The 55231-nt window shown below is 42.2% G+C and overlaps 1 protein-coding gene across 2 annotated transcripts; it reads left to right on the forward strand.

The window, feature by feature from the left end:
- Window positions 1-25547: 25547 nt before the first annotated feature.
- Window positions 25548-48367, forward strand: SPTY2D1 (SPT2 chromatin protein domain containing 1). 2 transcript variants are annotated; one of them, XM_030039206.2, is made up of 7 exons: window positions 25548-25717; window positions 36825-36939; window positions 39056-40438; window positions 40505-40783; window positions 41630-41789; window positions 42457-42534; window positions 44706-48367. In XM_030039206.2, exons 1-7 carry the CDS (start codon window positions 25658-25660, stop codon window positions 44800-44802), a joined length of 2172 nt encoding a protein of 723 aa, XP_029895066.1. In that variant the 5' UTR covers window positions 25548-25657; the 3' UTR covers window positions 44803-48367. The 2 variants fall into 2 exon arrangements, with proteins under 2 accessions (XP_029895066.1, XP_029895065.1); XM_030039205.2 differs by having other exon boundaries at window positions 25549-25717; window positions 39056-40783.
- Window positions 48368-55231: the final 6864 nt, after the last annotated feature.

Raw genomic sequence — 55231 nt, forward strand, 5'->3', positions numbered from 1 at the left:
CTTCACTCAGGTGCCCCATTTCCCAGGTTAGAAACCCACCAAAAAGAGCTCTGATTTATCTAGTGATCAATTCACTAATGATTTAGTGATATACTTCTCTACAAGCAGGAGGTGGTAATAGCTGGAATGTTACAATATGCATGAAAAGAGATGAAGGCTTGCCCCGGGAAACATCATCAGTTGATTTGTAGGAAAAGAACATGACCCAATTAAATAGTTAGATTACAAAACAGAATATAGGTAGGACAAATGCTTTAATGTCTATTTTCATTAAAGCAATCTAGCTGAGCATCTGGCAGAGAAATTGTTCTCCTGATGAGGGAGAAGCTTTAAGGAAGAAGAGGGAGAGGATCCCAGCCCAACCCAAAGCTAAATGCTGGTGGCTGGTGGATGAGACCAACTTTTGGTAGCATTTTAGGTTTTGGTGGGCTTATACGCATCATGAATGCATGGTCTCACACGGGATGAGGGCCAGCCAGAAGCTGAGAGGGGAGCAAGGAATTGGCCTGGAAAAGGTGCATGGTGGTCATTAGAGCTGTAGTAACCTGACATTGCTCATGTCAGGTTTTCAAAAGTGACCAGTGGCTTTTCATGGATGGTCTAGGTACCTTAAGTACCTATTTTTCAGAGAGCATTTTCAGAAGTTCTGCTCTGTTCTATGATATTTTCCAGTGGCCCACCATAAATTGCAGTACCCAAAGTCACTGATCACCTCAAAGTCTTGTCTGTGGGCAACAGGCATTTTCTGAATTACTCTAAAATCAGTCTGAGTCACTAATGAGTTCAGATAAAGTTTTTTACCACTATGTTTATTTGAAGCCAATCACTGCTACATTTCCCGGAGGAAAACACTGCCAGCACCATCAGCAAGCAATACATTGATTTTAAATCAGCAAGACTGCCATTGATCTTAGCAGCTATTTATTGCACATGTTCCCAGCAGCCACTTTCTAATGGAATTTTAACAATTCAGTAGGGTCGCTTGAAGGTCTCGAGGAAGCAAGGGAAAATTTCATCTCTTGCAGGAAATACCTTCCTAAGACAGTGCCTTCACTCTCAATCGTAAGACAGTCAGAGTGGTGCACTTCTTGAGTTTTGGTGAATCCTAATGATTAATTTTCAAGACATACATAGTTCTTTCTTTATTCAGCTTGTCCTGGCAATATATACACAGTTTCATCTCTGTCTTATTATATCCTTGTGCTGCTGGTTGCTGGAGGCTGGGAGTATACAAAGCAAATATGTTTAGCCTCCTGGCCTCTTCTGGGGCTCTGCAGCAGTTAGCTGCTGTCAGCCTTAGGACAGATGAACCCTTAGTCTGGTGTAGTACATCTACACTTACATTAGAGATACTGTTATAAGAACTGGTCTAACTATGCCTCTCTTTCTGCTTTATTTCCTATAGAACATAGCCTTTTTCTTTTGAGTTAAAATCTTGCACCAGAAGGACAATTTTTTGTTTGGGTATACTATTTCTAACAGGCAAGCATTCTTCTCTGACAAGAACTACGTTTGTTACCAATCTCACTCTATTTTCTTACGTGTGATCCCAGCTCTGAAAGTGTCACATGGATATGCAGGTAAAAATAGGAGGAGTAGGAAGGGAATAATGATTGTAAAATATTTAAGAAAAATGAAGATTTATCATAAAACTGAAAGGGATAGTGCTTGGTTTGGGACTAGAGGAGGTGGCTGGTGTACGCTTTGAGTCTGGCTGGTGCCCTGCCTTCGGTGCCAGAAGAGCCTTGGCCAGCTCCGTGCCGTGGCTCCTTTCTGTTTTGAAATAGCTGCATGCACAGTGGTACCTACATTACATCCCTCTGCCCCTTGGGCAGGTGTCCTTGTCCCCATCTGGTTGGCCAGGTCTGCTGAAAAGCAGTACACACACTGAATAGCACCACAGGCCACAGAGACCCTCACTGATATTGGTGGCCTCGGGTATTCCTGAGGAAAGACCTAAGTGCCAGACCTACTGAAAGGGTTCCTGAGATTTGTACAAATAGTACAACTGCACTTTTCTCACCTCTGACGTGTAATGTACGTTACCTAAAAGCTACAAGTAACATAAGCACTTGACAGGTACCTGTAATTTAAGCCAAGGCTTGACTTGTAAGTGTGCTGTGGTTGTATTTCTTTGCATACTACAGACTGCAATATAATCCAGCAGATAACAAAGGATGAGGGCAAATGAGCACTTTGAATAAGTGGTGGCATCTGTCACTTGCAAACCTCCACTGCCTGGCAGTGAGCCAAACCTGGTGGATGTTCTGAGCCATTCTGGCACGCTTCTTATGTGTTACGGCAAGGACCAGAAGAATAATATGGTTGTGTGAGATTTCCTAGGTCCTTTTGGGAGGTCTGGATTATACACCTGGGTGGAAGTACCCCATATGACAGATAGCGAGAGGGAAGGTGGGAGGCAGCGTGTTCTAGTCAATAAGAATTAAATGGGACCTGGGCTTTCAGCCGGGCTCCTCTGCTGACTCGCCGGATGATTGTGAGTACATTTCATATTTTTCACACCAGTCTGCATCAGGAAACAATGGTTGAAAGCTGTCTTCAAATCTGGCTTTTCCCTTTATAGCAAAGTAAGCTTGAATACAGCTAAACCCAACCAAAGCATGTTCCTTTTTTGGAAATACATCATTTTACCTGCGATTAAGCGAAGCTGTAGTGCTCAGGGGTAGTACAGCCCACAGGCAGCTAAAAGTGTGGCTGGTGGGCAGGGAAGGCGTTTGAAGCAGAGCCCCGCTGCGAACGCAGCAGGGGCTGGGGCCAGGCTGCTCTGGAGCTGGCTGCACTGCTGAATTTCTGGCTAATACCCGGGCCGGGGCTTTTTGGACCTTCACAATGGTGCCACAGTTCCCTGTCACTATGGAAACTGGTTTTTGAAAAGGCACTAGTTTAAAAAAGTGAATTGAAACCGAAACTTGTGCTTTGTCTTTGTCCCTGGCTCTGGGGTTCCCCTGGGAACAGGGGAAGGCTTCTGGAGGCTGGCCTGCCTCCTCAAAACCCAAACTCAGGTTCCCCTTCGTGAGAGAGCCACAGCTGAATCAGCAACCGATTTTTCCACAGATACGGGCAGAAACCATGAGAGCTGTTAAGTCAGCAGGAAAGACCCCCAAAACAGCTTGAGAGGAACCAAAACCAGTGTCAAAGTAACACAGTGTGGTCTGTCCCTCCTGCCGTTACGTGGCCCACCGGGGACAGCCACAGGATATGCAATAAAATTGTGTACAGCTCAGACAGGTTCATCTAAGAGTGTTAAACAACTTCAGGAGACCTTTCTTTAAATTGCTTTGTTCACTACAGTCTTGCCAAAGCTTAGATATGGGAGCAAACACTACTGTGTGGTTGTTGAAGGAACAGGATAACAGCAGAGGGGGACTTTCACCTCTGTATGTGCTTGGCATACCTGACTGCCGGGCCTTTCACATCAGCAGAGATGAGGGTAACCAAAAGGGGTTTTCTTTCCATGTGTGGGCTATAGAAAGGTCCTTATTGAAAATGGCTTTGTCTTGAAGCCTACAGTTCAGACTTAACTGTGTTCGTAACGCTCTGGATAGGTCATGCTTGGCTCCAGTGAGTCAGCTGTGAGAAAAAAACCCGGCATTTTAGGCCTTTCCCTGCAAAAATCACACAAGAGACCTGCATGTGGGCGCTGGTCCCAGACTAGACCTGATGGCACAGCCCTCATTTTAATCGTCAGTATTTATGCATCACTGCTCAGCATTAGAGAATCACACCTGGATCTTGACACTAACACTGTCACCTGGGAATCGCAAAGCACTTGCAACCTGTATTTTCAGCCCTGGAGGCATCACTGGAACCTAAAAGCCCTTTGAAGAGGCTCAGTGAGGACAGCCACTTCTCTCCCTGCCATTCCTGCTCCTTTCCTTGATTTCATCATTGTGCCCATGTAACTCTCTGTGGGGCTGCGCTGAATTAAAAAGAAAAAACTGAGGGCTGGAGAAGTCCTGGAGGGGGGCAATGAGAAGCCTGAGGTGGAGAAAGGAGGGAAGGAGGTTTTTGAGCGAACTTTGGCACTAGAGGAAATTCTTACTTAACTACCTTTCTGGGACGAGTTCAGGAAGGCCTACATAGGGCATACCCCACTTGCAGCCCTTACAGACACCTAACTAGTAGGTGCCAGGATCCAGGATGTGATTCAAAGTAATTAATTTCCACATACAATTGGCAGAAGGAAGTGAAGACTCCCCCAGGGAAAAGCCAGAAAGCCAAGTAATTATAAAGACCTGAAAAGACAAGGTACAGTGTTTCCTTCTCTCTGAAATTTCAGCACCCAAACCCCACTCCCTCATCACATCCTGAAACAATATATTCATGTTTAGGAGGCAGAAATGGAGGAACAGAAACCTTACATCTCCATACAGTACTGACCCAGTAAAAGCAGTAGAAGTAAGCAGCTGGGCTTGCTTTTTCCAACCAACTTAATGCTGCTCCGTCATCATGTGGCCATGCTGGATTGCTTGGACCTCTCAAGCCTTGTCACCATCCCTTCCCGCTTGCTGTGTCAGCATCTTGCCATGGAGCCCGTAGCTCTGCAAAGAACCTGCAAGAAGCCTGGGGAGAACTGTGAGCGAGTCCACCTGGGAAGGTGCCGCTGCAACAAGGCACCTGCTCATGTGCAGAATTATGGTGCAGACCCTTCTCTGGAGTGCACGGGTGATTCCCAGTCCAAATATCAGAGGCTGCCACTTGTCCAAGGCCAACGCACCATCTCCAGGGGCAAGCAGGAACCTGTATGACATGGTTGGGGACTGCTGGGGAGGACGAAGCCAGTGGTGGGGAGGACTTTCGCAGCCCCAGGTGCCCCCAGGAACCCTTAGACCAAAGGCACAAGCCAACAGATACCAGCCCACGTAAGGGCGCCTTTGCAGGCCCCTTCTGCTCGCATTTATTTCTGGTGTGTTTTGCTTTCTCTCCCTTAGGGTTTTCTCTTTTCCTGGGCATGCTGTCAGGCCCTGGGCACTTTGCCAGCAGTGCAGTTCAGCATTGCTGGTCATGCCGTGCCCCAGCCTGGGAACTTCTGCTCCCAGCATCGTTGCTCCAGTCTCCTCCAGCCAGAACTGCATGGTGGCAGTTTTCAACAAGCAAATGCACCCATGCAGCCATCCGCAGCGATGTTTATTGCTCATTCTCATCAGAAGCATGTTCGGAAAAGAGAAGTGAGGCAGGATCCACAACCAGCTCCTCTTAGAAACTACCAGCGTGCCAGCATATCAGGAAAGGAGAGACCGGAGAGTAGCTTAGGATCCCCACTAGCATTGCCCTCTTACCTGGAATAGCGCTTTTTTGTCTATGAATGTCTTAGATGCTGCAATACGCAAACTCAGGAGGAGCTCCTTTTTCAGCTACACTGCCCCTGTGCTTCACCTGTTTTAAGTTGCTGAGCTGGAAGGCATAGCCTTGAATTTGGGCCAGCATTTCTTTACCATAAATATCTGTGCTAGCAGCCTCAAAGACAATGATTTTCCCCTGCCACCCTTAGTGGGTTTTTTTAACATCTCAGTGTGCTACCAAGCCATTAGACTTCAGAGTACTTTAGTGTTTGTGGTTCCCACATCTGCACAGGGAGGACAAATGCTGCAAATGGAGGGCATGAGTCTCCTGATGGGAAGAGGAGATGCTGGTGCTGGTGCAGTGCCAATCCTTTCCACCTGGTGCACCGAGGCTTTACCACAGCTGCCAAGAGCAGAGAGTGAAGGCAAGAGGAGATTTTAGGCTAAGCAGCAGTGCGGTAGCACCAGGCCGGCACAACGAGGCTACTAGGCAGCTTCCTGACCCACCTTATGCTTCCAGGGCATCAGGTAGAGGAAGGACAGCAAGCTCATGTTTGCCCCCGTCAAGGCTCTGTCCCAGCAACATGGGGATGTGAGGTAATTAAATCATTATTTTTTGTTCTTGCAAGTATGGAAATATTCTAAGCTCATGTGGGACGTTTTTCAACTCCTCCACAGGTATACCTTAAAAACATCCAAGCTTCAGACATTTGCCTGTGGGCAAAATACAGAGGAACTTTAGAAGTAAGATCAGAAGTAGGCAAAGCTGACATTAACTGATGTCTTTGGAAAACAATTTCAGGCCCTGAGAAACATAAAAATCTGGTTACCAGTGGTTCCCTTCTTGGGGTGGCTGTCTCTGATTGCCTTACCAGAAGATTGCTTTTTAACAAGCACTTTTCATTTCAGGAAAGAATACAACAGTTGTACCTTGCTCACTGGACCATAGCCAATCTGTTGCCCTTTCACTTGTCCTGTGCCTCACCTTATGCAAGATTGAGATGGTTAAACTAGAATTTTTATTTAGACTATTGAAGATTTTTAGCTAAAGAAGAAAAATTATTTTACAGAGGAAGATCTACATGGTACCTGCAAATTCCTGTCCCTATTACTAACCAGCTGTAGGAGACAAGTCATTTAAAAATCCATATTTTGGCAGTTGAGAGTTAGGCAGCATTTAGGAACTGAAGTCTAAGACAGTTATCCAGAAAGCGTGTTAAACTGCACTCCAAAGTCACTCTTATTGATCAAGTAAACAATGTGTCCTTGCAGTTATCATCTTTGGTATTTCTGCTAAGCACAGGGCTAAGATGGCTTTCTCCTAATCTTTCTTCCATAGGGCAAAAAGAAATGCAAATAGAAGATAATGAAGATCAGCGTACCCTTTAGGAGAAGTCCAAAGTGCTTCTCTGCACTATTATCAGTATTGTTGTATCAGATAAATAGTTTTAAATTTTTCCTGTTTGGCACAAAGGAAGCTCTGTTTGTCACCAGAGTTCATGTAGACTCTGAGACAGGGTCAGCAAGTGGCCAAAGCATAATGGACAATAAATCCAGCATAAATAACTGAATCTGGATTTAGATCAAGAGGAAAATTACAAATGTTTGAGAAGCTTAAAGAAGAGATTTGAAACTTATCTTCATTGCTAAAAATAGGCTTTAAATTTTTTTTAAGCTTTTTTTGGTTTTAAAACTTCTGGACAGTTAACATTCATTTGTTTTCCTGAGGTGGAAACAGTCAGAAGACAACAATGTGGTTTTGCTGTGAAGTAAACGTGCTGAGATCAGCCCATACGTCTGTCCAGAACTGCTGACTTCGGGGTACACTGCTAAGTGCCTGCTTTCCATCTCATGGTATCTCATATGTGTTCATGCTGCTGCTGTGAAAAAATACAGCTCTTTTAGCAGTTAAGGCTAACTTTGTAGTCACATGAGAGCATGGTATACTTTCCAGCAGGGACAGTGCACTAACACTAATGTTTTGTTTTGAGTAATTAATGGGAGCGAGAATTTGCTTCAACTTGAGCTGGAATTTTTATGTTTTTACTACACTCAGTTATGGATGGCTGCTTTCTATCAGGACCACATTAACTGGGCAGCAAAAGTCCCTCCAGCTGAAGCCTGTCCACCAAGGCTGGATATTGCAGTGCATCTGATAATGCTGAAAAGTGGAATGGCAAAAGGATTAGGAAACTTTGAGCCCTGTGAGACTTGTAGGCACGATCTCTTGCAAAGAGTCTTCTTATCAGGGAAACACTGGAAAGACTTATTCATAGCTGTCAGTGGCGGGGTCCGTAATTGCTGCTGTGCAAGCAAACAGCACTGAGGTTGATAGAAACGCCCAAGGGTCAGCCCTTCCTTTTGTGTTTGTGTTCTGCCTCCTGTAACATTATCAGACAAGGCAATGATTAGAGAGTATTGCACTTATACAGGTACATGTGCTGTTGCACTTCAGCAGAACGAGAGGCATAGCTGGGAGCGGGGAGCGGGAGAGACACTAAATTTGCACTTATGTTATCTGGATTTAGGTCTCAGTTCTGCCACAAATGGCCTGTTTGTCTCTCACTGTCCGTCTCTTGCTGGATGCATGAGTGAGGCACAGTGCAACCTGCGCTGTGGTTGGCATTTCTAAGTACTGTTGTAATAACTGTAGTATAGACTTTAACTTTCCAGTGTTGTGCCTACAAGAGCTTGCATTTCTGCATCAATATCATTAGTTTGATGAAGCTAGCTGAAATAACAATAGAAACACACAGTAAAACAGGTGTTTTTCTTTCAATTCCTTGACCTGTGCCTGTTAAAGCATTTACAGGAGGTGTGATCTGCAGCCTATTCAAGTTAATGAAAGCCTGTGCTTTCACCTCCATGGGCTTCAGATCAAGCCCAGTGAAATTAATTCTAGAAACAATTTGCAGGAAAGAAACAATAAAAAGAAAAGCAAGGACTGGAGGATGCAAAAGAGAATAGTGGCAACAAAGCTTAATCACTCAGAACTGCTTAAAGCTTTTTTTAGTTAAATAATCAAAAGTGTTGATGTAATTACTGTGAATATGACTACAGGAAAATGAGATTTTGTATATAAAAATGATTAGATTAGGTTAGATTAGACCACTACACACTCATTTTTGAATAACTACATATAATTGACTTTATAGCAATAAACTGACCAAAAGAATGACCAACCTGTCAATAAGAATAAGGCTGTAAGCAAAGATGTAAAGATGGGACAAACTTGCTAAGGGTCAAGCTTCTACTGCTCTGGTCTAAGGCAGTGGCTTCAGAAGATACAATATTTGACAGCAATATCAGTTAGTGATATTTTCCTTCCCAGCTCCTGTGGTTGCTCCATTTCCCCCCTTGCTCCTGCCTGCCCTCGTGCCAGCACAGAGCTTGGTACAGCCTTTCCATGAATCACACAGGGAAACCGAGCCCGCTTTCAAACATGCACGCACAGAGACAAGCAAACATATTTTGCCAGGTTATTTTTTAACCCAGATAGCCCCCCCAGTCTGGCTCAGAGCACGTGCTTTCGAGCGCTGGTGTTGACGCCAGGGCCAGGATAGCACAAGGTAAGGAGAAACAGGATGGCTGGGACAGGCATGGGGCAGGGGCTGGTGGCACAGTCCTGAGGTGCCAGCCAGCCGTCAGCGTTTCAAGTCAGCTTCTCCTTTGCCAAGGGGTCCACAAAGCTTTCAGGTGATCTAAAGATCACCAGAAATACCCATTCCTGGGTTTCCGATTGTTTGTTTGTTTGTTTTAATGCAGTCAAATGGTGTTTTTACTGTAACCGTTTGCTTAAAAAAATTGTTTAACCTTCTAGGAAGTGGTGGAGTGTTGATTACTCATTCACTGAAATTCAGGAGTCTGAATATAAATTCTCCTCACACTCCCATTCCTAGCATGTCATTATTCCAATTAGGAGAGTGTTTAAGATATTTAAATAATCTCCCATTCAGCTACATGTATGAGAAAATGCATTCACTCAGTACAATAATGCAATTGTGCCTTTCATCTGAGATGGCAAAAGAGGGTTGTTGGAGCCATTTTGAGAAACAGCAACTGAAAAGCAAAGCCAGTCAGACAGATTGGGCATGAAAAAACATAAAATCAAATAGCAAACGTGTGGAAAAGCCCCTCTGCATTCACAGACAGCAGAGAACAAAGCTAACAAAGCGACCTGCATGAGATGAGAAACGACATCACTCCACCAATAGGTCGATTTGGGTTGACTCCCTGAATTTCAAAGTGGCCAAGAAAACAGAGCATGAGTGGGCTGATGCTCTTCTGGCTTCCACTGATGCAAATCAGGAGCGACTATGCTCAAGGAACTCATTTCAGCACAGGTACACTAAAGTAAAAAAGATTTAAGTGAAAAAAGGTTCAGGCCCAAAACAATAGGTGCAAAACCTGGCAGTCAGCCCTTGCACTTCGGAATAGCCATAACATTTTTGTGGCACTGACCTAAAAACCCACAAAGTCCCAGTGACAACTATTCACAGCACAGATGCTAGGACATTTACTATACAGCCGAAAGATCAGCCACAGAGGAGGTTTGTGTTTAACCAAAGAGAACAAAAAGACATTTTTACAGTTGTTTATGTTTGTTTTTTCTATAAGTATTGAGACAGGATTCCTTTTTGGCCAGTCTGCAGATCCAATTAATTTGTTTTTCAGTTTCATTTTTGCGACTCTAAGTTCAGAGGTGACTTGGGGTTCCAATACACAACAACCACAGCAGCTAAAAATAGACTGCAATAACGTTAATACATACGACAGTGTTTAACCACCACATTCCCCTATACCTCAGCTCTTTGAAGTCCCTATACTTAGGCAGATTCATGTATTTGGAGGCATGTAAACCTGCTGTGGTTGTGAGTTACCATGTCCAGAGTAACATGGGGAAGGAGACAAGATGAAAACAGGACGTCCGAGAGGCATCCTGAGCTGCTGAACAGACACATGGCTGAACACTGCCCTGTCCCATAGGGATGGGTGGGGAAGTGTTTTCTCTCGGGAAAGCTAGGATTTCAGCCTTTTCAGTGTTGCATGGCATTGATTTCAACTGCAAACAGTTATGAAAATTGACAGCCTCTAAAATCAAGACAGAAAATAACGAAAAGGGTGTGACGGGAATCAGAACGATGCCATTTTGATTGATTTTTTTTCTTGTGAAGTCGCAAGCCTAGAAATAAATCTTACAAAGCAAAGTAAAAGTTCTCCCCTTTCCAATAGTGGGCAGTGGCCATTTTTATCCTTAAAATCTTCAGACTGTCAGGTATGAAACAGCTCTGAAGAAGAGCTATTAATGATGGTGGAAGTAACCTCACCTAAGCTCTTGAACCTGGGGCTCTCTCATACAGGGTTTGGCCCACCTTGCTGGGCCAGGGGAGCTCCAAGTGAGGTCAGGGAAGTCAGGGAAGGGCTAAAATAGTGGGGGTGGAGCTGTTTAATCTTGCACATGTGTCAAAGTAGGCACGGAAGAGGCCAAAGTGGGGCCAATTGATGGGATCTGCTGCCTCAGAAGCTACTTTCTGGTATTGTAACTAGGAGCAGTTTTGTGACTGGCAAGCGAAGGTCTGGGTGACATTATCCCACCTAATGATGTAATTTATACTGTTCTGCTTGGCATGTTCTCTTTCTCAGACCAGGAAAAGAAGAGGCATAAAGGGTTTGGGTTTGTGCAAGCTGGAAGGATGCCAGCCAGTAGGGTGGGGATGCAGCAGAGGTCTCTGCCATTAATGGTCTTCTCTCGGTTTTTTTCAAGAGGTGCCTACCTAAAGTTACTTGTCCAAGTAACTTAATTGGTAAAATCAACAGCAGTGCAGAAGGTAGCCTGTGTTTCCTTACTCTCTGACGGTCCCCATCTTCCTCATCACTGGAGGAGAGGCAGAAATTTCTTGGCTGATGGAGAGGAGGCCAACGGAGTGACGCTGTCTGACAGCCCGACAGTATGGCAGGATGAATATTATGAGCAGGGCCAGGGTCCGCAACTCAAGAAGTAAGCAATGCAGTATCTGTCATAATCTACCACAGCAGCATTTTAGTTTTTTAGCTGCCTGTATTTAAGGTCTTAATTTTGTATTCAGGGCCTTTAATTTTGTGCTTATGGCACAAATTTGGCATTCATGCAATACTCCAGGTGACTGGCTGAAGTCCTCTCTTCAGCCCCTCTTTCCTGGCACTTTTCTCATCTCTCTCTTCATCCTGGCTCTGCAAGCGCTCCAGTGATCCCACAGGATTTCAGAGCAGCTGCTGACAGGTGGATGGAGATCCCTGACACATAGAGAAAATGTAGCCTTACCTAGATGTGACACATCTGACCTAATATCCCATTCCTCCTAGACAGCCCTTTGTTCCTGTCTGTGTCTCCAGCGACTGCCACCTAAGCCATTCCTGCCATATCGCTTCCTGCATGCAGGGGTATTTGCGTGAGGCGTGTTTGTAAGACCACATTGTGTGATGTGTTTGTGCTCTGGATTAGTTTAATGGAACTGTAGTATAACCTGCAAGACAGTTTCCCAGCTGGTGAATCGTGTTTAAACAGCAAAAAACAAATACACTTTCTTATTGCTCCAGTCTTTTTACATCTGGTTGCTTAGCGTTGTTCCTATCTCATGTCCACGTTGCAGTGCTTCAGCAAGATTGCCAAACAAACTGGCCAAAAATCAATTTAATAGAGATCAGGAAAAAAAAAAAACCAAAACAAATGAGATGTAACAGTCACTGATGGGATACACAGACATATCAATTTGGCAGCTAGTCAAACTCCTCAGAGCCATCAGTTGTGCTCATTAAATATTAGAGTTGTGAATTTGCCCTGGGCATTATCAGCAAAGACTTGAACATGGCCCAGCTTGGTTGAGAGAGATCTTCTCCCCCAAATTTCATGTAAATATATGAATGAGAAGACATGTCAATAGCAATTCCATACCCCAGTTTTAGCTCTAGAACCAGATTTCTGTGCCACAAAGCCAGGTTGTAAACTTTTCCTTTTATTCCTGTGATGGGTTGACCCTGGCTGGAGGCCAGGTGCCCACCAAAGCCGCTCTATCACTCCCCTCCTCAGCTGGACAAGGGAGAGAAAATATAACGAAGGGCTCATGGGTCGAGACAAGGACAGTGTAGTAAAGCAAAGGCAAAGGTCACGCGTGAAAGCAGAGGAAAACAAAAGATTTTATTCTCTACTTCCCATCAGCAGGCAATGTCTGGCCACTTTCAGGGAAGAAGGGCTTCAGTACGTGTAGTGGTTGTTCCAGAAGACAAACGTAGATAACGAATGCTCCCACTTCCTCCTCCTTTCTCTTTGCTTTTATTGCTGAGCAGAAGTCATATGGTATGGAATATCCCTTTGGTGAGTTCGGGTGAGTTCAGCTGTCCTGGCTATGTCCCCTCCCAAGATCTTGCCCACCCCCCAGTCTACCGGTGAGGAGAGGGGAATGTTGGAGAGACAGCCTTGATGCTGTGCGGGCACTGCTCAGCAGTGGCCAAAACACCGGTGTGTTATCAACACCTTTCTAGCTACCAATACACAGCACAGCACTATGAGGGCTGCTATGGGGAAAACTAACTCCATCTAAGCCAGACCCAAAACAATTCCAAATGAAGTTAAATCTTTTCTCTAAGTATTTACAGGTACTTCTGAAGCAGAGGCTCGCAAACCATACAGATTTGAATTTAAATGCCAGTAAAACTGGTACCAAGTTTTTATTTGATAATGTTCATTTATCCAGCAATGTAAGCATTTACATAGACACATTTGCCTCAAATCTTTCCCCCTACACTGCAAAAGTGATAGGGCTTCTAAGTGGGTTTTGGTGGGGTTTTTTGACATGGAAGATTCAAGAAGCAGCAAACTTTCTGTAAACACTCAAACTTGGAAAGAAAGATGCTGCTGTTACTGGGTTTTGTTTTCTTTAATATCACAGCAGCTCATGTATTATATGACAGCTGCCAGGAGGTGACATAAAGCAAGACAACTAGAGTGAGGTAGAGAAAACCAAATTCTTCTAGAGGTCAGCAAAGAAAGAGCAACAGCTCCCTTCCCTGCTAGCGCTGCTGAGCAGTGCTGGAGAGGGCATGACCAGCACCAGAAAGCTCCCCAGCCCTCTTCAGTTCCTCTGCTCTGCACATCAGGAGGTTCTCACTGCTTTAGGTTCAAAAAGCATAAATTAGAAGACCCAGTGTCTTGCTTTTTTGTGTAGGCTTTGGGAAAATTTTGGGACAAGAATTTATACTGAGTGGACATCAGGAAAGTCATCTTTTTTGCATGTGACAGGGGCCTCAACAATGATAGGATTTAAGCCAGGTGTTATTCAGATAACTCTGCAGAAATCAATGAGGTCTCCCACTGTCAAACTGGTTACGCAGTGTGGCCTAGGTTGTGAAACACACGCTTGGCTAAGAGCTTTGCCTCACTAAGGACCTTGGGATTTGACCTTTCATTTTGAATGTGTGACTGTATAAACAAGCCATCACAATTTGTCTGCCCCGCACTCATCACAAAAGCCATTCACACAGAAAGGACCTGGAGGTAAGCAGCAGGCAGAGGCCAGTCTTGTAACACCCAAGCCTGGTGATTTCTCTGAGGGCAAGAGACCTCCTTACCTTACCACACAGGTGGAGAGCTGCCCAGCTTTACAGCCAGGGCCCTAAGCACTCTGCAGGTCCCTCCGTAGGACAGCCTTTGCCTGGGATCTTCACATATTTGGGGCATTTGGAAAAATGTGCAAGAGTCAAGCTTTCCCCTGTTTTAAGAAAGAGATACTATTGCCTATGGAGTGCGATATTATTGTTGTATTAGGTAAGAGTCACTCATCATCAGTGTTCTGACTAATGCTGCCTGCTTATATCATATTTCAAAACATGCAAACAAATCCGTGGCCTTAGCTCCCAGCAGAAGTGGTGTGGATTTGAATGGAGATGGGGAGACTGGCTGGCAGGAGGGGACCTGCAGACCAGCTCAACCATGCACTACTGAACAAGCACATCAGGAAGCTTCTTAAGAGTGAAAAGTCTATGTCAGACCCTGCAATTTTCTAGCACTGGACCCAACGGGGATCAGTATCCTTCGTTCCACTGCTCAAACACGGCAGCACCTTCAGGAGGAAGTGGCATTTATTAAGCGAATGGTGAGTAGCATTTGCAATGTATACAAGACACTTATCTTGGATAACATTTACCAGAAAGGAGGGTATCGATTCTCCACCTCTAGCATGCTAATTGTCAGGAAAGAGTTAAAATTGTAACTGCAACCTCAAAATCTGCAGCTATTTGCACTTTGTTGTTGGGTCAGCAGTTTGCCTGATAAAGGATCCCTGACATCCTCACCTGTAGAGGAAAGTCCAAAGATATCTTCAGAAGGTTTCAGGGTTGTTTACCAAAAAGCAGAAGTGCAGAATCCCATATAGGGAGGCAGCCTGGGAATACAGGCCAAAAAGGATGTTGTAACATGGTGGAGGCCTCTGACTCCCAAGAAGAGAGTCCAAGTCTTGACTCATAACTTTGCAATGCCCCTCAACCATTTGAAACCCCAACTGAAGGATGTCTCCTTTGAGTGACATGAACTGAATCTTGCTGAATCTACAATTCAGTGCCATAGCTGCACTGCTTCCTGCAATCCCTCTGATGCTGAAGAAAATGACTTGCCTATTATCTTTACTGTTGAAGCCTGGATTTTCTGTGCAGGGGAAGTCCTCATGTTAAAAAAGCAGAGAAAATGCCTTAAAGAAGGAGGAGAATGTGCTCAGATTGTGAAGCAGAGGCAGCGAGACCCTTAGGGAACCCTGGGCCACAATAGTTGACATTTGAGGCAGGAAATGATGGTTTATTTAACTAACTGAACTGAAAACTGCCAGGGAATTTATACAAGGGAAACAGAATTACTAAGGGCAGCATTTAGCCAAGACAGTCATGAAGGCTAAAACTCCTATGATCGTGGGAAATACTAAGAGGTATTTGACATCTGTAAGTGGAAGTGGCCTCTGCTTTGTGATTCATCTAAAAGATCAGGTGGGCAAGGGATCCCCCAGAGGGTGTTCCTGCTTGCTCAAACACGGCTTCTTGCAGTGCCTGCTGCTTCTCCGCACAGTCTCCCTTCCAGCCACAGACCTGCCTTGAAGTTTCTGAGATATAATAGCACAATTCTGCAACTAGGCTATTCTGCTCCTAAATATGCATGTTTTTTCAAATGCTTCAGTAAAAATACTTTTGAACACATTTCCTAGTTAAAAAGGACCTTTCTGTTCAAATAATGGTGTTTTTTCAGAGGTTTTCTTCACACTTCTTAGCAATATGCAGTAAAAACTGGGATTTTTCACTTTCTGTGATAGTGAGTGACACCTAGGAGTTTGACTTTGCTAGAGGATCTGGCGACAGACACCGAGGTGGGAGGAGAAAACCTCTCTAAGTCAAACAACTTTAGCAACAGCAAAGGAAGCGGAGAGAATGGCACAGCATAAAAGCATTCATTATTTGTCAGCTGATACCCAGGGGAAAAAAATCTGTAAGCAGTTTTTGGGTTTCACAAACCAAATCTGACTTTGCCAGAGCCTGGCTGGTCTCAAGGCAGAGATCCTGTAGGTGAAGTGCTTGGTCTATGATCTCCACCATCTTTGCCCAACAGGGACGTTGTCCATGGCCCCGGTTTCTCTCCTGCATGTCTCTCCCCCTCGTCCCTCCAGCCCTGCTGAGGGCCAAGGAGTCAGTGGTTTGGGACTGGAATCCATTGTCCCAACTGCACTTGAGCCCATCTAACAGGGAAAATGGCAGGTAGCCATCCTTCTGCAGAGCAGTGACCTTCACCTCCTTCTCCAGCCCACTGGGAGAGCAGAGTTCAGTGAACAACAGGCTGGCTGCACTGCTGAAAGCTGTGGCCTTAGGGGAACTAACTTGTTGTTGTTGTTAGGTTTGCTTCCAGCCAGATGGTTCCCGGTCAGCTTCATTGTGCAATTGTACAAATCCTGATGCCAGCACAAATAAGGGGCGATGGAAAAGCCAGCAATGCAGGCAGGGCAGAGGTTTCTCCTCTCAGCAGCTGTGCTGGCTTAGGCCATCCACAAATGCTTGTAGGATGCCTGCTCCAAGAAAAGCTTGATGTGACCCTGTCGAATGTAAAACCCTGTGAGATGATTATTCAGACTCTCCTGCAATTCTGCACAGATCCTAGCATGGGCTTGCTCCTCCCTGTACTGCATTCTGCTCAATTTCTGTGTGCTGCATGCTTTTAAATCATTCACACGGCGCTATCTGGAGGACAGTGCTTCAAAGGGGAATGAGTTTATAACACCAAATCATCTCCTGCTGAGCACCACCAAATTATCACAACCTTGGACAATCGATCAACTGATTTTGTGTTATTTATGTTGCCCGAAAGGCTACATTTCAAAACCTGAAATGTATGCATTGGAAAAGCTGACAACAATTCATTCCGCTCAAGATGTTTAATAATGCTGCACAGACCTTGTTTGAAAAGCTTACTTTCAAGGGAGGGAATTTAAGCAACTTCCAGACTAACTTCCTCCTCAGTTACGGTGAACAAAAAGTCTTCAAAATATTTAGAATCTGATTTAAGCTAACAAGTCAAGGAAATAAGTGTTAAAACTCAAACTCCTGCTTGTCGCTGTATTTGTAGTTCATCCAGTGGTAATGAGCCAGATTCTTGCCTAGTGTAAATGGGCATAAATCCACTTAAGCCATGCAAGAATGTTGATTTATGCTTACTACAAATCTGACCTTTATTTTGGTATTTCATGGTAAGCTCCAATCGTCTTTGCACTGCTCATTTATTGGAATGGAATTAGATTTACCAAGGTATGCTCTGACAAAATGGATTGCTTTTCCCTTAAATTTTTGTGCCAGGAATAAAATGGTGATCTATTTCAATGTAGAATTGTTAATAAGATAGTTTTGTTGAAGGAAAGTCAGAAATGATCATATCATTCATTACAATGCCACACATTTTTTATTTCTCACAATTACACCAAATGAGTACAATATGCTCCAAAATTACAACCTCCTTCTAGGAAATCTGTGATAAATCTGCAGAATGGAGGCTGAAATAAGTTTAGCTAACAAGCAATTACATAAAAGCTTAAATATATGAAGCCAAATTATTTGCTGAGCATGTATTGGAATGAGTATACCCTTATGTTTGTTTAGCTGAGACTACATTGCTCCAAATGACTTTATGTTCCTTATTTCCAAGTCCACAATCCCTGCACTGAGGCTCAGCCCACTGCACAAAGCCAGACTTATCAGAAGATGATAATCGAGAATTTATTTTATTAGTTTTAAATATAACATTCTCAATTTTTGACTATGCTAACTGCATGGTAAATACAGCTTATTACTGCAGAGAACCATGCTGAGAAAATTGCGTGTGAGATTACACTACTGTGAAGTGCTCAATATGGGGGCTACACTCAAAAGACAGAGTTCATGTAGGAGGCAGCAGCCTGTTTGCTAAATTCTGTTTCACATAAGTAACATCTTATGCTGCTGTTTTCAGTCTGCACTAGCTTTTGATTAGCTTCCTGATGATGACTGAAGTGTGAGTTTGCATTGAATTGTTTACAACCTGGCCACCAGTCAAAGACTTCTCTAATGTGACTGTACACCCATAGGGATTTGACATAGAAGCATTAAGCTTGGTATGAATGAAGTATGAATAGCAATGCATGAGTGTGAAATCGTCAAGGAACAACAAGAAGGGGCCAAAGGAATAGCACGTGCAGTGTCTGAAGGCACCAGGGTCTGGAAAGCCAAGGGCTGCCTCCTGGGTGGATCTCAGACCTACGGTGGAGGCAGTTTTTCTCCAGCTCTGACTCCTAGATCTATGCTGGAGCTAGCGTGTCTCCACACATGAAAGGAGGAGTGAGAACAGTCTGTGAGAGAAAGTATGCAGTTTAAAATAAAATAAACTTCCCCTTCTATGTGGTTTTGCATTGAACTTTGCTACATTAGTGGAACGTAAGTGAAGGAAACACTCAGGATAGCACTGATCTGATAGAGAGGTGCAGGTTCTTTTGTGCCCTTGATTCTGCAGCTTGTTCCCTGATAATATGCAAAAGAGATTGGATTTGTTAATCTTGGAGGGTGGGGGTACTTGATAATCTGGGCATAGTTTCTTCAAGGGAGGGAGAGGATGAGATAAAGAGGTGCAGTAGGTAGAGGAGCAGAGTTTCAAAAAACCGTTCATTTTTGGTTGCTTTCATTTGGCAGCTTATTATATTCTTTTTATTTTCATGTGTGATATAGTAGAGATCTGTAAAAACAGCTAGGAGCCTAACTTTCAGGAATGCCATAGCCCCCCAAAACGAAGTAGATCTTTGTATCAGGGTCTCAGCACTGTTTGGGAAATAAATCCAAATATGTCTCTAAGTCTTTGAAAAGAAGATGCTTCGGCTCCAGAGCAATATGAGAAAAAGTACAATCCATTTGATCTGCTTCAGATGCCACAACCATCTGCAACTGCATGTGGCAAACACACATTTCTCGGCTTCGCAGGCACATATGATTATTAAGAGCTTCGAATACTTTCAGTAAAATAGCTAAACCTTTGGTATGCTCTTTTTGTTGTTTACTTAGCTCTCAGCAGCGTTTTGTGGCAAGATCTCCTCCTGGAAGGCTCGGGCGGGGGGCTCTGCGGAGCCCGTCAGCGCAGAAGACATCGCGTACCGGAGTGCCTGCGAAGCAGCCAGCATGAACAACAGCGGCTGGCACCAGGCGAGGGTCACAGATGCTCGCCCGAACGCGCGATTGTGCAACACCTCCACCCAGCGCAGGCTTCGGCTGCCGCTCCGCTCGAGCCACGACCGCCATCTGCCGCCATCGACCCAGCCCGGAGCGGGACCCGGGACCCGGGACCCGGGGTGGCCAGCAAGGACTCCAAGGCCCCATCTCCCGCTGCCCACCAGGCACTGCTCAACGCCGTCATTTCTAGCGTTGCTCGCAGTTCCCATCTCTTAGGTATGGCTTTGCTCCCAGGTAGAAGGAACGAACTCCTGTTACCAGCCATATGAGCTGGCGTGCGGATGAGCAGGCGGCAGTGACACCGCACTGCATCCTTCTGGGGATGCCACCGGCCGCGTGAGATGGGGACGGAGAGGGACGCCTAGCCAAAGTAACTATATAGCCGGCACGTACGCGTGTATCTCTGTACGTGCATGTGCGCTCACAGCTGCACAATGGTGCTAACTGTTGCTTTCTATGCAGCTGACATTTTCTTGGAGTTTGTATTCCGTGCAAATTCTTGGCCTCTTAGTTGGGAGCTTGGATAAAATGCAGACGGGGGTTTTGGTTCGGGGTGGTTTCTGGGGCAGAGAGCTTGCCAGCACTGAATGATGGATCTACTGGAAACGGCTCGCTGAACTGGGGCAGTTGTCTCTCAGTCCAAGTTTTCTTATCTGGGATGCTCTTCCCAGAGGCTCGTGTTTCTCCAGTGATCTAAATCAGCCTAATCCCATCATGCAGGAAAGCCCTTACTGCTTTGCAGTCTGTGTTACATGTGTTGTTTGCTTTCCTATTAACTCTATACTATCTGGGCACTATGGCTGCCACTCGATGTTTAAATACTGTTTTTTCCACATTTACTGTAATGGTGATTTTTTTCATTGCCTTCTTTTTAGCAACTTTGGAAAGGAGGTTATTCTTGTAAAACAATCCTTTCCTTGCAGCTTATTTTCATAATTCTTATGAATATATTGGTTGCTTAAATAGTTTATCCTACTATCTATATATCCTTATGCAACAAGATATAGAGAAGTTTTTTGTCTATTTCCCATACACTTATCTTTTTTGATTTTTGACATGTTTAAGCAACAGGCACTTTCAAGATGCTTTAGCTAGCTAAACTATTGAATAATCTAAACAGCTAAATTAAATATAAGTATTTTCTTTTTTTCCATTCTTAATCTTTATTCTCTGGTTAAGAGAACCCTTTGCAAATACAGCTACTCCACCAGCTGGTGTTATTCAGTATCATTATCCTCACTTTCTGGCAGACCTACTTTTTGTTCATGAGGGTTTTTTTCATGAAGATGTTAGTATTTTTGTAGGTGTCCTGATTTGATAGGTGGTCCACAGGGCCCAGTTCTTCACCCTTGTAATACAGTTCACCCATTGACTTCAGGGTACACTGAAAGCTCACAGGCAGTCACAGAGTGCTACACAGCTAACTGCTTGGTAGGGCACAACTGTATTTGTTTGCACTTATCTCTGGACCATAAAAGTTCATAGCCTTTGTTTAAAGCATGAAGCTGAAAAGTGTCCTAAAAAATCCAACAGTTACTTGAAATCACTTTTAAAGACAAGGGAAGTTTGTTTCTTGGCATCTTAATTTGTTTCTGTCCCCACTGTACAGCAATGTAAAAGTGATATTTTGTGATTGCTCTGCATTTGAAATATATGCATTTTAGATGACTGATAATTTTAGATCACGTACAGAGGAATTCACATTCCCTGAGTTTAGTTTGTCTCATCTGCATTACTGTGTTAGGAAGCTGTACCCCTTCCATGACCAGCTGAGCCATTAAACAATGAGCTGCTCAAGTTAAACCTCTCCCTCCATTAAGTACCTAGAAAAGAAATTAGTATCAGTGAGATTACTTTGCCCAGAATAAATCGTGTCAAACAAGCTCACTTCCAGCTCTTATTAGGTAACTGCTCCTGTGTGTAGCAGAAAAGCTACAGATGCCAGATATCTTGGTTTTAGAAAGACTTCTAACACTGTCTCACAGGACCATCCATCTCACAAGCAAGTCCAGAAAAACACGAATGGATGAATAAACAGCTGGGTGTAAATTGGACCCACAGAATATTTAGCAAGAGTATGTTGTTAACTTGGCTCGACGCATTAAGCAGAACACTGCAGGAGTATCTCCATAACACGAATTTGATATTTTCATTAAATAATTTGGATGGCAGAACAGACAACTTGCTTACCAAACACACTGGCTGGGAGGGGCAGGAATTGTTGGAGGATAGGGCTAGGATCTCAATGAACTTGGCAAATTACAGCTGGGGGAAAGAAAGTGATTCAAAGGACATGCTTTCACTCTCTGCAGAATTATCAACATCACAAATGCAGCTTGCGGAATTACTGATCTGACAGCATCACTGTATAAACAGACTTGGTGGTTAGCAGGGATCACAAACCAAAGGGGAGTCAGCCACACCACTACAAAAAAGGCAAGTATCACTGGGGGCTATAGAAAAAGGAATATCGTTTGCCAGGCAAATGAAGCTATTCTTCTATTATGCTTGGGGCTAGCAAACCTTCAGTTGGAGTATTGTATTCTGCTTTGGCTGGAATAGAGAATTAGAGGTTTTATGAGGAAACATTGGAGGAATTGGATTGGTTTGTTCTAGAGAAAGGGGACACCCAGTAGGGGGGCCTTAAATATGTGCACTGTATTTCTAAGGGAGAGGGCAATAAACTCATCTCATCTGCTGGAAAGTCTCGGTGGGCAACAGAGATCTGGGTTAGATGTTACAAACAGCTTTCTCATGGTGCAGATAAAAAAGAGCAAGAGAGATTACTATGGGGTACGACAGCCTTGGGTTTTGAGTTTTCAGGTGCAGAGCGGACAACTATCTGTCAGAAATCACCTAAATATAATTGATCCTGCTTTTTGGGTGGGAGGAAGGAGACAATTCCCATCCCTGTTTTTCTGATATTCCAGTTTGGAGCCAAAGGTCATAATTTAGACATCCAAGTTAGATGTCTAAATTATACATTGTCAATACCAGCTAATTATCATCCTGAGACTCTTGCTTTCCATTTCAATTTAATATATCATTAGGAAAAAAATCCTAATGGTTAATAATTCAAATCAGAAGCAGTTATAAAGTAGGCTGGCACCACACTATGCAAACTTGATTTGTTCAAACCTGTGTTTTCCAAGTCCTAGGCTTCTTTTGAGCACATACTGCCAGCTCTGCTAATGTCTAAATGGCTGATGATCTCGAGACCCATCTGTTGGACATTAGGATGATTCAGTTCATTTAGTAAAGGCCATATTGGAACATCCATTTAATTTACTGCAGAAAGGATGCTGGATGAAAAGGGGAAAGGAAAACTCACAAAAATATTACTCATTCAGAAAATGCTAAAACTCAGGCTCTGAACAGCCTTTGATATTTGACCTCTGCAGATGGCCTGTAATTAAGACTCTAATCCTTTAAACACTTAAACACACTTCACTTAAAGTTAATAGGATTAGTCACATGCTCGAAGTGTGCGTGGCTGGGGCGAGAAACTGTTCTTGAGTACAGCTGATTAAAAACTTGCAACGAAGACACTTTGTGGTGGAATACTGTGTTATGTTTTCTAAGTCTTCTAAACAGTTCTAGTCCAAAGTAATTTCCTAATATGAAGATATTTAATAAAAATAAAACTTAACCAAGTTCTTGCTTAAAAAGGTATACACAAAAAGAATACATCTATCTGAGCTTTTTCAGAGGCAGAAATTACAGGTTCTTGGGAGATCTGAGAGGAGTTATTCTGGTTTTCTGGAAGATGTAGGTTTAAATTCACTGACTTTACAATTCTTTCAAAGCAAGTTTGAGATTCAACATGCACAGAATCAGACAGATCAAAGGGTTTCAAAATGAGGAGGAAACATTTTCTATCTTGGTTTTTATTTAACAGAAATACCAATTTGGCTTAAAAGCACAAAAGTTGTTTCTCCTTTTGTTGCTGACAGACTAACTGTACTTGGGAATCCTGGCAGGCCTAGTCTGGATCAATTTGTCACATTGTAAATGTATGCAAAGATTATAAAGATTGAACACGAAGTGATTTAAGATACAGGGAGGACAGAGCTGTAGGCATACATGGCACGGAGGCTCCCATTTGTTGTTGCACATCTGCCAGAAAAACAGACTGCACCACATCAAGGCATTGCACTGACGTGTAACATATGCTAGATCTGGGTTTAAGTGCCACGGGTGCAATCTGGGAATCCTGACACAGCTCAGCGTCGCTTGCTACTGCCCTATAAAATGCCTGCAGCATACACTTACACAGTGCTACTATTTCTCCCATTGGCCCTGACACAGCTGTAAATCCCCTGTGCTGGAGGACATGTGATATCACAGTATTGTCATATACAGGAAAAGGTAACGACTGTGGTTAAAGGTTTCCAAAAAGTGGCATGCAACAAACAACTGCAATGCCATCCCCTGGCCTGGTCGTAACTCCTCTTTTAGATGCAGGGAGAGATTTTCTCCACTCATCTTCAGGATTGCAGTCAGCAGAATGAAGACTGCATTTAGCCAAGTATTCCTGCCAACTCTTAACACGGACCAAAGTAAGCAAACATAAAAGCCAAAGAGCAACAATCATCGCTCTGTCAATACTGTTTTGTTATACAGGAATCTGAGTCATACTAAAAGGCCTCTCAAGGAAGGGTGCAGTGGAGATAGATACAAGAAATTCAAGATGGAGCAGGGAAATTCTGATTAAAGAAGCACCACAGCAGCGATGGGGTGGCAGATAAGACTACCAGAAAATGGCATCATATCCTTCTTGGCAGTACCACAGCGGATAAGAGAATGCCAAAAATGAGAGAAAAATCAGCGAACCACTCACTGCCTGTGAAGAGAGACTGACTAAAAGATCTTAAAATTAAAAAATACTTAAAAATTTAAAGAAAGTAATAATATAAAGAGGGCAGAAACCAGAAGAGGTGATCTAGGTCTGAATCAGAAGTAAAAAGTCAGTGCAGTGCCTTATGGAGATGAGAATTAAAAGGGGAAGAGAGAAAGATTAAGTTCTTACAGGACAAGGGGTTAAATCAGGACTGTGGCCCAAGAGAAAGCAGTGGGAGATCAGAAGGAGTGTCTACCCTGCACAGAGAGATGCCACGCAGAGATACCAGAGCAAGCATTACAGAAACAACTGCAGATCTCCTGTAGTTCAAGAACTACAAAAGCCATGCCAGTTAACTGATGCAGCGCCTCACTCCAATAAATTGTCCTGTCCCTCCCCTCAGTTAGGGCCACGCTGGGTGTCTTTACACCAGGCTGCAACATGGCTTATAGCTACACTCAGAAAGGAACTTCAGATATGGAAAAAATAAAGTGAGGGCAGCAAAGGGGCAAAGGGAGACTGGAAAAGGCAGGAACCTGGAGGAACTGAAAGTGAAGAGTGGTCAAGTAATAGCAATGTCAAAGAAGAATTTATGTTAAATAAGGATAACATAAAGAGAAAAAAAGCTTCCTTTCAGTGCCCGGGTTTCTATGAGAAGCAGTGGGGAATAGAGGAATTTTTGGCAGATGGATCTCAGATAACAGCAAAAGAGCCGACAACCGATGCAAGGGAAACGTCTTGAGTCAGCTGGTTCCTTGCACAATTTTCTGGGTTGTCAGAGGCTTGGAAATATATCTGAACACACACAAACAGCATTTTGTTCGGCCACTCCGAAGGTCGGCGTTGCTCCTGGGAGCCCTGTTTACCAGGTGGTGGTCACGCTGCCAGGAGCGTACTGCTGCTGTAACTGTGACCTCCCTAGAAGCCAAGCACCGTTTTCCAAGCCTCGATACGCCAAGAAAGATGGCTGGGGAAACTTTAACACGTATTCCTCCTTTGTTACAGGATTTCTGCGCGGCCGCCCGTCGCCTCAGCGGCCGAGCCGGCAGCTGGCGCTGACCTCGCAGGGCTGGCCGGCAAGGCGAGAGGGACGGGGGCGGGTGTCAGGGAGCGCCCCGGAGCGACTGCCTCTTCCCCTTCGAAACCCCACAAACCCCACCGCCACCCAAACACCGAGGGCTGCCCTTTAAAAACAAATAAAGCAGATAAATAAAGTTAAGCAGCGGCAGCGCGCGCTGATGCGCCTCAGCGCCAAGGCCGCGGGGCTGACCGGGCGTTCCTCCGGGCGAAACCCAGGCGCGCGAGGGCCCGAGGGGACAAAACGAGGCATCAGCGGCGCCAGCTGCTCGCGGAGGGCCGCGGGCAGGGCGGGGGCGGTCCCGCCGGCCCTTATTAGGCCGCCCCGGCCGCAGCCCCGCGCCCCGCCATTCCCCCGGGGCTCCCGCCGAGGCGCCGGCGCCAGGGGCTGCCCCCGCCGCCCCTCCCCCCGCCCTCCCCAACGGACGCGTTTCCTGAGGCGAGGGGGCTCGTCACAAGGGAAGTGACGCGCGGCGGTGTGACGCCGGCGCGAGGCGAGGTGATATAAAGGGTACGCGGCGGCGGCCGGAAGCGAGCGGGGCCGAGCGGCGGGGCTCGGCTCGGCTGGGCTCGGCGGGCGGGCGGGGGCAGGCGGCCGGCCGGCGGCGCCTACTGCCGGGCGCGGAGGGGAGCGGGGAGGAGCAGGGCGGCCGCCTCGCCGCCCCCCCACCCCGTCCCCGAGACGGCCATGGATTTCCGCAATATTCTCGTGATGGCCTCGGAGCAGCAGGGGCTGAACTCGGTGCCGGTGAGCTCGGGGGCGGCTGGGGCTGTCGGCGAGGGGGGAAGAAGCGTGAGGCCGAGGCGTGGCGACCGTTACAGCCCGGCTGCCCGCACTCCCGTGTCCCCCCCCCCCCCGCCGCGCCCGGGGCGGGGGGGGGGGGGGGCGGTTCCCCGGGCCGTACGGGGGCTGGCGGGCCCGGCCGCCCCGCGCTCCCCTCACGGGGCCGGCGTCGAGGGTCCTGCTTGGGCCTTTGCCCCGGGCCTCGGCCCCCGCCTGGGAACCCGCCCAAGGAAGCCGGTTTAAGGGCCTGGCTGGCACTCGCAGAGCCTGCCCGGCCGGCCCGAGACCGGGGCCGGGCCTTTCGGCTCGCCGTCGGGAGGTACTCGCTTTTGGTTGGGGGCTGGAGAAGCGTCTGCGTGCCGGGGGGGGGGGGGGGTGCGAAGCGGGGCTCCTGTCAACAGGTCGCGGCAGGCTTGGAGCTGGGAAGGGGCAGCCGGGGTTTGCGCCTTCTGGTCGCTGAAAGTACCGAGATCCTGAGAGCAAAGGCGGTGGTGCGGGGGAAGGCAGTGGTTGTGGAGGTTAAAAGTCGGATAAGTCCTTTTGTTTGCTCTGAAAACAGAAGTCTGCCACGTCGGAGACCAAGAATGACAAGTTTTGGATTAATGTGCTGCGTTGTCCAGTACCTTTGTATCCATTGCTAAGGAATACACTGCAACGACTATGTGGGGATGATTGGTGAAAGGCCTTTGGTTTATTCTGAAGATTACTCTAAAGTCTGTATTTCAGCAGTTTGTATTTTAACTCAGGCTATCAGTGTTATGTTGATTCAGTATGAAATAACCCACTTACTTAGCTGAATGAAGCCTGGCAGTAGGAAGGGCCTGTGGCTTTTTGGTACATCAGTGTGCTGGTTTCCATTCCTTTGGCAGGACCCAAATTCTAAGTCATGTGTGTGCTTATTTGGATAAAAAAATATTTTCTCTTCGGCAGCCACCAGCTAGGGAAACGCTTTTCCTGTCCTTTAACTGAGTGCCAGAGTTCTGTGTTTCAATGATTAGCTCACTTAAACCAGTATAAAAGAGAGGGGTAGTTGTTTTTAGCATAAACTACAGGAAAACCAGAAAAAGCGTACTCTTTAGTTCTGACACTGCTGAAATGGAGATGATGTAGAATTGAGAATATCTCAGTTTCTCTATATCACTAGCAAAACTTTGGAAATGTTCGCCAATATTGTGACCAGTTGATAATATGGACCAACCATATGGCAGATAATGTGTAATTCATCAGATTCCATCGTAGTTTAAAAATCTTTTAAAGTGTGCTCTTTAATATTTAGCCTGATGTAATTTATCTCTGACTCCACATAGAAATCTGGTTTGTAACATAAATATGAAAATATCAAATACATAAATACTTCAAGATATTTAAATGCCTGTTTTGTGGCTCTTAAAACAAGCTGTTCTACTAAATAGTCATTGGGTTATTGTAGTTCTTACTTTAGATGTTTAAAACTTTTTTACTTTCTTAGTTTTCTCATGCAGCTTTAATGTATGGTACCACTATTTTTTGTCACAAATAGTTATAAACCGTGATGATGAGTTGATGAAATATCTGCCATGTTCTTTATTGCAGATGTGGTGGTGGAGGGAGGCAATCCTACTCATGCAATGGATGAGGGTTTTGTTACTCTTTTTAGAAAAGGCGGGATTAGGATTTGCTTACCTGATTAACTCCTGGAGCGAGAGTGCAATTCAATCCATAGCTGAAGCAGGTTGGTTTCCTGCCATTCTAGCACGTTAGTGGTGCAGCTTTTAACTGTAAAGTTGGCCTTGGTCTCTGAGCAAAAGTAGAGCTGCACTTGGCACTGCTTGAGGTTATCTGCAGCTGTTAGGCTTCAGAAGGCAGCCTATGAAGGTTTTCTGATCAATGGACATCAAAGTAACTCAACTAGATCAAAGCTAGTACATAAAATATGTTCATGTAAGAAGAATATAATTAATCTTAAATACTTTTATTAAAAATACCATACAGACAAATTACAAAATTTACTGGTATGTAAAGTTTTAACAGGTTTCCAGAAATGTTAGTGCCTGCATTAATCAGCATATATCCTGAATTTCCCTTTGAGAAGTTTAAAATAAACTTTGCAGTGCACTAAACTAAATATTCCATGTCTATTGTAATGAAAAAGAGTAACATGCACAAGTAGTGTATATATATATATATGTATCAAAAGTAGAAACTATAGAAAAACTCTATTTAAGAAATAATGTGGTCTTGTATCATAAAAGAGGGACCTGCACAAAAAAGGTATTGCATCATGTCCCTGTAAAAACTGATCTGCTTGTTCATCTCCCTATGGAAATCCAGATTCAAAAGGAACGTTGCTGAGATCAGCCTTTCAATGCCCTATTAGTTGCATCAGGGTTTGTTTCTAAAAAACCCAGTACATATATGAACTAGTGTATAAACTATTAATGATGTGCTGCTAATAATCTTCATAGCAGTTGCTGAAAAGAGCCCTGTTTTTTCTCACATAATGTTCCATAGGGGCTTCAGTATTGTGTGTATGTATCATGTTACATGTGTTCATATTAGCAGTTTATTAGATTTCCAATGTGATCTTGCTTTGATTAGACTTGATACCAGTTATGAGCTTTAATGTTGATTTCAGTCAGATTTAAATACTTTCTATGTTGCTCTTCTCTTTCTGGTGAAATTGGTATACTCTGTTACGCTGCAAGTTTTACATGACATAATGGATGTGGTGAAGCACTTAGAGATGTTTGTAGGGAAGATATTCTTAAAAGTATGAAGTTGTATTGCAGGTTTTTTTTTAAAAAAACACTGAGCATAGTTGGAACCAAGTCATTCTTTTATTTCACCTTGTTTCTGTTGTCATTAATAATTTATTAGAAATAAGCTCATATAGCTCCCTACTCCTTTTAACTGAGGATAAGTCTTTGGTGTACAGAACTTACAAAAAATCTGATACAGAATAGCATTTAACCACAAAGAGGTGACCCAAAACTGAAACAGCTTGTCGTCCACGTCAGCACTTGCTGAAGCCTCATTTTAAGTCAGGCTGATACATAGTGCATATGAATTGTTCCAAAATAGCCTCCAGTAAGGTTGACAGATACAGGTAGCTACCAGAAATGAAGTATTTGCAAAGTAAACCAGTAGCAAAACCCCAGAGTTTGTTCAGAGGACCCTGTGTGTTACAGAGCCTGCCCATGAAATTGTAATCTACAAACTATTAAACGTTTGTCCCATCTGCAAGAGAAGCCCTGCAAGAGAAACATGCAGAATGGCTGTGAAGTACAGATTGCTGCTGCAGAATCAGACTCCTATTCAATTGGTGTACACGCATTTATTACATGGTTAAAACTTGTCTCAAAGCAGGGCGTAGAAATGCTTTGTTTTATCTCAGCATCCACACGAGGAGAACGGCAAGATATGCAATGTAAAAAGTTGGCAAGGGGCAAGGAGGGCTTTTACTCTCAACTTGACTGAACTTGATAGTTAAGTTCCAGGCACTTGCAAACATGGACTAAAACGTGTAAAACTTTCAGTTTTTCTATTCCTGGTCTCTCTTTTTGCATAAGCAGATGAAAATGGGGACCACAATACCACTACAGAAAGGAAAGCATGAAGTATGCTTTTTAATTTTTTTTTTTTTTTTTTTTTTTTTACTGTGTGAAACAACATTTAACAGAAGAAATTTCAGCATTTTTTTAAGCTGATGGTTCAGCTTGGGTGTTGTGACAGCAGTTGCAAAATCTTAAGAAAATTATTTTTGCATTTTTAGGAGTAAAATGTATGACCCTGTTAAATTGGTTATGGGAGACGAGAACAGTATGAGCTGACAGTTAAAATACTCTTATCACTAAAGCCTTTCTCTTGGTAGGGATTGTTAGTACCTGAAGAGAATCAAACAAATTTAAGCGTGCTTGGTAACTACCGTTTACTTTGTCATAACTAGATATTGATAACAGTAGTTGAGAAAGCATTATGTGCACATATTCTAAGAAAGTTTAACTGCAGAGTGAGCTGCTGGTAACCCCAGCATAGTGTCTGCAGAGTGGACAGTGATAAGACTGTAGCAGAGGCCTTGGAAGTACCCGCACAGGATGATAGCAGAGGCCCCTGGGCAGTTAACACAAATGACCACTTACAATTTGGAAAGCTGCCTTTTGAGGAACTAGTATTAGGGCATTGTGAGAGGATTGACACAAACAAGGATGTATGTGTGGCTTAACGAGGTGAATGAACCATTAGTGATGTTATCAGAAAGTTATACCTCGAAGAATATTTAGGGGGAAATGGGGGACTTCCCACTGGAGAAGGCTACATGTCTCCATGAATGGTAAGAAAGAACAGAAGTGTTGTAACATTGTACAGGGGTCACAACTTGCTCCTGAAAAACAAGCAAACAAAAAAACCCCACCCTGTGAGAACCTCTGCAAGTTGCCCATACTAGATAGCACAAGTGGAATTGTCTTTACGTAGTGCGTGCAAGCTGATAGCAAAAATTATTAGTTGCACAGGTGTTCTACTTGAGAATCAGGTTTGGCAGAATTGATCACTCATACCTTGCATCGCTATGTGTGTAAATATTGATCATCATTAAAGCCAATACTACTTCTGTTGCTTGTGTCTGGGTCTAGTATTTGGTCTAGACATTTTGGGGCTTCATTTGGATGCCATGAAGTTTACAATTATTCTATAAAATATGTTTTACAGTCCAAGATTTGGCTCTTGAATGCTGACATCAAAATAGGCGCAACTGTATGAGGATCGTGTGCCATGTTTTAAAGAAAGCCAGTGATTTAAGAGCAAAACCTTGGTTGCAGATTACACAGTTAAATTTGTGACCTGGAGCTTGCCTGCTGGGTACTAGACACTGACACTCTGTATTTGAGGGATGGATGTCTTATTTATATGTATATGAACTATATCTGATTGTATTGGGTCTGGCTGAGATGGAGTTAATTCTCCCCATAGCAGCCCTCCTAGTGCTGTGCTCTGCATCAGTAGCTAGAAAGGTGTTGGTAACACACCGGTGTTTTGGCCACTGTTGAGCAGTGCTGGCACAGCATCAAGGCTGTCTTTCCAACATTTTTGCACCCCTCAATGGCAGGCTGGGGCTGGGCAAGATCTTGGGAGGGGACATAGCCAGGACAGCTGACCTAAACTAACCAAACAGATATTCCATACCATATGACGTCAGCTCAGATATAAAAGCTAAGTAAAGGGAGACGGAAGGGGGCATTTTCATCTTCCAGAGCAACCACTACGTGTACTGAAGCCCTGCTTCCCAGGAAGTGGCCAGACATCGCCTGCTGATGGGAAGTAGAGAATAACATAATTTGTTTTTCTTTGCTTTTGCATGTGACCTTTGTTTTCACTTTATTAAACTGTCCTTATCTTGACCCATGACCCTTTTGTTACATTTTCTCTCCCCTGTCCAGCTGAGGAAGGGGGAGTGATAGAGCTGCTTTGGTGGGCACCTGGCACCCAGACAGGGTCAACCTACTATACTGATACATATGTCTCACAAGTCAGTATGCATGTGTATGAATGTATAGGCACATACAGCCTGGTGGGTTGTTCTATTTATTTGCCATATTAATACCAATCTCTTTTTAATTAATCTTTTTGGTTTGAGGTATGCTTTTCAGAGAAGAATCTGCTTCTTTGTCAGCCATGTAACTTCATATGCTAGATGGCCTACTGAAACAGTTTATTCTGGCTCTAAGTGGCAAACAAGTAAGATTTTGCACTGTAATGGACTTTCCACCATACTCTTAAAATACCATTATGAAACAAAATTCATGGGTACTTCTTAAGGTCTGAATCTCCCTGTAGGGGAAACAGACTATTCAGAGAGTTCCCCAAAATAAAACTCAATAGCAATGAAGTTACTATTAAGTAGGCATCCTTTATTACAGCGCTGGGCAGCACTGGGGATGAGTCCACCATGAGTGCTCCAACAATTGGGCAAGCCTTTAGAGATTATATACGTTAAAGTTATACATACTCATAGAATTTCTGAGAACTCATTAATACATGTAAATGTCTGATCTGCATGCGCAGTCTTCTTTTGGTGGTCTTTTGGGGTCCTCTGGTGGTCTTTGATAGTCTTCATCACTTGTCTGCTAGTTGACCTCTTCCTTGGATTCTGCGCAGTGGCACATTTTACATGCTTGGATAGCTTAACCTAAAGAATGTTCGTGGGCTACTCTACTATCTACTCTTCCTTGATTAACATACTTTTGATGCAAACCATACTGACAAACCAAGCTAATTTATCTGAAAAAGGGCTTAAGGTCATTATCTTCTCAGGGAACAGGAGTCATACCTTTATTTACAACATCTCCTTGTCCTTGGAGCTTTAACCCTTTCAATTAGTCAGATTCAGTTATTGGGTAGGTAGTTATGGCACAATTTGCAGAGATTAAGGTAAAAAATGAGAGACCTCAGGAGAAACACTACTCACTGGTAGGAAAAGACTTGTCATTTCATTAGGGTACACAGTTGAAGACAGACACTTCCACAGTCTTTACTTTTTCCTTTGGGTAAAGCAGTGCCCAGTTTGTGTATCTCAGCAGTATTCAGTTAGAGCTGTCACTCAGTGCTGCCCAGAGAGATAATCAGTGTTTACAACTTGAGTAGTGCAGTGTTCTGGTAATGGCTTGACCTGCTGTCTTCTAAAGGCTAAACATTTCTGTTTCTCTGTTGATTTAACCAACTTGGCAATAGCTATGAAAAGCCGGAATAGCGCAGCTGCTGCTTGGATGATAAAGTAGTGACATGCCCTGGCTTATTTTGTCTGATTTACCTGAAATCTGATGCATGTTCATTTGCAGTGTATGTAAAACTTTATCAGTGCTTGTGGAACATGTGCATGGTTCAGTGCTTTTAAAAAGACTAAAGCTGGTTATTTTATGTGATTTCTAAAAGGTGAACAAAAATTTTATCAACATTAGTAGTGATTCACAGTACAGAAAATGGGTATTCATTTATGAATCATTTAGCTATGTTTGCAGTTGTTAGTCAATATCAAGAAATGCTACTGATAGGAAGACTTTTAAATCTTGAGTTTTGCACAATTTGCCATACTAGTGGCAGTGAGAAAACAGCATGTCTGTCAAGCTGCTTTACAAACCTGCTCCTGGATAGGACTGTTGGTCGTAGTGCAGCAAAACAAAGCCTGAAAGCTGCTTCCCCATCACTTTAATTCTTTATAAGGCTTCCTAACAGGATACATCAATCTACATTTGTGCCTGCTGTTTAGCAGTTTTCAAAGGTGCTCCTTGGGCATAAAACTCTTTCAGAATCATAGAATCATTTAGGTTGGAAAAGACCCTTAAGAGCAAGTTCAACCATATCCTCTGTTTGAAAATCCTCTGTTTTTAAAAACCGTGTCGAAATTGAATAATTAAACCAAGCTTTGCCAAATTAGGTTACCAATGGCAAAACATGACATGTTTAACTTTGTGAGTAAGATAAGTTACATTGACATTATACTAACACAAGTATACTACAGAGGACCTCAAATTGTTTCTAAGGTACTAATTTGCTTCAACCTTTTTCTGAAAGGATTTTCACTGATAATACGTGGATTGCTTTGCCTCTCTTATCTGTTCCAATTTAGATGGAGCATGCCAGATTACTTTGGGCCACTGAGTCATGGGCTACATTTGAGCAAAAATTGAGAGGCAATACTGCATCGTGGTTTGGATTTCCTGAACAGTTAGGTCTTGGAATACTTTTGGTGTAAACAACACAAGTAGGGGAGGGAAGGATCTTGGCTTCCCAGAAGAGAGGGGTCCAGCTCCAGCTATCTGCTTATCCTTTAAATAGTCCTACCTATGATGATCAGTTGTAATAATTTCAGTTGTAAGTACGAAAAATTGTTCAGAGTTGGAACTTCTCCAAGTGATAAGGATTTACAAAATCAGTTCTCAGATTGTGGTAAATTCTCTTGTGCAGATGTAAATCTCGGTAAATGTGGTAGGCCTTTAATGTGATGAGGCAACATGTCAGGTTTTACTACTGCAACGTACGTGGATGGTGTATCTTTGTAATTTTGTTTTAATCATTTTTCTTAGAAATTACTAAATGCGACTACAAATAGCTGGTATTGTAGCTGCCCTTCTTGGAGCCAGTTGTGGCTGCATTTTACAAATGAGTCTCTGAACCTTGCTTCTTAGTGCATGTATATACACAAGCTAATGTATGGGTTTGCATGTTAGTAATTAAAGTAATTAAAGGATCTATTCATGTGCTGCTGTTTCAATGAATCAGAAATTAGAATGAAGGCTGCCATTGGATGATATTGAAATCTATAGGGAGTTATGCTACTAGCTTGCCTGATTATTGCTTCTGAAACATTTGGATGTAGGTATCTTTACCAGATATTTTAATTTAATTTTTTTAGTTAAGTTTCATAAGGCTATATCTGGATAGGAAGATATTTATGGGAATACTGACTTGGATGGCTTTTTTTATTAGTTATATTGTTTTCATTTGGGACTGTATTTCACAGCTCTTTCATTTGGTGGGGATTCTGACTTTCCATGTGGAATATCCTGGTTTAGGTTATAATCTATTGTCTTACTACTGAAATCCAAAAAAACCCCCAAACCTCTCAAACTTCAAAGAGTTTGGGATTTTTTCTAAATTTATTCTTCTGCTTTCCATCTGCTTCTGGGTTTAACTGGCTTCTATTGTATTTATCTTTGCAAGTGTGCCTGTCTTACTGCTTTTTCTTCTCTAGATTGTTTGTGGGAAGAAGTTCAAAAAAGTCTTTGTTTCTTTCCATTTTATCATTCTAAAGCCCAGTCTGATGATTGGTACATTTATGAAAGTTAATGTCAGGACAGGTGTAGCACACTAGTGCAAGTGTTTGTTATAGATCCCAGTAAGAAAGGCACTTGGACTCTTAACATATTGATTAAAATAACATTTATTGCATATAACCAGAGAAGGAAAAAAGGGGATAGCATAGATAACTTTACATCTCTTCAGCTGCTGGAACCCTGAGTTGTACAGCACTGGACAGACATCTAGGCATGGCAAGCTGTGCAAATCCTGTCTGTAGTGAGGATCACCAGCACTGTAGTCTTTAGAGCTTTTATAGGATGTTCTTGGAAGTAAACAGCTCTGTTTATCATTTCCAAGCAAAAGGATGTTATATGAAAAGCTGCTGCTTCACTTCAAGATATAATGAGACATAGAATCATAGAATAGTTTGGGTTGGAAGGGGCATTTAAAGGTCACCTAGTCCAATCCCACCTTCCCCACACAATGAGCAGGGACATCTTCAACTAGATCAGGTTGCTCCGAGCCCCGTCCAGCCCGGCCTGGAATGCTTCCAGGGATGGAACATCTACCAGCTCTCTGGGCAACCTGTTCCAGTGTTTCACCACCCTCATCATAAAAAATTTCTTTCTTATCTCTAGTCTGAATCTATGCTCTTTTAGTTTAAAACCATTCCCCCTGTCCTATCGCTACAGGCGGTACTGAAAAGTCTGTCCCCATCTTATAAGCCCCTTTTAAGTATTGAAAGGCTGCAATAACGTCTCTTTGGAGCCTTCTCTTCTCCAGGCAAATTACTCTACATGCAAGTGGTGTAATTGCCAGGTGCCAAGTGGGAGCTGCATATTCTGTCACAATTAGTCTGCTGAGTTCTTCCAGTGGTCTCAGGTGATAAGTACAGTAGAGTGCAGGCCTGCACCTATTCAGGTCAACTGGTATGCTGATCACTAACTCCTTGATGTACAATAGTCTTCTGTTAAAGATCACTGCAGCAGGAACTAAAATCAGTATCACTGGTTTTGGATCAACCTACTAATTATGCTGGTCAAATCAGTTCCAACTTACTTTTGGAGTAATTCCATTTTTTGAGTTGATTTATTTATTTTCCCTGAATAAGATAACCTGAAACTGAAATGAGTGTCTACAAAAAAGACTTGCAGTAAACCTGCAGTCTGGAATTGAACAGACTCTGGCAGCTTGGGCTGTAGTCTGCTTTTGTTTCATGCTTGGTCAAAGACTAAGACTGAACTGAAATATTTTTAGTCCATTACTGATGCAGCTATTGCATTCCTTCTCAGTCTAGTGCCTTTCACTCATTTCTCTTGGTTTATCTACCTGTCTTCTGGTTTCCTGTTCATTCTTTCAGAAAGCGGAGTGCACTCTTGTTGCAGAGGAATGGAATGCACTTCACTCAAAAGAGAAGCAGCAATATATTTTATTGAGATAAAATAATAATTTGGCAGAGTTCAATAAGTTTGATGGAATTCAACAAAGTTTAACAGTGCTTTGACATGGTTCACTTAAGTTTGATGGCAAGGTTCACCTTATTAATTAATTACTACATGGAAGAAACATAGAAAGGAAAATTGAGTTTTAATTGAGTTAAAATGATTCACACGGACTGGAGATGCAGAGAGTAAGGAGGACCCTCCTGTTGAGTCACAAGGCTCAGAGTGGACCCCCTTGCTTTTCAACATGCTGTCAGTCACTTACCAAGGATCTCTCGCTGGTAAGAGATTTCTTTGCCTTGGGTAAGGAAGGATCTCAGTCTCAGGTAAGGAATCTCTAACCTTGAGAGGCATGCCTGCTCAAGGGGAGAGTTACCTGGCATGCAGTCCAGCTGCAATTCAGGGAGAGCTCAAATTGGGCCCATCCTGATGGTAATATTTGTAGGGTGAAGTAGTTGGCTGCTAGTCAATAGTATAGATGACACAGGTGTCTTCATTTTAGCTCTGGTATCTTGTTTTGTATTTTGGTTATCTTGCACTTTTGGGTTTCGAAACCTCCTTTCAAAATATTTTTCAAGACACCTTCACTCCCTTGTATGTGAGTTGGGGGCTTTCTAGCTCACAAGTTCACCCCAAGGACATGAGGCCTGTTGCTACTTAGCCTGAAGCAAAGTACAGCTAGGAGTCAAGTGTATCTGTCACAGCTCTCAGCTTCAATGGGAATTCATTGTTGTGTATTCTGTACCATCTCTATGCTTAAAGTTAAGTACATGACTGTTACACAACTCCTCAATTTTAAAAACTTTAAGATTTTTACAGTTCTTAACTTTTCTGACATACTTCTTTGTTCTTTGCAGAAAAGGTACAGTTTGGCTGTTGGTCCTCCCAAAAAGGTTCCAAAAGTCAAGGGTGTAGAGTCTGCAGCAGTGCAAGCATTTCTCAGACGGCAAGAAGAAGAAAAAAGAAAAAAAGGTAACAGTCCAAAATATTTCCTATGGGAGACTTTTGTTGACTCTGAGACTTTGTCATCCTATTCAAAGCTCTTGCAAATACAGCTGTTGTCTGAAAAGCAGGTTTGTCACCCAGTGTGCAATGAGCCAATAGTCACACACTCAGAGACATTATTTATTTCATATTTGCACAAAGATGGGTGCTAGGTGGTAATTCCACAAAGCTAGCACACCCTGCAGTTAAGCAAGTAATTTATACAGTTTTAGATTCACCCACTTTGTTACCAAAGTCCTTCCCCAAAATAATTTTTGATAGTTGCTTATCTGCCACCATTTCTATTGGGCTAAGGTTTTCCCTGCTTGGAATTCAAGGTACAGTGTTCTTTTATTCTACACTGCATGCTCGAGGAGGGAGGGGTAGGTCTTTTTGGTCTTGAATTGAGTTGGTGGTCACAATCTCTCCCTGCTGCCTTTGCCTTTCCCCCAGTTACTGCAGATGTCCACTGACTTCATGCCCATTATCAATTACTCAACTGTCAGTGCCTTCTAGGGTGGGATGTTTCCTTCTTCTTGGTCTTTTAATTCTTCTTCGAGATTGTTCAAGGCCAAATTACTCCAGGATGTCCTTGGTTAAAGAATGCTAGCTGTTTTCTTTTCTGATTACAAATGATTAAGTGTCTTTAGACTGTCAGCTTAATATACATACAAAGAACATCTTGCATAGAAAGACACAGATCACTTCACATTTTAGGTTAATCTTCAACACAGCTACACATCTGTTTCTGGAATTTATGCACATAACTGATGCTGAGGCAAAGCCAGAACTAAGTAAGGACTAGGGATGTTTGCATGCGTTCTTAAGGAGTTAAATATTAATCAGCTACACTAGCATTTGCTGTTGGAGATCGGGAAGTAGTTAAGGTGAAGAGATATTGCAAGAAACCATCTGGACTTTTTGGCAACTTTAAAAAGCTTTATCTGTGTGAAAAAATGGTAAAAGTTCCTGTTGTGTCTTAATCTAGTGTATTGATACAGTCTGAATTTTAAATTTGTATGGCAGAGGCTTTGTTTGAGCCACAGTTTTTCCACTGTATTATATTTCATTTAAGTAGCCTATAGAATGAACTAATGCTGCATTGCTTTTGATGTTAATGTTTTGCTAAAGGTAACCAAATCTGATGGACTGGATGGCCCAGGTATTCTTCCTCTCCTGGGCCAGTCATGAGCCTGCTCCTTATCCCTGCTGGCAGGTCCAGCCAGAAGCAAGACTGAGCATGAATTCCACATAGGCATGCATGCACACTCACTCTGTACAGTCATGGCCCTTGACAATAACATAGACAGGGGATGGTACCTTTACAGGCACCCAAAGCATGAGTAGCCCAATCTATTTTCTAGGAATTGATGCTTTTCCTGAGTCTTTCTGGTATTTGGCCCCCACTCCCTTGATCTGTCCGCTATCTGGTGTTCAGACCCCTCCTCCTATTCACCAGCTAGTTCATTCTGAATTTTGTCAGCAGATCACACACAGACTCAAGGTGGATAGCATACTTATGCAGAAAATAGCTAAAAACAGTTCAGTAAGAATATAGGACAGACTGTGGAGATAGGGCACAGGGCTCTACCAGACAAAGGTAGTGACCAGCAGCTTGGTTATCTGTGGCTGGCTGCTTCTGTCTCTCCTCTATACTCCTCTTCACACAATACTCAATACTCTTTGATTCCCTCCCTTTCCTCATCTTCCTTTAAACATCTGCTAGTAAATTCTGTACAGCCTCAAAATTCTCTTGCTCTGTCTCAGAACTCCTTGTATTACCCAGAGATCCTGTAAGTCCTGTACCTCCTCACACAGTAATTCTCCTTAGTTTGCATAGCATTCTGGAGAGCTGCCTAGGTTGAATCACCTTAGTGGGTTTTGCAATAGCAGCATTTAACTTAATTGTTTGCCTTTGTCAGAGAAGCTGATTCTGGTGGGTTAGCTTGCCCTGTTGGCAGACCTCTGATCACTTTCTGGTCTATTTTGAGTAGCTGTTAGCCAGATATCCTTAAATTACTGTCCTAAATGGTTTATCAGTTTGGAAGAAATTGAAATAAAAGGTAGTGCTTTTGCATAACTTTCTCCTGGCTTTCTTTTGTAGCACTGGAAGAAAGAAGAAAGAAAGAAGAACTCTTGGCTAGACGTATTGAACTGAAACATGACAGAAAGGCAAGAGCTATGGCCTCACGAACAAAGGATAATTTTTATGGCTATAATGGCATTCCTGTTGAAGAGAAGCCTAAAAAGAGGAGGACTTGTGAGAATGTCGCTCAGGCCCCAGAGGCTGAGCATGCAACAGAAGATGAAACTGAGCAACTTGAATACAGTCAGACTGAATCTGAGCATGAGCAAGAAGAATATGAAGAGAAGCCATCCAAAGTTGCAGTGAAACCAAAGGCGCCTCCCAAAAGTGCACCAGCACCTCTGAACTTTGCAGAGCTCTTAAGACTTGCAGAAAAAAAACAGTATGAACCCGTGGAAATAAAACCAGTGAAAAAGGTAGAAGAGAGACCCAGAACAGCAGAAGAATTGAGAGAGAGGGAGTATTTGGGACGCAAAAACAAAAGAGTAGAAATGCATAAGAAAAGTGAGAAGGAGATTAAGAGTACAGGGATATCCAGTTCTTCAAAAAAAATGACGTCTCGGAAAGAATCTGTAAATGCAAAACTTAACAAAAGCTTAGTAGATAAACATTCCACACCAAAAGGCAGTCTGTCGTCTTCTATGAGTGGTATTGGTAAGAAATCCAAAGCACCAGCATTGACTGAAAAACACTCACGGTCATCATCTTCTTCCAGATTTGATCAAATGGAAAAAAACTCACAAAATGGCTCCTTAAAAAGCTCTACTGGTAGTAGTCATAGTAAATTACCTGTCAATGGTATTGGGAAGTCTGGCTCAAGCTCTCATGTGCCACCCTCAAAACCAGCAGCTAATGGGGCTCAGAGGCTACCATCTGCTAAAGAATCCAGCCTGAAAAAGTCTGCCCTTACAAAATCAGGAAATGCTGCAGCCCTTCAGCATGGAATCAACTCCAATGCAAAACGATCGGGCAGCAGCTTAGGAAAAGGAGGACCTGGACATCCAGGTGGCGGTTCAAGTGCAGGACCTGGGCGATCAAGCAGCAATTCTGGTGTGGGACCTGGAAGGCCAGGAAGTGGTTCAAGCCCTGGACCTGGGCGACTGGGCAGTGGCTCAGCTGCAGGACCTGGAAGGCCAGGCAGCAGCTCAAGCCCAGGACCTGGGCGACTGGGTGGTGGCTCAAGCGTGGGACCTGGAAGGCCAGCTGGCAGCTCAAGCACAGGACCTGGGCGACCAGGCAGCAGCTCAAACATGGGACTCGGGCGACCAGGCAGCAGCTTAGGCACTGGACCGGGAAGGCCAGGCATCGGCACACATGCAGGACGTGGGCGACCAGGCAGCAGCATGGGTACAGGACCAGGAAGGCCAGGCATCAGCCCAAGCACTGGACCTGGACGACCAGGCAGCAGCTTGGGAGCAGGACCAGGAAGGCCAGGAGTCAGCCCGAACACAGGAGCCAAGCGACCAGGCAGCAGCTTGGGAACAGGACCAGGAAGGCCAGGAGTCAGCCCGAGCACAGGAGCCAAGCGACCAGGCAGCAGCTTGGGAACAGGACCAGGAAGGCCAGGCATCGGCCCAAGTGCAGGACCTGGGCGACCAGGCAGCGGCCTGGGTGCAACTGTAAAACCGAAGTGTACTGTTGTATCGGAAACTATTTCTTCTAAAAACCTAGTCACAAGACCTAGCAATGGACAGATAAATGGAATGAGGTCTTTTCAAGGGCATAGACCTGTGTTTCATCCACAAGGTATAAAGTTCTAGAGCAAATAATTTTTTTGCTTAGTTATTTGTTTTGTATTTTTTATATATGTCTGAGTTGAGGCCACTGAGGGTCTTTGACAATTATAGATGCAATTAGGAAGACTTGGACAAAATACCGTATTTGCCTTTTTAAGAGTGCATTTAACAGTAGAAGGGGGTTTTTTTTTCTGCTTTGCAACTTTTTATTTATTTTACCTACGCTCACATTCCTTGAAATACAGGATTCACACGCCTGGGGTGTGATGTATTACATGAAAGAAAACTAAGCAGCCTGTGATGGATGTTGGTAGACAAATGCTGTTAGAAGGAAAAGAATTGAAGGATTCACTTCCTGCATTGCTTAATTATGCTTAGTCTTTAAAATCTTGTGGTGGCTTAAATAACAGATGCTTAAAGTGCTACATGAAAATTAAAGCCACACAGCAAACCTGTGACTGATATTTAAATGTTTTGGTAAATTCATCTTATCAGTAAGCAAGCAGTTCTAAAAATGTATTTCTGAACAGGAACAAGCAGCATGGACTCTAGCAAATAAGTGCCTAGAAAACCTTGAACAAGAACATGGACTTCTGTCTGGTAGTTTCCTCAGGATGCCATTGGTGATACTGATACATAATCTTCTATAGTACTACTTAGAGGAAGTATTTCTTTTTACTGAGTTTCTGAGAATTGCTAGTTAACTTGAGGCAGAAGTTTTCCACCTTGAAGGCCAGAGCTGTAAAATAAATGTGCCCAAGATATAGCAAGGAGAAGTACTGTTAAATTAAAGTACTGTTAAATTAATGTTATATTAATGATGATGATTTTTTTTTTCACTTCCCCTGTCATTTAGGTCTTGGAAGACCACCTATTAGTTACAAGAGACAAATAGATGATGATGATGATGATGATGAATATGACTCTGAAATGGATGACTTCATTGAAGATGAAGGGGAACCCCAAGAAGAAATATCAAAACATATTCGGGAAATATTTGGCTATGACCGGAAAAGGTAAGAAAAATGTCAATTTTAAGATATTGCAGAACAAGCAACAGGACAACAGAAATTAATATGGTTCAACAGGTAAAAATGTTCTAGAAATAGGGGAATTGCTGCTATCCAAAAATGGGTTTGTATTCCAGAAATTTAACAAGCATTATTGCTGCTTCTGTGCAGAAGGGACCTTGAATTTTCACACTGCCTGCCATGCTCTTCTGGGAAGCAGTAACATTTGATGCAATAGGACATAGTTGGAAAATAACGCAGCTTCTTCCATATCTTGCCTGTATAGTTCATAGCAATTCTTCCCTATTATTGGATGTTAAAATGCTTTCTATAGCAGTCTGTATTATTTCAGAATTCATCAGATGTAGCTGCTTGAATATGAACTGCTAAATGCAATGGTGTTAGCTGTTCTGTAAGAGGATCTAACTTCGTATGACTAGGAACTGCTGGAAAATGAAGGCTCTTATTTGGCTTATTTAAATACTTCAGTCTTGTCTGACAATAAGGTATAAGAGAGCAAGCATTTTAAAGGCTTGTAACTTAGATTCTTTCAAAACATTAAAATCTGTGTATGGCAAGGTAATTATTGTTTCTAAGAAGGGATGTGAATTCATAACTCAACTGTACATTATCGTGGTTTTTATTGTGCTGAAAACTAATATTTAATTTCCAGATACAAAGATGAAAGTGATTATGCCTTACGTTACATGGAGAGCAGCTGGAGAGAGCAACAGAAAGAAGAAGCTAGGAGGTATGCATGGATTTAAGCTCAGAAAGTGGGAAGATTGTTTATTGCCCAAGTCATGGGGCTAAGTTAGAGTGGGTATTTGCTGCTTTTTATAGCAGAGGTAAATAAGCCTTACCATTTTTTGTAAGAAAGCTTAGGTAAAGATGAAACTCAGCCAGCCAGTGGTGGGTACAGTGAATAAATCCTGTATGTTCATTCTCATGCATCCCAAAGTTTGTTTGTTTTTTTTTAAACAAGCAAAGAACAACAAAAAAAACCCCACACCCAACTTTTGCCCAAAAATCTTTAAAAAAAAATACATTTCAGTTGAAAAGCTAAACCCTTCAATTTGTCCCAAACATTACAATATTCTGCTAGTTTGAGGACTGGAAGAAGATTTATTTGGTTTTATCTATATACATGTGTTTGTGTGTGTATATTTCTATGTATGTATAAAAAGTACTTTGACAAACTTTTGTAATTGCTGAATTCAGATATGAAGATTATATTTTCATATTTGTTTTGACCATTGGTTTTGGCCTTTAGAGCTGCACAATTCTTAGGTTGCTATTATAAAATCTGGTGTTCATAAACTCATTTTCTTTTTGGTTTCTGATGGCTGGTGGAACAAGCTTTGTGAAAGTTATAAGAGGTTTTTATAGATAATGGAAAATATTGGAATATACTGAGTTACCAAATTTTCTTGGTCTACTGAAATGTTTATATTGTTATTCAGAAGGTGCCTTGAGCACTGGAAACTTGCACCTTTTTTAAGTTAGTCGGTGTCCATATTCCTCCTTGCTCCTGAGGAATAGCTGCAGCTGGTGCAAAGCTATAGTCTGTTAAATGGAGTTAGAGGAAACAACTGGAATTTTACAGTGATATTGCTGTTGACTGAATTCTCTGTTGAAGACCTAGAGTGAGGTTTTGCAGAGTTGAATACCTGGCTAACTTCTAACTGCACATGCAGCATAAAGGAAGGGGAGATAAACTTGAGTAAAATTGAGTTTAACTGTTTCAGTGCTCAGCAACTTTTCACTGAGAGTTTGGTTAAAAGCATTGTGACCCTTGAAATGAGGAACTTTTTCTAACCAAGCAAGCCCACTAAAATTATAGTTAAGTTCTGAGTTGAAATGAAAACTGATGCTTCAAGCCAGAGTTTTATCACATAGATCCTGTTTGTTTCTATTCTTAATTTGGATGACTGCAGTTTCCTGAATTCAGGATGATACTTTGCTGTGCTTGTTTAGTCATAAAATCCATTTTAGAGCCTGTACTGGAGCAGTTTAGCCCAGAACAGTCGAATCCTCATTGTTGTGTGGTTGAACTTTTTGCATTGAAGTGCATGCTACACTGCCTTACGTTGCTTCATAATGAACTATGGATGTACAAATGCACTTGGTAGGGCTGCAAATGAGGCAGTAGCTGATCACAAAATGGTAACTTTGCTATGCACTTATTCCTAGTATCAAACCAGCAAGACTATCCTGCCCTTATTTATTGAAGAGGAGATCAGTGATTGCAGATACTGTTTTAAGTATGACTTTCAACATACTGACTTCTAGGAAGCTGAAGAAATGCAGGGATGTAGCTAGAACACACCGTATTAGCAGAGTCTCTTCCATGGGCCTGTTCACCAGAGTCATGGCAGCTAGATGGACTGAGGGTGAAGCAATGTTGTGCTTGTAGCTACCTGAATGGTGCCTCAAGCCAGGAAGTTGCGACAACATCTTTTGCTGCTCTACTGTTTGGCATATCCATTCTCTCCCTTGCCAATGTAAAAGGTTTAGGTGGCTCTCAGAAGTTGGTGAGAGTCAGTCTTGCTATGACTTGTATGTAGGAATTACATTGGCAAGAATTGATGGATGTGTTTCGGCAGCTGCTTTTCAGAAAAAAATGACTTTTCATATTAAAATCAGTTTTTTTCACAATCTTGATTTTTTTTTTTTAAACAAAAGTTTTAAAGAATTTTCCCTCAAAAGATTTGATTCTAATCTAATGATAAAATCTTGATTTCTTTTCTTAAAGCTGTGTTCTTGCTATAATTAAAGAAAATTTCTGACTGTTTAACTGATCTAAAATTTTTGCTAAATCAGCTGTAACAATTTTAGAATTGCTTTTCTTGGGGGAGGGGTAGAAGTCAAATTTCATGTTCTTGAGTAGTAGTGTATAAAGGATTTCATCTTATTTGGCAGCTTGAGACTTGGTGTTCAGGAGGACTTAGAAGAATTGAGACGGGAAGAAGAAGAATTAAAACGCAAGAGACAGTCTAAGAAGCTGAGGACACGTTAACTGACTTACGGTGTTGACTTTGTTCATGTTTCTGCTACCCTTTGCCTCCATACATCTCTTATTCTACTTCAGTTTCCATTTGCTTGTTAGAGGGCAAAAGAATATTTAAAGGGATTAAAGTACTGAAAAGCAAGGCTTTAGTTTGACCTAAATAAGATATTTATTTTTAATACTTGCCAGGGTTGGTTTTTTATGAAGAAGTTAATGCACTAATGCATATTAAGTGGAATAAAATTAATAGATGTTTCCATTGATTAAACCAGTTCAAGATGCCAGCAGAAATACTGACTAGCTATGCACTGACTCAGAACTGTGTGGGCCCATATACCAGTAAACCAATTTTGCATTCACTTGAAAGAAAGGAATAGCATTCTTGTTCCCTGATATTTCTTGAGACTTAGAGAAATTGCTTTATATCCTACTCTGTCTCCCAACTTGAGCCTCAAAGTATTGAAATGTCATCTTCTGTACAGAAGCAGCTTGGGTGTAAATTCAGCTGTTGCCACAGATGTTCAAAGCAATAAAGTGCTGCATATTTTCTGATTTGAGGACCCATAAAACTAATTTGAACCTCCTTATTTCTAAACAGAAAAGTGCATGTTATTTGCAAATTGTACAGTTACAGATATGGCCAAAAAAGTATGTTGGCTTTTGTTGTGTCAGGAATTCCAATGCCAATCTAATTCAGTATGATAAATACACACTCTGAAAACAGGAATTTCTAGTGTTTGTATATAACTTGTGCTTTTGGGCTCAAGCGTATGCTTGGGAATTCTTTTCCTGCCCTGTAAATCTTCACATTTGTTTAACAGCTTCTGCTGCTTTTACAAATTGTGTGTGGTGCACATGTTTTTTCTTGCATTAAACATCTGATGTGTTAAATGATTTAAAATGTGAAGCAGTCATTTATCTAATTAGGTTTGCTATTTAGAAAGCACATCAGAACTAAGTTTTGTTAGAATGTTTGCAGCTTTTCAATATTAACAACTTCATGTTAACTAGTTAATATTTGTGATTAATTTCATCAAACCAAAAATCTAAAATGTTAAGTATAGCAGGAGAGTTAGTTCAGTTACTTACCTTAATGCCCATATTTGCACATTATTTCTAACTATGCACTTAAAGACTGTTTCTTTCAGTAACTGAATTTGTTTACAATCAGCACAGGGTTCATGTAAGTCTACAGGAGTTGTACTGTGAGTCTGAAGCTCAAATCTGGTGTTGCATCTACTTTGATTTCCCCAGGTTGCCCTCCAAAGCTCACCAGTATCACTACTCGGCTTTGCCTCGAGCTCCAGGACTCCATTGATAGTACCTCTGGCTTCAGCTGCTGAGGCTGTTACGTTTTAATGCTGGAAGTACTTGGAAAAGTACAAAAAGGGCTTTGTGTGTTTGGGGGGGGGGGGGGGGGGAGTAAAGGAATAAAAAGGAAAAATTACCTTGTAGAGAAACAACTAAGGAACCTTTCCTATCAGGGGGCTATTCTTAACAGTGCTGCTTCTAGGAAGCAGTCCAGATAGCAACCTGTAAGGAACAACCTTGGAAGCTGCTGAAGTTTAAACATCTGACTCTTAATGTAAGAAAAAACAGAATTGCTTTTTTAAGATGTTTTCTGTCAATGTTGTAGCATTTCACTGCCTCAGTAAAACACTGACATGAGTAAGCTATTGGGATAGATTCTATGAAGTAATTCAGTGTTAGCTGACAGGGAGCCCAGATGAAGATGCCATCGTTGCTCCTCTGTATTTTTACTTTTCTATATTGACTAACAAAAAATGTTTCTCAGTGTATGCGCTTGAGACCATGCAAGATAGTGTAACCTCACTGCTTGTTTAGAAGTGTGTTGTATTCACTCTGCTTCATTGGGACCATCTAAAATTTTCTGTTGTAGTTCCTAGAATTGTCCATTCAAGACAATGAACACTGGGACCATGATGAAGTTACTGGGTTTTTTTACTTTTTAATTATTTTTAGATGGAGAAAGGCTCTAGGTCTGTCCACCCAGACTGCTACATCAGCTGTGAGCAACTTCCTGCCTGGTTGGGAAAAAAAGTCCCTTATGAAGCAAAAGAAATATATTAATTCAAAATTGGTTCAGTTGGGAATTAAATCTGCATTTCAGATAAATATAGGTTAAATAAAACCTGATTATTTCACCACTTTATGATTATTTAACCATGCAAGATCAGTTAAATCTCTTGATCTGTAAAGCACTTTGTCCTTTGTCTTTTAGATGGTGACTGGAATGTACTCTGCTAGCCTCCCTAAGACACTCTATAACTGTTTCTTCACACAGTGATCATTGCTTAAATTTTGTCTATTTCATATGAAAAATTATTCAAGGACACATTTGTAATTTTACAGTCAAGAAGTACTTTCTCATAATTGGCATGGGATGCTAATGTTTTTCAAATTTTGTACAAATGTTTGGGTTTTAATGTGTTTGCTTTTGCTGCATATTTGTAAATTGGCTAGGAAGGAACTGGATTTTTGGTTTTTAATTCCTGACCTTCTATCCAAAACCACATTTACTCTTTGCCAGCTTAATAGTATTAATCTAACGTAAGTACTTCAGTACTTGTCCAAAGTGCATCTGAATTTGAGGTTAAGAAAAACTGGAAGAATGCTTATATTGGTTTATGAGGATCTGATGTTAAGCTAACAATTGTATTTAATGAAATTCTGGTTTGGTTTTTAGATTTTTAATTCACTGTTTGACAATGTGCCTTTTTTACTAAATTGTGTCAAAAAATAATGAATGTAGGAGTATAAAAAGGTTGGTCGGTTTCTGCTATCTCAGACTCTATATCCTTAAACTTGATAGTGTGAAATGACATACTTTTCATAAAACCCTTCCAGGTCTGGCTTTGATTGCACAACTACAGTAGCTACTTCTTTACTGCTAATGCTAAATCAAATGAAGGGCACTTTCTATTGATGACTACTTTTTGAAAATGTCTTGTATTTACACTTGAGCTGTATTTCACTTTACAGTGATGTCTTTTGGGGGCCAGGGTTTTGCATATCACAGGAAGCCTTAGTGTGCAACTCTGTGCTGTGCTTTAAAATAAAAATCTTTCAAGAAGTATATGAGATCTCTATGGAAATCTGGATTTATTTTTGTGTAAAGTCCAAAATATTGTCCAGGAAGACTAATTTTCTATTTTTTTTGCATTTTGTAACATAATCTAGTAGCTGATGCATATTTCTAGATATAGCATATTTCTGGAGACCAAAACATGTCAGAAAGAAAATAAATATATGGAGAGACTGGTGTTTAAATTGTGATGAATGTACTTCTATTTATTTTGGTGAGTGGGTGTGATGCAATATTAAAGTGTTAGTGTGTAAATAAGGGTGCTTCTAGTTCTAGCCAATGATTTTTTTCTTTGGGGATAACATTTGTGCACAATGTCTTTTTACACAATGTGACAAATCAGGTTAAAAGCTCATACATAGTTTAACTGTTTTCTGGTGCTGTCAAGGAAGTGTATACTTTTGCACACACCAAATGCATATAAGTTTTGCAGAGTATGTATACAATAAATTACAGGCATTAAACATTTTACTGCTATTTCTCATTGGTTTACTTTATGGAAGATTTTTCAGAATTCTCTTCTGCTGGTTTCCTCTGAGCTGTCACATACAACAGCATTAGGCTGAATGTTCTCCAAGAATAGTTCTCTTGTTCTCATGCTGCCAGCAAGAATGTATGAAAAATTAATAGAGTCACTTAAGCATTCAGAAAAGGTCTGAAAGTCATGGGCATCTCCCGCTTGTGACATAATATATATATATTTGGAGGGACATGTACTTTAGAATGATAATATACACAAGTGTGCCAGTTGCCTTTAATCTCTTCTATCTGGAGTGTGGTGTTTCATCCTGCAGTTTCATAAGCAGCATCTTTCTCGGATTCTCTTATTCCAGTGCAAATAATATGAACCTCCTCGATTGCTGTCTCCTATGGAACTATTTACTGCTTTGACAAGTGGAGGTAAATACCAGTGACTGTTCTGATCAGCTAGTGCTGTGACCCATTTCCAAATAGATAAATGAGTACACATCAAAGTGAGCCCATCTGCCTTTCTTTTGAAACAGCAATGCTTGCGCACTCTTGTGCTTAAAAATATATATATATTTTTAAATCATATTGCAAATTAGCATTTAATCAATGTCCTATGAGTACCTTGTTTAGAAGGCATGAAAACTTACCTTGTTTGGAATTCCCTTGATTTTTAATGTATCTTAATAGCTGTAAGCAGTTATTATTTCAAAGCAAATATATTCTGTTCAGGTGGAGAGTGATTCTACATTGAGGAGTTATCTTAATCCAGCCAGTAAAGCTGTACTTCTCTGGAAGCAATAAAATTATTTTACTCAGGTTCGGAAAAAAAATAATTCCAGATTTCCCTCATTTGAAGGCAAATTTTAGTTGAAATTTATTTGAAATAACATTTTAGTTCCACAAGACAGAACTGCAGTTTAGTCATCCCATAGGTAGCCTTTTCTTACCACTTCAAGTGCATATGGAAACATTTATTTATTTTTTCCATGAGCCTAGGGATCCCAAAAGCCTTTGACATATCATGCTTAACATACTTTGTGGGATGAAATGAATGACAGAAGAGGTTCCTGAAGTAATGAAACATGTCACCAGTTTAGTCCTAACATCTCTGCCCACAAGTGATGAATGGCTTTGTTTTCCCAAACTGTCTGGTACTTACTTTGCTTTGGGGATTTCTCTATTCAGTTCTTTATGGGAGTCTTAATCTTTACCTATATCCTTTTCCCTGCACTGGCAAACTCATAAATTTCTTTGTATGCTGGATGCAACTTCTGCGCAGTTTCTCAATGTTCCTTGGTTGAGGAAAGACGAAGTGTCTGATGCCATCTCCTATCATTATGTGTTTGAAAGTTGATAGCAATTGACAATTTAAAGAGAATCAAGAGCTTCAGTGGGTTTTAATCTTGTTAAAGGAATGGGCTTGATTCTGACTTGAAAAACACTTGAGTGTAGAGTTCCAGGCTTTATTAGTGCACTTGGAATAACTGTGAGAGCATACTTATGCACACACTGAGTGTAAAAGGATGTTTTTAAGTGCCTTACATGTACTTCTCGATGTATTTAACCTCTTTTGTGGACTTCTTCATGAGAGGTAACTAGCTTCCTTGAATGACACAAGTAAGGATATATGATGTTTGTTATGGGTCTGTCCTCAACTCCCTATCACAATAATTCTCCTCCCCGCCAGCTTCTTCCAGCTCTTGCATTGCATGAATACTTTGTGGTCTCTCAACACATCCAGTAAGTAATGAGATTTGTCCAGACAAAGAAGTGGTGTATATGTTAGAGTGCTACACCTGTTGATTGACCTGCTGCTCTGCAATTGATAAAGGACTCTGCTTATCATTATTTTTGCACAGGAGGGGCACTAATGTGAGTCAATCCACTTTATCTGGTTCCTGATTTCTATAGAATGTGCAGGAAGTCTGTTTGAGACCTCTGCAGCAGTGTCAGTTGTGACTTTAAATGATGCATAGACAGGCAGCCCAGTCACATAAGGTGAATCTTCAGAGTTCATGCAGAGTGATGCACTGTTGTTAACAACCCTCTTCCCCAGCCAAAATGAGTGAACCAGCAAATCCTTCATTAACCTGGTTTCTGTTTGCTAGCTGCCTGTACTCAGGGAAGGTGGTGATGGCAGCGTATAGCGTGTGATGTGGGCCAGGGCTATGGGGAGCCCTGTTTATGAACAGTGTGAGAGATGCTGAAACTTGCAGGAAAAATTAACTAATTTATGGAAGACTATTTGCTGCCATATGCAGTTGGCGGAGGCCTCAGGTACCTCAAAACTGCTTGGTTGGATGGTGCTTTTAAACTGAAAGTTATGACGTATAAAATGGTTGCAGTGTAGTTCATACACACAGGTGACTTACTGGTTTAGAACAAAGGTGAACACTGAGATAAATAACGCTCTTGCTTGTGATATTTCCAGAGCTGAAGCCAGTTTGGGTTTTGTGAGGAAACTTGCTCCTGCCACTTGTGTTGCAGTTGGTCTTCACTTATTCCCCGAACTTCAGTATCTGGGATGATCACTTGACTATTTCAGAACTGCAGATTTTGCCCATAGGGTTTAATATTTATAAGTTCAACTTGTAATTTCCATTCCATTACTCTTAATTTGGACAAGTCATAGTATTGCATGATTTTCTCCACTGGAGAAAACTCTTTGAAATGCTTCCTGAATTGTAGTTTCATGTTATTGAGAACCCTTTCCCTTGGCTTTGTTCTAAGCTAGCATACTTAGAAATACAGGATGCCCCCAGGTAAGCAGAGGAATGAGACTAGTATTTGGAGTATGAAAGTTTAAGACAGTAAAAATGATGCTGTTTTCCTTTTGTGTGGAGCTGAATAAAATTCAAAAGCCATATGCTGTGGAACTAGCTCTGTGTTCCACAAGACTGTCATTTTATTTTGACCCCTCCCTTAGCATCTGAGAAACTGCAGCCTATTTTCTCTATAATTAACCACCTTAACTTTTCTACCAAGTCTCAAAGAAAACATCTCAGTCAGTAAGAGGACCTGTACCACTGGCAAAATGCTATGTTTTTTAATACATAGGGTGATATTTTATGGAGAAAGGAGTTGCAATGCATCCAACTCTCACTTCATTACTTGATAAATGCCAGTTTGGGGAATTTTCTGTAGCTTGTTTGGTAGGAATATATGCAGAATGCCATGGCCTCATTTGGAAGAGCACGGCATTACCAGTCGCACTGGCTTTACCAGTTTATTTGTGCTGAAAGTTGATATCATTTGAAAGCTTTTCTAGAACAGACAGTGTTTGATAATATGTGACTTGATCCTGAAAGCTAAGTTTTGTATTTTTACCTCTAGAAATCATATAAACTTAGAATTGACACCAAATCAAAGAGATGTTAGTCAAAACTCTGGCCAATAGATAACCAAATAGAATAAAAGAACGAACCTTTTTGTAGCAGATTAAAATTTACTATGTCCAGTAAAGGAAGCCTCATTACTGCCTCACAACCATCCACAGATGGTGTAAGGCAAGGTGTGTTTATCTTCAAGACTGGATTTAACAGGACACCCTCGTTGCTCATGGAGCTATAGTATCTCTCCATCTGGCCGTGTTCAACTCCAGCACTACCCTGAGTGCTTCTGGCCTGCCTCATACTACTTTGGCTGATTGAAGCAAGTGTGTAAACATACACAGATGAAGTAAATAACCAGCAGAAAATATCTTCAGAAATTACAATTGTACTGCTGGCTTCCTTCTTGCTTAATGCTTGGGAGGTGCTGGGCTCGGGAAGTCAAGAGCCAGCTTCAGAAACTGAAATACAGAAGGGAACTTTAGTAACAAAAGGTAGAGATCAAGTGATGGCCGGGAGAGGAACTACTGGAGGACCAGTACAGGGTGGTACGTGGGGTAGCAAGGCTGTGTTCTGTGCGGGCAGAACGTTAGCCTGCTAGCAAGGTATTTCATTATCTAGACATTAGTTGGCATTACAATCTGTTAATACAGAGTTATTCATTGCAGATGACATTTAGAGCAGATTTTGAGTCAGAGGACACAGACACCACCCTGAATTTAAAGGAGAGTTGAACAGTGAGTACTAAGAAATTTGGATCAGTAGTTTGGGTGCACGCTTAGTCAATGGTGTGACCTCCAAGCCTCGCACAGAAACAGTATTACCACACTTACTCTTGAGATGATAGTGGTGTGTCGCTACCAAGGGTATGTTGTTACTGTTCTGGTTTCTATGATTATTTTGGTTATGTATGCACACAGATTTTTAAGTGTTTCCAAACATCTAGCATACTAACAACCGTAAATATCTTATCAGCCTTTCCTAGTTGTTTTTACTGTGAAACAGGGAGAAATTTAAAATTTAAATGCTTGAGATTAAAAATTTAAAAGGAATGCTGTATTCTCAAACATTAGTCTATGCTAGGACCTTTGTGAAACAAAATTATTTTCAAATTGTCTATTAAAAGGGTTTAGATAAATGTTCACGAAGATCATTCTGTAACAGCCCATCATAGGGTTCACTATGTTTCCACCCTCCAAAAAAGCATGTAGCCACAGAGTCAGTCTGTAGGAGGCTGGGGTGAAGGCAGCTGCCATTGCTTGTGTCCCAGACCACAGCTCTTGGGGTCCCGGTAACGCTTTAATTTCCTGTTTCTCCTACCACAAAACCCAGTTTGCCCAGAATACTTTCCCCTGTTCACAGAGGGTCTCTACCACAGAGCCCACCACCCCAGAGAATGCAGTGTGCAAGGTTATACTGGTGACAGTCCCCAAGACAAAATTCCTTCCTCCCCTCTTCAGGGCAGGGGTTTCTCTGGGCTGGTGGGGTTGGGGACACAGCACCTAGGATACTGTCAGCCTCGTATGTACGGTGCAGAGTAGGGCCAGGGGCTTGGAGGTGATGTGCCAGGTCACTGCTGCTGTTTCACGTATCCTGCCCTGCAAACACCCTCCTGGAGGCCAGCAGCTTTTGCACAAATATGGGCCTTGGGGAAGGGTAGGACCAAGCAAAGTGAGACACCAGGAAAGAGGAAAGACAGTTCTCACCATATCTTCCATTCACAGAAAGCCAGTCTGTGGCAAGTTTGGCATCCTACCCTATGTCTCACCCACTCAAGGTCCCATAACCCTTTCCCCCTTGCCCTGGGGTTCGCAAAGCCCCAGCTGTCATTTACTAGGGGCTGAGCGCCAGCCTGGCTATTTCCACCACTCCCACTGCTGCTGCAGCCATGGGACACTCTCCTCCTAAGTGCCAAGCTACGGTTTCTGCTTCTGGACAGGCTTTCACAATGCTGGGTACAAGACGCTGTTGTGAATGCACCTAGCTGGGATTCTCAAGTGCAAGAAAGACCAATATGTAATGATCTTAGCATCCTATGGCAGAAAAAGATACGGTCAGTCTCTCTTATTTAAGCTGTCTGTTAATACCTCCTTTCTGAAACTTAGTTGCATTGAATGCGGACAGCTGGAAACTAAAGTATCTGCTTGACATTATACATAAGCCTCTGATATGGAGAACATCGTATCTTAATAAGCATTATTTAAAAATAACCAGATGCTGATTCATTGAGAAAGCTCAAAGGGCCAAAAAGCAGATCCTCAATGTGTGTAAGTTATTGTAAGTCTGCTGAACTACAGCATGTCCTGGCAGAGGGCCTGGGCTGCTGCTTGAAAAAAGCGTATCTCAGGTTCTGCCTTGTTAGTGGACTGTGCAGAAACAGCTTAAAATCTAAAACTGTTCTTTTAAGAGTTCTGCTAGTGGTACTATGACCTTCTTTTCCATAAAACAGCTAACGCCTTTGCAGGGATGCAGATTTATTTTGAACTTGCCTCACAGTACTTCTTCAGTATTATTCACAAAACAAACAACATCCAAAAGGTAATGACCGCTGTCACTGACTACCATCACAATTGTTTGCAGAACTTCATTACTGAAGAGGTACTGTACTTGCTGGGCAAGCGATGTATAGCACGTACTGGAATCTGCAGTGCCAATTCTTGAGGGACTGAGCCTGAGCAGTCCAGTTGCGTGGCCTTCCTTTGAGGCTGTGGTACTCTCCAAACTGAACACTGAAATTGCAAGGTCATTCATTGTGTCACAGACAGCAACTTCAGCACAGAAGCAGAATGGCATCAGTAGACAATACATATGATGGAAAAACTTGATAAAGGTTGTTCTAAACCTAATTATTTTCTGCTATGGCTGTACCAGCAACAACTTTTGTTCTTGATTACTGTCTGCCTCTCGCCTCATTGAGCAAGGGAGGAAAAAATTGTATGAGCTTTCTTGAAGAGATCTTTACTTGTAGAAGCATGCTGCTATCATGTTTGGTCTGTTCTGTTATGATCTAGCAGTTTTTTGGTGGGTTATGGGGATAGGACTAGCATTTGTCTCCACCCAGCTGAATCCACTGTGTTTTCCACTGAATTGGCCATCAGACTTGCACAGTCCACTTTCCAAAAGGCAGTTTTCTGGTATCTTTACTGTGTGGTAGGGAGGCTTAAAAAGTGAGATAGATTAATGTAGGGAAAGAAGTTCATTCCAGATTTTTGTTTACATACTTGTAACTCCACAAAGCGGCAAATCAGTTGTGATACTGTCAACACAGAAGGAAGAAATCCCCGTAATATCTATGTATGCTTTTGTACCCGAGATTACTTCTCTGTTATCGCACACAGCCAGATTACATTCAAAACTCATATTAGTTTAGTGAAAGAAGAAATAGAAAGGAAAGGAGGACAGTAGTTGAGAACTGTCTGGTGCTGTCACCTGTTAGAAGCGATCTGCTGGAGGAACGTTTGTTCATCTCCCACATGGGCTCTGTAATGTTTTTCTGCAGATTTCATTTTTCCAGTGCAGGAAATAGCAGGCA

Source organism: Aquila chrysaetos, chromosome 16, assembly GCF_900496995.4.
Source record: "Aquila chrysaetos chrysaetos chromosome 16, bAquChr1.4, whole genome shotgun sequence".
Classification (NCBI taxonomy): domain Eukaryota; kingdom Metazoa; phylum Chordata; class Aves; order Accipitriformes; family Accipitridae; genus Aquila; species Aquila chrysaetos.

Coding starts and splice junctions, on each gene's coding strand:
- SPTY2D1 (XM_030039205.2), top strand. CDS start 25,658: ATGGATTTCCGCAATATTCTCGTGATGGCCTCGGAGCAGCAGGGGCTG. Junction 25,718..36,824: donor AGGGGCTGAACTCGGTGCCG/GTGAGCTCGGGG, acceptor TGTTCTTTGCAG/AAAAGGTACAGTTTGGCTGT. Junction 36,940..39,055: donor AGAAGAAAAAAGAAAAAAAG/GTAACAGTCCAA, acceptor TTTCTTTTGTAG/CACTGGAAGAAAGAAGAAAG.